At 59.9% G+C, this 70,755-nt stretch overlaps 1 pseudogene; it reads left to right on the top strand.

The window, feature by feature from the left end:
- Positions 1-43,049: 43,049 nt before the first annotated feature.
- On the top strand, positions 43,050-66,617 carry LOC148134192 (MAM domain-containing glycosylphosphatidylinositol anchor protein 1 pseudogene; annotated as a pseudogene).
- Positions 66,618-70,755: the final 4,138 nt, after the last annotated feature.

The raw sequence follows: 70,755 nt of genomic DNA, 5'->3' as shown, positions 1-70,755 counted from the left end.
GACCCTCCGACAGTACCCACTACTTCAGCACTGACCCTCCGACAGTGCCCACTCCCTCATCACTGACCCTCCGACAGTGCCCACTCCCTCAGCGCTGACCCTCTGACAGTGCCCACGCCCTCAGCGCTGACCCTCCGCCAGTGCCCACACCCTCAGCAAGACCCTCCGACAGTGCCCACTCCCTCAGCACTAACCCTCCGACAGTGCGGCACTCCCTCAGCACTGACCCTCCGACAGTGTCCACTCCCTCAGCACTAACCCTCCGACAGTGCGGCACTCCCTCACCACTGACCCTCCGACAGTGCCCACTCCCTCAGCACTGACCCTCCGACAGTGTGGCACTCCCTCAGCACTGACCCTCCGACAGTGTCCACTCCCTCAGCACTGACCCTCCGACAGTGCCCACTCCCTCAGCACTGACCCTCCGACAGTGCCCACTCCCTCAGCACTGACCCTCCGACAGTGTGGCACTCCCTCAGCACTGACCCTCCGACAGTGTCCCCTCCCTCAGCACTGACCCTCCGACAGTGTCCCCTCCCTCAGCACTGACCCTCCGACAGTGCCCACTCACTCAGCACTGACCCTCCGACAGTGCCCACTCCCTCAGCACTGACCCTCCGACAGTGTGGCACTCCCTCAGCACTGACCCTCCGACAGTGTCCCCTCCCTCAGCACTGACCCTCCGACAGTGTCCCCTCCCTCAGCACTGACCCTCCGACAGTGCCCACTCCCTCAGCACTGACCCTCCGACAGTGCCCACTCCCTCAGCACTGACCCTCCGACAGTGTGGCACTCCCTCAGCACTGACCCTCCAACAGTGTCCCCTCCCTCAGCACTGACCCTCTGACAGTGCCCACTCCCTCAGCACTGACCCTGCGACAGTGCCCACTCCCTCAGCACTGACCCTCCGACAGTGCCACTCCCTCAGCACTGACCCTCCGACAGTGCCCACTCCCTCAGCACTGACCCTCCGACAGTGTCCCCTCCCTCAGCACTGACCCTCCGACAGTGTCCCCTCCCTCAGCACTGACCCTCCGACAGTGTCCCCTCCCTCAGCACTGACCGTCTGACAGTGCCCACCCCCTCAGCACTGACCCTCCGACAGTGCCCACTCCCTCAACACTGACCCTCTGACAGTGCCCACTCCCTCAGCGCTGACCCTCCCACAGTGCCCACTCCCTCAGCACTGACCCTCCGACAGTGTCCCCTCCCTCAGCACTGACCCTCCGACAGTGCGGCACTCCCTCAGCACTGACCCTCCGACAGTGCGGCACTCCCTCAGCACTGACCCTCCGACAGTGTGGCACTCCCTCAGCACTGACCCTCCGACAGTGTCCCCTCCCGCAGCACTGACCCTCCGACAGGGTCCCCTCCCTCAGCACTGACCCTCCGACAGGGTCCCCTCCCTCAGCACTGACCCTCCGACAGTGCCCACTCCCTCAGCACTGACCCTCCGACAGTGTGGCACTCCCTCAGCACTGACCCTCCGACAGTGTCCCCTCCCTCAGCACTGACCCTCCGACAGTGCCCACTCCCTCAGCACTGACCCTCCGACAGTGCCCACTCCCTCAGCACTGACCCTCCGACAGTGTCCCCTCCCTCAGCACTGACCCTCCGACAGTGTCCCCTCCCTCAGCACTGACCCTCTGACAGTGTCCCCTCCCTCAGCACTGACCCTCTGACAGTGTCCCCTCCCTCAGCACTGACCCTCTGACAGTGCCCACTCCCTCAGCACTGACCCTCCGACAGTGCCCACTCCCTCAGCACTGACCCTCCCACAGTGCCCACTCCCTCAGCACTGACCCTCCGACAGTGTCCCCTCCCTCAGCACTGACCCTCCGACAGTGTCCCCTCCCTCAGCACTGACCCTCCGACAGTGTCCCCTCCCTCAGCACTGACCCTCTGACAGTGCCCACCCCCTCAGCACTGACCCTCCGACAGTGCCCACTCCCTCAACACTGACCCTCTGACAGTGCCCACTCCCTCAGCGCTGACCCTCCCACAGTGCCCACTCCCTCAGCACTGACCCTCCGACAGAGTCCCCTCCCTCAGCACTGACCCTCCGACAGTGCGGCACTCCCTCAGCACTGACCCTCCGACAGTGTGGCACTCCCTCAGCACTGACCCTCCGACAGTGTCCCCTCCCTCAGCACTGACCCTCCGACAGGGTCCCCTCCCTCAGCACTGACCCTCCGACAGTGCCCACTCCCTCAGCACTGACCCTCCGACAGTGTGGCACTCCCTCAGCACTGACCCTCCGACAGTGTCCACTCCCTCAGCACTGACCCTCCGACAGTGCCCACTCCCTCAGCACTGACCCTCCGACAGTGCCCACTCCCTCAGCACTGACCCTCCGACAGTGTCCCCTCCCTCAGCACTGACCCTCCAACAGTGTCCCCTCCCTCAGCACTGACCCTCTGACAGTGCCCGCTCCCTCAGCACTGACCCTCCAACAGTGCGGCACTCCCTCAGCACTGACCCTCCGACAGTGTCCCCTCCCTCAGCACTGACCCTCCGACAGAGTGGCACTCCCTCAGCACTGACCCTCCAACAGTGCCCACTCCCTCAACACTGACCCTCCGACAGTGCCCACTCCCTCAGCATTGACCCTCCGACAGTGCGGCACTCCCTCAGCACTGACCCTCCGACAGTGCCCACTCCCTCAACACTGACCCTCCGACAGTGTCCACTCCCTCAGCACTGACCCTCTGACAGTGCCCACTCCCTCAGCACTGACCCTCCGACTGTGCCCACTCCCTCAGCGCTGACCCTCTGACAGTGCCCACTCCCTCAGCACTGACCCTCCGACAGTGCCCACTCCCTCAGCACTGACCCTCCGACAGTGCCCACTCCCTCAGCGCTGACCCTCTGACAGTGCCCACTCCCTCAGCACTGACCCTCCGACAGTGACCACTCCCTCAGCACTGACCCTCCGACAATGCGGCCCGCCCTCAGCACTGACCCTCCGACAATGTGGCACTCCCTCAGCACTGACCCTCCGACAGTGCCCACTCCCTCAGCACTGACCCTCCGACAGTGCCCACTCCCTCAGTACTGACCCTCCGACAGTGCCCACTCCTTCAGCACTGACCCTCCGACAGTGCGGCACTCCCTCAGCACTGACCCTCCGACAGTGCGACAGTCCCTCAGCACTGACCCTCCGACAGTGCGGCACTCCCTCAGCACTGACCCTCCGACAGTGCGGCACTCCCTCAGCACTGACCCTCCGACAGTGCCCACTCCCTCAGCACTGACACTCCGACAGTGCGGCACTCCCTCAGCACTGACCCTCCGACAGTGCGGCACTCCCTCAGCACTGACCCTCCGACAGTGCGGCACTCCCTCAGCACTGACTCTCTGACAGTGCCCACTCCCTCAGCACTGACCCTCCGACAGTGTGGCACTCCCTCAGCACTGACCCTCCGACAGTGCGGCACTCCCACAGCACTGACCCTCCGACAGTGCCCACTACCTCAGCACTGACCCTCCGACAGTGCCCACTCCCTCATCACTGACCCTCCGACAGTGCCCACTCCCTCAGCGCTGACCCTCTGACAGTGCCCACGCCCTCAGCGCTGACCCTCCGCCAGTGCCCACACCCTCAGCAATGACCCTCCGACAGTGCCCACTCCCTCAGCGCTAACCCTCCGACAGTGCGGCACTCCCTCAGCACTGACCCTCCGACAGTGCCCACTCCCTCAGCACAAACCCTCCGACAGTGCGGCACTCCCTCACCACTGACCCTCCGACAGTGCGGCCCTCCCTCAGCACTGACCCTCCGACAATGTGGCACTCCCTCAGCACTGACCCTGCGACAGTGCCCACTCCCTCAGTACTGACCCTCCGACAGTGCAGCACTCCCTCAGCACTGACCCTCCGACAATGCGGCACTCCCTCAGTACTGACCCTCCGACAGTGCCCGCTCCCTCAGCACTGACCCTCCGACTGTGCAGCACTCCCTCAGCACTGACCCTCCGACAGTGCCCACTCCCTCAGCACTGACCCTCCGACAGTGCCCACTCCCTCAGCACTGACCCTCCGACAGTGCGGCACTCCCTCAGCACTGACCCTCCGACAGTGCGACAGTCCCTCAGCACTGACCCTCCGACAGTGCGGCACTCCCTCAGCACTGACCCTCCGACAGTGTGGCACTCCCTCAGCACTGACCCTCCAACAGTGTCCCCTCCCTCAGCACTGACCCTCCGACAGTGCCCACTCCCTCAGCACTGACCCTGCGACAGTGCCCACTCCCTCAGCACTGACCCTCCGACAGTGCCCACTCCCTCAGCACTGACCCTCCGACAGTGCCCACTCCCTCCGCACTTACCCTCCGACAGTGCCCACTCCCTCAGTACTGACCCCCCGACAGTGCCCACTCCCTCAGTACAGACCCTCCGACAGTGCCCACTCCCTCACAACTGACCCTCCGACAGTGCCCACTCCCTAAGCACTGACCCTCCGACAGTGCCCAATCCCTCAGCACTGACCCTCCGACAGTGCGGGGCTCCCTCAGCACTGACCCTACGACAGTGCGGGGCTCCCTCAGCACTGACCCTCCAACAGTGCGGGGCTCCCTCAGCACTGACCCTCCGACAGTGCGGGGCTCCCTCAGCACTGACCCTCCGACAGTGCGGCACTCCCTCAGCACTGACCCTCCGACAGTGCGGCACTCCCTCAGCACTGACCCTCCGACAGTGCCCACTCCCTCAGCACTGACCCTCCGACAGTGCCCACTCCCTCAGCACTGACCCTCCGACAGTGTGGCACTCCCTCAGCACTGACCCTCAAACAGTGTCCCCTCCCTCAGCACTGACCCTCTGACATTGCCCACTCCCTCAGCACTGACCCTCCGACAGTGCCCACTCCCTCAACACTGACCCTCTGACAGTGCCCACTCCCTCAGCGCTGACCCTCCAACAGTGCCCACTCCCTCAGCACTGACCCTCCGACAGTGTCCCATCCATCACCACTGACCCTCCAACAGTGTCACCGCCCTCAGCGCTGACCCTCCGACAGTGCGGCACTCCCTCAGCACTGACCCTCCGACAGTGCGGCACTCCCTCAGCACTGACCCTCTGACAGTGTCCACTCCCTCAGCACTGACCCTCCGACAGTGCGGCACTCCCTCAGCACTGACTCTCTGACAGTGCCCACTCCCTCAGCACTGACCCTCCGACAGTGTGGCACTCCCTCAGCATTGACCCTCCGACAGTGCGGCACTCCCACAGCACTGACCCTCCGACAGTGCCCACTCCCTCATCACTGACCCTCCGACAGTGCCCACTCCCTCAGCGCTGACCCTCTGACAGTGCCCACGCCCTCAGCGCTGACCCTCCGCCAGTGCCCACACCCTCAGCAAGACCCTCCGACAGTGCCCACTCCCTCAGCACTAACCCTCCGACAGTGCGGCACTCCCTCAGCACTGACCCTCCGACAGTGTCCACTCCCTCAGCACTAACCCTCCGACAGTGCGGCACTCCCTCACCACTGACCCTCCGACAGTGCCCACTCCCTCAGCACTGACCCTCCGACAGTGTGGCACTCCCTCAGCACTGACCCTCCGACAGTGTCCACTCCCTCAGCACTGACCCTCCGACAGTGTCCCCTCCCTCAGCACTGACCCTCCGACAGTGCCCACTCCCTCAGCACTGACCCTCCGACAGTGCCCACTCCCTCAGCACTGACCCTCCGACAGTGTGGCACTCCCTCAGCACTGACCCTCCGACAGTGTCCCCTCCCTCAGCACTGACCCTCCGACAGTGTCCCCTCCCTCAGCACTGACCCTCCGACAGTGCCCACTCACTCAGCACTGACCCTCCGACAGTGCCCACTCCCTCAGCACTGACCCTCCGACAGTGTGGCACTCCCTCAGCACTGACCCTCCGACAGTGTCCCCTCCCTCAGCACTGACCCTCCGACAGTGTCCCCTCCCTCAGCACTGACCCTCCGACAGTGCCCACTCCCTCAGCACTGACCCTCCGACAGTGCCCACTCCCTCAGCACTGACCCTCCGACAGTGTGGCACTCCCTCAGCACTGACCCTCCAACAGTGTCCCCTCCCTCAGCACTGACCCTCTGACAGTGCCCACTCCCTCAGCACTGACCCTGCGACAGTGCCCACTCCCTCAGCACTGACCCTCCGACAGTGCCCACTCCCTCAGCACTGACCCTCCGACAGTGCCCACTCCCTCAGCACTGACCCTCCGACAGTGTCCCCTCCCTCAGCACTGACCCTCCGACAGTGTCCCCTCCCTCAGCACTGACCCTCCGACAGTGTCCCCTCCCTCAGCACTGACCCTCTGACAGTGCCCACCCCCTCAGCACTGACCCTCCGACAGTGCCCACTCCCTCAACACTGACCCTCTGACAGTGCCCACTCCCTCAGCGCTGACCCTCCCACAGTGCCCACTCCCTCAGCACTGACCCTCCGACAGTGTCCCCTCCCTCAGCACTGACCCTCCGACAGTGCGGCACTCCCTCAGCACTGACCCTCCGACAGTGCCCACTCCCTCAGCACTGACCCTCCGACAGTGCCCACTCCCTCAGCACTGACCCTCCGACAGTGTGGCACTCCCTCAGCACTGACCCTCCAACAGTGTCCCCTCCCTCGGCACTGACCCTCCGACAGTGCCCACTCCCTCAGCACTGACCCTGCGACAGTGCCCACTCCCTCAGCACTGACCCTCCGACAGTGCCCACTCCCTCAGCACTGACCCTCCGACAGTGCCCACTCCCTCCGCACTTACCCTCCGACAGTGCCCACTCCCTCAGTACTGACCCCCCGACAGTGCCCACTCCCTCAGTACAGACCCTCCGACAGTGCCCACTCCCTCACAACTGACCCTCCGACAGTGCCCACTCCCTAAGCACTGACCCTCCGACAGTGCCCAATCCCTCAGCACTGACCCTCCGACAGTGCGGGGCTCCCTCAGCACTGACCCTACGACAGTGCGGGGCTCCCTCAGCACTGACCCTCCAACAGTGCGGGGCTCCCTCAGCACTGACCCTCCGACAGTGCGGGGCTCCCTCAGCACTGACCCTCCGACAGTGCGGCACTCCCTCAGCACTGACCCTCCGACAGTGCGGCACTCCCTCAGCACTGACCCTCCGACAGTGCCCACTCCCTCAGAACTGACCCTCCGACAGTGCCCACTCCCTCAGCACTGACCCTCCGACAGTGTCCACTCCCTCAGCACTGACCCTCCAACAGTGTCCCCTCCCTCAGCACTGACCCTCTGACAGTGCCCACTCCCTCAGCACTGACCGTCCGACAGTGCCCACTCCCTCAACACTGACCCTCTGACAGTGCCCACTCCCTCAGCGCTGACCCTCCAACAGTGCCCACTCCCTCAGCACTGACCCTCCGACAGTGTCCCATCCATCACCACTGACCCTCCAACAGTGTCACCGCCCTCAGCGCTGACCCTCCGACAGTGCGGCACTCCCTCAGCACTGACCCTCCGACAGTGCCCACTCCCTCAGCACTGACCCTCCGACAGTGCGGCACTCCCTCAGCACTGACTCTCTGACAGTGCCCACTCCCTCAGCACTGACCCTCCGACAGTGTGGCACTCCCTCAGCACTGACCCTCCGACAGTGCGGCACTCCCACAGCACTGACCCTCCGACAGTGCCCACTACCTCAGCACTGACCCTCCGACAGTGCCCACTCCCTCATCACTGACCCTCCGACAGTGCCCACTCCCTCAGCGCTGACCCTCTGACAGTGCCCACGCCCTCAGCGCTGACCCTCCGCCAGTGCCCACACCCTCAGCAAGACCCTCCGACAGTGCCCACTCCCTCAGCACTGACCCTCCGACAGTGCGGCACTCCCTCAGCACTGACCCTCCGACAGTGTCCACTCCCTCAGCACTAACCCTCCGACAGTGCGGCACTCCCTCACCACTGACCCTCCGACAGTGCCCACTCCCTCAGCACTGACCCTCCGACAGTGTGGCACTCCCTCAGCACTGACCCTCCGACAGTGTCCACTCCCTCAGCACTGACCCTCCGACAGTGTCCCCTCCCTCAGCACTGACCCTCCGACAGTGCCCACTCCCTCAGCACTGACCCTCCGACAGTGCCCACTCCCTCAGCACTGACCCTCCGACAGTGTGGCACTCCCTCAGCACTGACCCTCCGACAGTGTCCCCTCCCTCAGCACTGACCCTCCGACAGTGTCCCCTCCCTCAGCACTGACCCTCCGACAGTGCCCACTCACTCAGCACTGACCCTCCGACAGTGCCCACTCCCTCAGCACTGACCCTCCGACAGTGTGGCACTCCCTCAGCACTGACCCTCCGACAGTGTCCCCTCCCTCAGCACTGACCCTCCGACAATGTGGCACTCCCTCAGCACTGACCCTCCGACAGTGTCCCCTCCCTCAGCACTGACCCTCCGACAGGGTCCCCTCCCTCAGCACTGACCCTCCGACAGTGCCCACTCCCTCAGCACTGACCCTCCGACAGTGTGGCACTCCCTCAGCACTGACCCTCCGACAGTGTCCACTCCCTCAGCACTGACCCTCCGACAGTGCCCACTCCCTCAGCACTGACCCTCCGACAGTGCCCACTCCCTCAGCACTGACCCTCCGACAGTGCCCACTCCCTCAGCACTGACCCTCCGACAGTGCGGCACTCCCTCAGCACTGACCCTCCGACAGTGCGACAGTCCCTCAGCACTGACCCTCCGACAGTGCGGCACTCCCTCAGCACTGACCCTCCGACAGTGTGGCACTCCCTCAGCACTGACCCTCCAACAGTGTCCCCTCCCTCAGCACTGACCCTCCGACAGTGCCCACTCCCTCAGCACTGACCCTGCGACAGTGCCCACTCCCTCAGCACTGACCCTCCGACAGTGCCCACTCCCTCCGCACTTACCCTCCGACAGTGCCCACTCCCTCAGTACAGACCCTCCGACAGTGCCCACTCCCTCACAACTGACCCTCCGACAGTGCCCACTCCCTAAGCACTGACCCTCCGACAGTGCCCAATTCCTCAGCACTGACCCTCCGACAGTGCGGGGCTCCCTCAGCACTGACCCTACGACAGTGCGGGGCTCCCTCAGCACTGACCCTCCAACAGTGCGGGGCTCCCTCAGCACTGACCCTCCGACAGTGCGGGGCTCCCTCAGCACTGACCCTCCGACAGTGCGGCACTCCCTCAGCACTGACCCTCCGACAGTGCGGCACTCCCTCAGCACTGACCCTCCGACAGTGCCCACTCCCTCAGCACTGACCCTCCGACAGTGCCCACTCCCTCAGCACTGACCCTCCGACAGTGTGGCACTCCCTCAGCACTGACCCTCCAACAGTGTCCCCTCCCTCAGCACTGACCCTCTGACATTGCCCACTCCCTCAGCACTGACCCTCCGACAGTGCCCACTCCCTCAACACTGACCCTCTGACAGTGCCCACTCCCTCAGCGCTGACCCTCCAACAGTGCCCACTCCCTCAGCACTGACCCTCCGACAGTGTCCCATCCATCACCACTGACCCTCCAACAGTGTCACCGCCCTCAGCGCTGACCCTCCGACAGTGCGGCACTCCCTCAGCACTGACCCTCCGACAGTGCGGCACTCCCTCAACACTGACCCTCTGACAGTGTCCACTCCCTCAGCACTGACCCTCCGACAGTGCGGCACTCCCTCAGCACTGACTCTCTGACAGTGCCCACTCCCTCAGCACTGACCCTCCGACAGTGTGGCACTCCCTCAGCATTGACCCTCCGACAGTGCGGCACTCCCACAGCACTGACCCTCCGACAGTGCCCACTCCCTCATCACTGACCCTCCGACAGTGCCCACTCCCTCAGCGCTGACCCTCTGACCGTGCCCACTCCCTCAGCGCTGACCCTCCGCCAGTGCCCACACCCTCAGCAAGACCCTCCGACAGTGCCCACTCCCTCAGCACTAACCCTCCGACAGTGCGGCACTCCCTCAGCACTGACCCTCCGACAGTGTCCACTCCCTCAGCACTAACCCTCCGACAGTGCGGCACTCCCTCACCACTGACCCTCCGACAGTGCCCACTCCCTCAGCACTGACCCTCCGACAGTGTGGCACTCCCTCAGCACTGACCCTCCGACAGTGTCCACTCCCTCAGCACTGACCCTCCGACAGTGTCCCCTCCCTCAGCACTGACCCTCCGACAGTGCCCACTCCCTCAGCACTGACCCTCCGACAGTGCCCACTCCCTCAGCACTGACCCTCCGACAGTGTGGCACTCCCTCAGCACTGACCCTCCGACAGTGTCCCCTCCCTCAGCACTGACCCTCCGACAGTGTCCCCTCCCTCAGCACTGACCCTCCGACAGTGCCCACTCACTCAGCACTGACCCTCCGACAGTGCCCACTCCCTCAGCACTGACCCTCCGACAGTGCCCACTCCCTCAGCACTGACCCTCCGACAGTGTGGCACTCCCTCAGCACTGACCCTCCAACAGTGTCCCCTCCCTCAGCACTGACCCTCTGACAGTGCCCACTCCCTCAGCACTGACCCTGCGACAGTGCCCACTCCCTCAGCACTGACCCTCCGACAGTGCCCACTCCCTCAGCACTGACCCTCCGACAGTGCCCACTCCCTCAGCACTGACCCTCCGACAGTGTCCCCTCCCTCAGCACTGACCCTCCGACAGTGTCCCCTCCCTCAGCACTGACCCTCCGACAGTGTCCCCTCCCTCAGCACTGACCCTCTGACAGTGCCCACCCCCTCAGCACTGACCCTCCGACAGTGCCCACTCCCTCAACACTGACCCTCTGACAGTGCCCACTCCCTCAGCGCTGACCCTCCCACAGTGCCCACTCCCTCAGCACTGACCCTCCGACAGTGTCCCCTCCCTCAGCACTGACCCTCCGACAGTGCGGCACTCCCTCAGCACTGACCCTCCGACAGTGCCCACTCCCTCAGCACTGACCCTCCGACAGTGCCCACTCCCTCAGCACTGACCCTCCGACAGTGTGGCACTCCCTCAGCACTGACCCTCCAACAGTGTCCCCTCCCTCAGCACTGACCCACCGACAGTGCCCACTCCCTCCGCACTGACCCTGCGACAGTGCCCACTCCCTCAGCACTGACCCTCCGACAGTGCCCACTCCCTCAGCACTGACCCTCCGACAGTGCCCACTCCCTCAGCACTGACCCTCCGACAGTGCCCACTCCCTCAGCACTGACCCTCCGACAGTGCCCACTCCCTCCGCACTTACCCTCCGACAGTGCCCACTCCCTCAGTACTGACCCCCCGACAGTGCCCACTCCCTCAGTACAGACCCTCCGACAGTGCCCACTCCCTCACAACTGACCCTCCGACAGTGCCCACTCCCTAAGCACTGACCCTCCGACAGTGCCCAATCCCTCAGCACTGACCCTCCGACAGTGCGGCGCTCCCTCAGCACTGACCCTACGACAGTGCGGGGCTCCCTCAGCACTGACCCTCCAACAGTGCGGGGCTCCCTCAGCACTGACCCTCCGACAGTGCGGGGCTCCCTCAGCACTGACCCTCCGACAGTGCGGCACTCCCTCAGCACTGACCCTCCGACAGTGCGGCACTCCCTCAGCACTGACCCTCCGACAGTGCCCACTCCCTCAGCACTGACCCTCCGACAGTGCCCACTCCCTCAGCACTGACCCTCCGACAGTGTCCACTCCCTCAGCACTGACCCTCCAACAGTGTCCCCTCCCTCAGCACTGACCCTCTGACAGTGCCCACTCCCTCAGCACTGACCCTCCGACAGTGCCCACTCCCTCAACACTGACCCTCTGACAGTGCCCACTCCCTCAGCGCTGACCCTCCAACAGTGCCCACTCCCTCAGCACTGACCCTCCGACAGTGTCCCATCCATCACCACTGACCCTCCAACAGTGTCACCGCCCTCAGCGCTGACCCTCCGACAGTGCGGCACTCCCTCAGCACTGACCCTCCGACAGTGCGGCACTCCCTCAGCACTGACCCTCCGACAGTGCGGCACTCCCTCAGCACTGACTCTCTGACAGTGCCCACTCCCTCAGCACTGACCCTCCGACAGTGTGGCACTCCCTCAGCACTGACCCTCCGACAGTGCGGCACTCCCACAGCACTGACCCTCCGACAGTGCCCACTACCTCAGCACTGACCCTCCGACAGTGCCCACTCCCTCATCACTGACCCTCCGACAGTGCCCACTCCCTCAGCGCTGACCCTCTGACAGTGCCCACGCCCTCAGCGCTGACCCTCCGCCAGTGCCCACACCCTCAGCAAGACCCTCCGACAGTGCCCACTCCCTCAGCACTAACCCTCCGACAGTGCGGCACTCCCTCAGCACTGACCCTCCGACAGTGTCCACTCCCTCAGCACTAACCCTCCGACAGTGCGGCACTCCCTCACCACTGACCCTCCGACAGTGCCCACTCCCTCAGCACTGACCCTCCGACAGTGTGGCACTCCCTCAGCACTGACCCTCCGACAGTGTCCACTCCCTCAGCACTGACCCTCCGACCGTGTCCCCTCCCTCAGCACTGACCCTCCGACAGTGCCCACTCCCTCAGCACTGACCCTCCGACAGTGCCCACTCCCTCAGCACTGACCCTCCGACAGTGTGGCACTCCCTCAGCACTGACCCTCCGACAGTGTCCCCTCCCTCAGCACTGACCCTCCGACAGTGTCCCCTCCCTCAGCACTGACCCTCCGACAGTGCCCACTCACTCAGCACTGACCCTCCGACAGTGCCCACTCCCTCAGCACTGACCCTCCGACAGTGTGGCACTCCCTCAGCACTGACCCTCCGACAGTGTCCCCTCCCTCAGCACTGACCCTCCGACAGTGTCCCCTCCCTCAGCACTGACCCTCCGACAGTGCCCACTCCCTCAGCACTGACCCTCCGACAGTGCCCACTCCCTCAGCACTGACCCTCCGACAGTGTGGCACTCCCTCAGCACTGACCCTCCAACAGTGTCCCCTCCCTCAGCACTGACCCTCTGACAGTGCCCACTCCCTCAGCACTGACCCTGCGACAGTGCCCACTCCCTCAGCACTGACCCTCCGACAGTGCCCACTCCCTCAGCACTGACCCTCCGACAGTGCCCACTCCCTCAGCACTGACCCTCCGACAGTGTCCCCTCCCTCAGCACTGACCCTCCGACAGTGTCCCCTCCCTCAGCACTGACCCTCCGACAGTGTCCCCTCCCTCAGCACTGACCCTCTGACAGTGCCCACCCCCTCAGCACTGACCCTCCGACAGTGCCCACTCCCTCAACACTGACCCTCTGACAGTGCCCACTCCCTCAGCGCTGACCCTCCCACAGTGCCCACTCCCTCAGCACTGACCCTCCGACAGTGTCCCCTCCCTCAGCACTGACCCTCCGACAGTGCGGCACTCCCTCAGCACTGACCCTCCGACAGTGCGGCACTCCCTCAGCACTGACCCTCCGACAGTGTGGCACTCCCTCAGCACTGACCCTCTGACAGTGTCCCCTCCCTCAGCACTGACCCTCCGACAGGGTCCCCTCCCTCAGCACTGACCCTCCGACAGTGCCCACTCCCTCAGCACTGACCCTCCGACAGTGTGGCACTCCCTCAGCACTGACCCTCCGACAGTGTCCCCTCCCTCAGCACTGACCCTCCGACAGTGCCCACTCCCTCAGCACTGACCCTCCGACAGTGCCCACTCCCTCAGCACTGACCCTCCGACAGTGTCCCCTCCCTCAGCACTGACCCTCCAACAGTGTCCCCTCCCTCAGCACTGACCCTCTGACAGTGCCCGCTCCCTCAGCACTGACCCTCTGACAGTGCCCACTCCCTCAGCACTGACCCTGCGACAGTGCCCACTCCCTCAGCACTGACCCTCCGACAGTGCCCACTCCCTCAGCACTGACCCTCCGACAGTGCCCACTCCCTCAGCACTGACCCTCCGACAGTGTCCCCTCCCTCAGCACTGACCCTCCGACAGTGTCCCCTCCCTCAGCACTGACCCTCCGACAGTGTCCCCTCCCTCAGCACTGACCCTCTGACAGTGCCCACCCCCTCAGCACTGACCCTCCGACAGTGCCCACTCCCTCAACACTGACCCTCTGACAGTGCCCACTCCCTCAGCGCTGACCCTCCCACAGTGCCCACTCCCTCAGCACTGACCCTCCGACAGTGTCCCCTCCCTCAGCACTGACCCTCCGACAGTGCGGCACTCCCTCAGCACTGACCCTCCGACAGTGCGGCACTCCCTCAGCACTGACCCTCCGACAGTGCGGCACTCCCTCAGCACTGCCCCTCCGACAGTGTCCCCTCCCTCAACACTGACCCTCCGACAGGGTCCCCTCCCTCAGCACTGACCCTCCGACAGTGCCCACTCCCTCAGCACTGACCCTCCGACAGTGTGGCACTCCCTCAGCACTGACCCTCCGACAGTGTCCCCTCCCTCAGCACTGACCCTCCGACAGTGCCCACTCCCTCAGCACTGACCCTCCGACAGTGCCCACTCCCTCAGCACTGACCCTCCAACAGTGTCCCCTCCCTCAGCACTGACCCTACGACAGTGCCCGCTCCCTCAGCACTGACCCTCCGACAGTGCGGCACTCCCTCAGCACTGACCCTCCGACAGTGTCCCCTCCCTCAGCACTGACCCTCCGACAGAGTGGCACTCCCTCAGCACTGACCCTCCAACAGTGCCCACTCCCTCAACACTGACCCTCCGACAGTGCCCACTCCCTCAGCATTGACCCTCCGACAGTGCGGCACTCCCTCAGCACTGACCCTCCGACAGTGCCCACTCCCTCAACACTGACCCTCCGACAGTGTCCACTCCCTCAGCACTGACCCTCTGACAGTGCCCACTCCCTCAGCACTGACCCTCCGACTGTGCCCACTCCCTCAGCGCTGACCCTCTGACAGTGCCCACTCCCTCAGCACTGACCCTCCGACAGTGCCCACTCCCTCAGCACTGACCCTCCGACAGTGCCCACTCCCTCAGCGCTGAGCCTCTGACAGTGCCCACTCCCTCAGCACTGACCCTCCGACAGTGCGGCACTCCCTCAGCACTGACCCTCCGACAGTGCGGCACTCCCTCAGCACTGACCCTCCGACAGTGTGGCACTCCCTCAGCACTGCCCCTCCGACAGTGTCCCCTCCCTCAACACTGACCCTCCGACAGGGTCCCCTCCCTCAGCACTGACCCTCCGACAGTGCCCACTCCCTCAGCACTGACCCTCCGACAGTGTGGCACTCCCTCAGCACTGACCCTCCGACAGTGTCCCCTCCCTCAGCACTGACCCTCCGACAGTGCCCACTCCCTCAGCACTGACCCTCCGACAGTGCCCACTCCCTCAGCACTGACCCTCCAACAGTGTCCCCTCCCTCAGCACTGACCCTCTGACAGTGCCCGCTCCCTCAGCACTGACCCTCCGACAGTGCGGCACTCCCTCAGCACTGACCCTCCGACAGTGTCCCCTCCCTCAGCACTGACCCTCCGACAGAGTGGCACTCCCTCAGCACTGACCCTCCAACAGTGCCCACTCCCTCAACACTGACCCTCCGACAGTGCCCACTCCCTCAGCATTGACCCTCCGACAGTGCGGCACTCCCTCAGCACTGACCCTCCGACAGTGCCCACTCCCTCAACACTGACCCTCCGACAGTGTCCACTCCCTCAGCACTGACCCTCTGACAGTGCCCACTCCCTCAGCACTGACCCTCCGACTGTGCCCACTCCCTCAGCGCTGACCCTCTGACAGTGCCCACTCCCTCAGCACTGACCCTCCGACAGTGCCCACTCCCTCAGCACTGACCCTCCGACAGTGCCCACTCCCTCAGCGCTGAGCCTCTGACAGTGCCCACTCCCTCAGCACTGACCCTCCGACAGTGACCACTCCCTCAGCACTGACCCTCCGACAATGCGGCCCGCCCTCAGCACTGACCCTCCGACAATGTGGCACTCCCTCAGCACTGACCCTCCGACAGTGCCCACTCCCTCAGCACTGACCCTCCGACAGTGCCCACTCCCTCAGTACTGACCCTCCGACAGTGCCCACTCCATCAGCACTGACCCTCCGACAGTGCGGCACTCCCTCAGCACTGACCCTCCGACAGTGCGACAGTCCCTCAGCACTGACCCTCCGACAGTGCGGCACTCCCTCAGCACTGACCCTCCGACAGTGCGGCACTCCCTCAGCACTGACCCTCCGACAGTGCCCACTCCCTCAGCACTGACACTCCGACAGTGCGGCACTCCCTCAGCACTGACCCTCCGACAGTGCGGCACTCCCTCAGCACTGACCCTCCGACAGTGTCCCCTCCCTCAGCACTGACCCTCCGACAGAGTGGCACTCCCTCAGCACTGACCCTCCAACAGTGCCCACTCCCTCAACACTGACCCTCCGACAGTGCCCACTCCCTCAGCATTGACCCTCCGACAGTGCGGCACTCCCTCAGCACTGACCCTCCGACAGTGCCCACTCCCTCAACACTGACCCTCCGACAGTGTCCACTCCCTCAGCACTGACCCTCTGACAGTGCCCACTCCCTCAGCACTGACCCTCCGACTGTGCCCACTCCCTCAGCGCTGACCCTCTGACAGTGCCCACTCCCTCAGCACTGACCCTCCGACAGTGCCCACTCCCTCAGCACTGACCCTCCGACAGTGCCCACTCCCTCAGCGCTGACCCTCTGACAGTGCCCACTCCCTCAGCACTGACCCTCCGACAGTGACCACTCCCTCAGCACTGACCCTCCGACAATGCGGCCCGCCCTCAGCACTGACCCTCCGACAATGTGGCACTCCCTCAGCACTGACCCTCCGACAGTGCCCACTCCCTCAGCACTGACCCTCCGACAGTGCCCACTCCCTCAGTACTGACCCTCCGACAGTGCCCACTCCTTCAGCACTGACCCTCCGACAGTGCGGCACTCCCTCAGCACTGACCCTCCGACAGTGCGACAGTCCCTCAGCACTGACCCTCCGACAGTGCGGCACTCCCTCAGCACTGACCCTCCGACAGTGCGGCACTCCCTCAGCACTGACCCTCCGACAGTGCGGCACTCCCTCAGCACTGACCCTCCGACAGTGCCCACTCCCTCAGCACTGACACTCCGACAGTGCGGCACTCCCTCAGCACTGACCCTCCGACAGTGCGGCACTCCCTCAGCACTGACCCTCCGACAGTGCGGCACTCCCTCAGCACTGACTCTCTGACAGTGCCCACTCCCTCAGCACTGACCCTCCGACAGTGTGGCACTCCCTCAGCACTGACCCTCCGACAGTGCGGCACTCCCACAGCACTGACCCTCCGACAGTGCGGCACTCCCTCAGCACTGACCCTCTGACAGTGTCCCCTCCCTCAGCACTGACCCTCTGACAGTGTCCCATCCATCACCACTGACCCTCCAACAGTGTCACCGCCCTCAGCGCTGACCCTCCGACAGTGCGGCACTCCCTCAGCACTGACCCTCCGACAGTGCGGCACTCCCTCAGCACTGACCCTCTGACAGTGTCCACTCCCTCAGCACTGACCCTCCGACAGTGCGGCACTCCCTCAACACTGACCCTCTGACAGTGTGGCACTCCCTCAGCACTGACTCTCTGACAGTGCCCACTCCCTCAGCACTGACCCTCCGACAGTGTGGCACTCCCTCAGCACTGACCCTCCGACAGTGCCCACTACCTCAGCACTGACCCTCCGACAGTGCCCACTCCCTCATCACTGACCCTCCGACAGTGCCCACTCCCTCAGCGCTGACCCTCTGACAGTGCCCACGCCCTCAGCGCTGACCCTCCGCCAGTGCCCACACCCTCAGCAAGACCCTCCGACAGTGCCCACTCCCTCAGCACTAACCCTCCGACAGTGCGGCACTCCCTCAGCACTGACCCTCCGATAGTGTCCACTCCCTCAGCACTAACCCTCCGACAGTGCGGCACTCCCTCACCACTGACCCTCCGACAGTGCGGCCCTCCCTCAGCACTGACCCTCCGACAATGTGGCACTCCCTCAGCACTGACCCTCCGACAGTGCCCACTCCCTCAGCACTGACCCTCCGACAGTGCCCACTCCCTCAGCGCTGACCCTCCGACAGTGCCCACTCCCTCAGCGCTGACCCTCCGACACTGCCCACTCCCTCAGCACTCACCCTCCGACAGTGCCCACTCCCTCAGCACTAACCCTCCGACAGTGCGGCACTCCCTCAGCACTGACCCTCCGACAGTGCGGCCCACCCTCAGCACTGACCCTCCAACAATGTGGCACTCCCTCAGCACTGACCCTCCGACAGTGCCGACTCCCTCCGCACTGACCCTCCGACAGTGCCCACTCCCTCAGTACTGACCCTCCGACAGTGCCCACTCCCTCAGCACTGACCCTGCGACAGTGCCCACTCCCTCAGCACTGACCCTCCGACAGTGCCCACTCCCTCAGCACTGACCCTCCGACAGTGCGGCACTCCCTCAGCACTGACCCTCCGACAGTGCGGCACTCCCTCAGCACTGACCCTCCGACAGTGCCCACTCCCTCAGCACTGACCCTCCGACAGTGCCCACTCCCTCAGCACTGACCTTCCGACAGTGTGGCACTCCCTCAGCACTGACCCTCCAACAGTGTCCCCTCCCTCAGCACTGACCCTCCGACAGTGCCCACTCCCTCAGCACTGACCCTGCGACAGTGCCCACTCCCTCAGCACTGACCCTCCGACAGTGCCCACTCCCTCAGCACTGACCCTCCGACAGTGCCCACTCCCTCAGCACTGACCCTCCGACAGTGTCCCCTCCCTCAGCACTGACCCTCCGACAGTGTCCCCTCCCTCAGCACTGACCCTCCGACAGTGTCCCCTCCCTCAGCACTGACCCTCTGACAGTGCCCACCCCCTCAGCACTGACCCTCCGACAGTGCCCACTCCCTCAACACTGACCCTCTGACAGTGCCCACTCCCTCAGCGCTGACCCTCCCACAGTGCCCACTCCCTCAGCACTGACCCTCCGACAGTGTCCCCTCCCTCAGCACTGACCCTCCGACAGTGCGGCACTCCCTCAGCACTGACCCTCCGACAGTGCGGCACTCCCTCAGCACTGACCCTCCGACAGTGTGGCACTCCCTCAGCACTGACCCTCCGACAGTGTCCCCTCCCTCAGCACTGACCCTCCGACAGGGTCCCCTCCCTCAGCACTGACCCTCCGACAGTGCCCACTCCCTCAGCACTGACCCTCCGACAGTGTGGCACTCCCTCAGCACTGACCCTCCGACAGTGTCCCCTCCCTCAGCACTGACCCTCCGACAGTGCCCACTCCCTCAGCACTGACCCTCCGACAGTGCCCACTCCCTCAGCACTGACCCTCCGACAGTGTCCCCTCCCTCAGCACTGACCCTCCAACAGTGTCCCCTCCCTCAGCACTGACCCTCTGACAGTGCCCGCTCCCTCAGCACTGACCCTCTGACAGTGCCCACTCCCTCAGCACTGACCCTGCGACAGTGCCCACTCCCTCAGCACTGACCCTCCGACAGTGCCCACTCCCTCAGCACTGACCCTCCGACAGTGCCCACTCCCTCAGCACTGACCCTCCGACAGTGTCCCCTCCCTCAGCACTGACCCTCCGACAGTGTCCCCTCCCTCAGCACTGACCCTCCGACAGTGTCCCCTCCCTCAGCACTGACCCTCTGACAGTGCCCACCCCCTCAGCACTGACCCTCCGACAGTGCCCACTCCCTCAACACTGACCCTCTGACAGTGCCCACTCCCTCAGCGCTGACCCTCCCACAGTGCCCACTCCCTCAGCACTGACCCTCCGACAGTGTCCCCTCCCTCAGCACTGACCCTCCGACAGTGCGGCACTCCCTCAGCACTGACCCTCCGACAGTGCGGCACTCCCTCAGCACTGACCCTCCGACAGTGTGGCACTCCCTCAGCACTGACCCTCCGACAGTGTCCCCTCCCTCAACACTGACCCTCCGACAGGGTCCCCTCCCTCAGCACTGACCCTCCGACAGTGCCCACTCCCTCAGCACTGACCCTCCGACAGTGTGGCACTCCCTCAGCACTGACCCTCCGACAGTGTCCCCTCCCTCAGCACTGACCCTCCGACAGTGCCCACTCCCTCAGCACTGACCCTCCGACAGTGCCCACTCCCTCAGCACTGACCCTCCGACAGTGTCCCCTCCCTCAGCACTGACCCTCCAACAGTGTCCCCTCCCTCAGCACTGACCCTCTGACAGTGCCCACTCCCTCAGCACTGACCCTCCGACAGTGCGGCACTCCCTCAGCACTGACCCTCCGACAGTGTCCCCTCCCTCAGCACTGACCCTCCGACAGAGTGGCACTCCCTCAGCACTGACCCTCCAACAGTGCCCACTCCCTCAACACTGACCCTCCGACAGTGCCCACTCCCTCAGCATTGACCCTCCGACAGTGCGGCACTCCCTCAGCACTGACCCTCCGACAGTGCCCACTCCCTCAACACTGACCCTCCGACAGTGTCCACTCCCTCAGCACTGACCCTCTGACAGTGCCCACTCCCTCAGCACTGACCCTCCGACTGTGCCCACTCCCTCAGCGCTGACCCTCTGACAGTGCCCACTCCCTCAGCACTGACCCTCCGACAGTGCCCACTCCCTCAGCACTGACCCTCCGACAGTGCCCACTCCCTCAGCGCTGACCCTCTGACAGTGCCCACTCCCTCAGCACTGACCCTCCGACAGTGACCACTCCCTCAGCACTGACCCTCCGACAATGCGGCCCGCCCTCAGCACTGACCCTCCGACAATGTGGCACTCCCTCAGCACTGACCCTCCGACAGTGCCCACTCCCTCAGCATTGACCCTCCGACAGTGCCCACTCCCTCAGTACTGACCCTCCGACAGTGCCCACTCCTTCAGCACTGACCCTCCGACAGTGCGGCACTCCCTCAGCACTGACCCTCCGACAGTGCGACAGTCCCTCAGCACTGACCCTCCGACAGTGCGGCACTCCCTCAGCACTGACCCTCCGACAGTGCGGCGCTCCCTCAACACTGACCCTCCGACAGTGCCCACTCCCTCAGCACTGACACTCCGACAGTGCGGCACTCCCTCAGCACTGACCCTCCGACAGTGCGGCACTCCCTCAGCACTGACCCTCCGACAGTGCGGCACTCCCTCAGCACTGACTCTCTGACAGTGCCCACTCCCTCAGCACTGACCCTCCGACAGTGTGGCACTCCCTCAGCACTGACCCTCCGACAGTGCGGCACTCCCACAGCACTGACCCTCCGACAGTGCCCACTACCTCAGCACTGACCCTCCGACAGTGCCCACTCCCTCATCACTGACCCTCTGACAGTGCCCACTCCCTCAGCGCTGACCCTCTGACAGTGCCCACGCCCTCAGCGCTGACCCTCCGCCAGTGCCCACACCCTCAGCAATGACCCTCCGACAGTGCCCACTCCCTCAGCGCTAACCCTCCGACAGTGCGGCACTCCCTCAGCACTGACCCTCCGACAGTGCGGCACTCCCTCAGCACAAAACCTCCGACAGTGCGGCACTCCCTCACCACTGACCCTCCGACAGTGCGGCCCTCCCTCAGCACAGACCCTCCGACAATGTGGCACTCCCTCAGCAATGACCCTGCGACAGTGCCCACTCCCTCAGCACTGACCCTCCGACAGTGCCCACTCCCTCAGCACTGACCCTCCGACAGTGCCCACTCCCTCAGCACTGACCCTCCGACAGTGCGGCACTCCCTCAGCACTGACCCTCCGACAGTGCCCACTCCCTCAGCACTGACCCTCCGACAGTGCCCACTCCCTCAGCACTGACCCTCCGACAGTGTGGCACTCCCTCAGCACTGACCCTCCAACAGTGTTCCCTCCCTCAGCACTGACCCTCCGACAGTGCCCACTCCCTCAGCACTGACCCTGCGACAGTGCCCACTCCCTCAGCACTGACCCTCCGACAGTGCCCACTCCCTCAGCACTGACCCTCCGACAGTGCCCACTCCCTCAGCACTGACCCTCCGACAGTGCCCACTCCCTCAGTACTGACCCCCCGACAGTGCCCACTCCCTCAGTACAGACCCTCCGACAGTGCCCACTCCCTCACCACTGTCCCTCCGACAGTGCCCACTCCCTAAGCACTGACCCTCCGACAGTGCCCAATCCCTCAGCACTGACCCTCCGACAGTGCGGGGCTCCCTCAGCACTGACCCTACGACAGTGCGGGGCTCCCTCAGCACTGACCCTCCAACAGTGCGGGGCTCCCTCAGCACTGACCCTCCGACAGTGCGGGGCTCCCGCAGCACTGACCCTCCGACAGTGCGGCACTCCCTCAGCACTGACCCTCCGACAGTGCGGCACTCCCTCAGCACTGACCCTCCGACAGTGCCCACTCCCTCAGCACTGTCCCTCCGACAGTGCCCACTCCCTCAGCACTGACCCTCCGACAGTGTTGCACTCCCTCAGCACTGACCCTCCAACAGTGTCCCCTCCCTCAGCACTGACCCTCTGACAGTGCCCACTCCCTCAGCACTGACCCTCCGACAGTGCCCACTCCCTCAACACTGACCCTCTGACAGTGCCCACTCCCTCAGCGCTGACCCTCCAACAGTCCCCACTCCCTCAGCACTGACCCTCCGACAGTGTCCCATCCATCACCACTGACCCTCCAACAGTGTCACCGCCCTCAGCGCTGACCCTCCGACAGTGCGGCACTCCCTCAGCACTGACCCTCCGACAGTGCGGCACTCCCTCAGCACTGACCCTCTGACAGTGTCCACTCCCTCAGCACTGACCCTCCGACAGTGCCCACTCCCTCAGCACTGACTCTCTGACAGTGCCCACTCCTCAGCACTGACCCTCCGACAGTGTGGCACTCCCTCAGCACTGACCCTCCGACAGTGCGGCACTCCCACAGCACTGACCCTCCGACAGTGCCCACTACCTCAGCACTGACCCTCCGACAGTGCCCACTCCCTCATCACTGACCCTCCGACAGTGCCCACTCCCTCAGCGCTGACCCTCTGACAGTGCCCACGCCCTCAGCGCTGACCCTCCGCCAGTGCCCACACCCTCAGCAAGACCCTCCGACAGTGCCCACTCCCTCAGCACTAACCCTCCGACAGTGCGGCACTCCCTCAGCACTGACCCTCCGACAGTGTCCACTCCCTCAGCACTAACCCTCCGACAGTGCGGCACTCCCTCACCACTGACCCTCCGACAGTGCGGCACTCCCTCAGCACTGACCCTCCGACAATGTGGCACTCCCTCAGCACTGACCCTCCGACAGTGCCCACTCCCTCAGCACTGACCCTCCGACAGTGCCCACTCCCTCAGCGCTGACCCTCCGACAGTGCCCACTCCCTCAGCGCTGACCCTCCGACACTGCCCACTCCCTCAGCACTCACCCTCCGACAGTGCCCACTCCCTCAGCACTAACCCTCCGACAGTGCGGCACTCCCTCAGCACTGACCCTCCGACAGTGCGGCCCACCCTCAGCACTGACCCTCCAACAATGTGGCACTCCCTCAGCACTGACCCTCCAACAGTGCCCACTCCCTCCGCACTGACCCTCCGACAGTGCCCACTCCCTCAGTACTGACCCTCCGACAGTGCCCACTCCCTCAGCACTGACCCTGCGACAGTGCCCACTCCCTCAGCACTGACCCTCCGACAGTGCCCACTCCCTCAGCACTGACCCTCCGACAGTGCGGCACTCCCTCAGCACTGACCCTCCGACAGTGCGGCACTCCCTCAGCACTGACCCTCCGACAGTGTGGCACTCCCTCAGCACTGACCCTCCAACAGTGTCCCCTCCCTCAGCACTGACCCTCCGACAGTGCCCACTCCCTCAGCACTGACCCTGCGACAGTGCCCACTCCCTCAGCACTGACCCTCCGACAGTGCCCACTCCCTCAGCACTGACCCTCCGACAGTGCCCACTCCCTCCGCACTTACCCTCCGACAGTGCCCACTCCCTCAGTACTGACCCCCCGACAGTGCCCACTCCCTCAGTACAGACCCTCCGACAGTGCCCACTCCCTCACCACTGACCCTCCGACAGTGCCCACTCCCTAAGCACTGACCCTCCGACAGTGCCCAATCCCTCAGCACTGACCCTCCGACAGTGCGGGGCTCCCTCAGCACTGACCCTACGACAGTGCGGGGCTCCCTCAGCACTGACCCTCCGACAGTGCGGGGCTCCCTCAGCACTGACCCTCCGACAGTGCGGCACTCCCTCAGCACTGACCCTCCGACAGTGCGGCACTCCCTCAGCACTGACCCTCCGACAGTGCCCACTCCCTCAGCACTGACCCTCCGACAGTGCCCACTCCCTCAGCACTAACCCTCCGACAGTGCGGCACTCCCTCAGCACTGACCCTCCGACAGTGCGGCCCTCCCTCAGCACTGACCCTCCAACAATGTGGCACTCCCTCAGCACTGACCCTCCGACAGTGCCCACTCCCTCCGCACAGACCCTCCGACAGTGCCCACTCCCTCAGTACTGACCCTCCGACAGTGCCCACTCCCTCAGCACTGACCCTCCGACAGTGCGGCACTCCCTCAGTACTGACCCCCCGACAGTGCCCACTCCCTCAGTACTGACCCTCCGAGAGTGCCCACTCCCTCAGCACTGACCCTCCGACAGTGCCCACTCCCTCCCCACTTACCCTCCGACAGTGCCCACTCCCTCAGTACTGACCCACCAACAGTGCCCACTCCCTCACCACTGACCCTCCGACAGTGCCCACTCCCTAAGCACTGACCCTCCGACAGTGCCAAATCACTCAGCACTGACCCTCCGACAGTGCGGGGCTCCCTCAGCACTGACCCTACGACAGTGCGGGGCTCCCTCAGCACTGACCCTCCGACAGTGCGGGGCTCCCTCAGCACTGACCCTCCGACAGTGCGGTACTCCCTCAGCACTGACCCTCCGACAGTGCGGCACTCCCTCAGCACTGACCCTCCGACAGTGCCCACTCCCTCAGCACTGACCCTCCGACAGTGCCCACTCCCTCAGCACTGACCCTCCGACAGTGTGGCACTCCCTCAGCACTGACCCTCCAACAGTGTCCCCTCCCTCAGCACTGACCCTCCGACAGTGCCCACTCCCTCAGCACTGACCCTGCGACAGTGCCCACTCCCTCAGCACTGACCCTCCAACAGTGCCCACTCCCTCAGCACTGACCCTCCGACAGTGTCCCTTCCCTCAGCACTGACCCTCCGACAGTGTCCCCTCCCTCAGCACTGACCCTCTGACAGTGCCCACTCCCTCAGCACTGACCCTCCGACAGTGCCCACTCCCTCAGCGCTGACCCTCCGACAGTGCCCACTCCCTCAGCGCTGACCCTCCGACACTGCCCACTCCCTCAGCACTCACCCTCCGACAGTGCCCACTCCCTCAGCACTAACCCTCCGACAGTGCGGCACTCCCTCAGCACTGACCCTCCGACAGTGCGGCCCTCCCTCAGCACTGACCCTCCAACAATGTGGCACTCCCTCAGCACTGACCCTCCGACAGTGCGGCACTCCCTCAGCACTGACCCTCCGACAGTGCGGCACTCCCTCAGCACTGACCCTCCGACAGTGCGGCACTCCCTCAGTACTGACCCTCCGACAGTGCCCACCCCCTCAGTACTGACCCTCCGACAGTGCCCACTCCCTCAGCACTGACCCTCCGACAGTGCCCACTCCCTCAGCACTGACCCTCTGACAGTGCCCACTCCCTCAGCACTGACCCTCCGACAGTGTGGCACTCCCTCAGCACTGACCCTCCGACAGTGCCCACTCCCTCAGCACTGACCCTCCGACAGTACCCACTCCCTCCGCACTGACCCTCCGACAGTGCCCACTCCCTCAGCACTGACCCTCTGACAGTGCCCACTCCCTCAGCACTGACCCTCCGACAGTTCCCATTCCTTCAGCACTGACCCTCCGACAGTGCGGCACTCCCTCAGCACTGACCCTCCGACAGTGCTCACTCCCTCAGCACTGACCTTCCGACAGTGCCCACTCCCTCAGCACTGACCCTCCGACAGTGCCCACTCCCTCAGCACTGACCCCCCGACACTGCCCACTCCCTCAGCACTGACCCTCCGACAGTGCCCTCTCCCTCAGCACTGACCCTCCGACAGTTCCCACTCCCTCAGTACTGACCCTCCGACAGTGCGGCACTCCCTCAGCACTGACCGTCCGACAGTGCCCAATCCCTCAGCACTGACCCTCCGACAGTGCCCACTCCCTCAGCACTGACCCTCCGACAGTGCCCACTCTCTCAGCGCTGACCCTCTGACAGTGCCCACTCCCTCAACGCTGACCCTCCGACAGTGCCCACTCCCTCAGCAATGAGCCTCCGACAGTGCCCACTCCCTCAGCACTAACCCTCCGACATTGCGGCACTCCCTCAGCACTGACCCTCCGACAGTGCGGCACTGCCTCAGCACTGACCCTCTGACAGTGCCCACTCCCTCAGCACTAACCCTCCGACATTGCGGCACTCCCTCAGCACTGACCCTCCGACAGTGCGGCACTCCCTCAGCACTAACCCTCCGACAGTACCCACTCTCTCAGCATTGACCCTCCGACAGTGCCCACTACCTCAGCTCTGACCCTCCGATAGTGCGGCCCTCCCTCAGCACTGACCCTCCGACAGTGCGGCCCTCCCTCAGCACTGACCCTCGACAATGTGGCACTCCCTCAGCACTGACCCTCCGACAGTGCCCACTCCCTCAGCGCTGACCCTCCGACAGTGCCCACTCCCTCAGCGCTGACCCTCCGACACTGCCCACTCCCTCAGCACTCACCCTCCGACAGTGCCCACTCCCTCAGCACTGACCCTCCGACAGTGCGGCACTCCCTCAGCATTGACCCTCCGACAGTGCGGCCCTCCCTCAGCACTGACCCTCCAACAATGTGGCACTCCCTCAGCACTGACCCTCCGACAGTGCCCACTCCCTCCGCACAGACCCTCCGACAGTGCCCACTCCCTCAGTACTGACCCTCCGACAGTGCCCACTCCCTCAGCACTGACCCTCCGACGGTGCGGCACTCCCACAGTACTGACCCCCCGACAGTGCCCACTCCCTCAGTACTGACCCTCCGAGAGTGCCCACTCCCTCAGCACTGACCCTCCGACAGTGCCCACTCCCTCCCCACTTACCCTCCGACAGTGCCCACTCCCTCAGTACTGACCCACCAACAGTGCCCACTCCCTCAGCACTGACCCTCCGACAGTGCCCACTCCCTAAGCACTGACCCTCCGACTGTGCCCAATCCCTCAGCACTGACCCTCCGACAGTGCGGGGCTCCCTCAGCACTGACCCTACGACAGTGCGGGGCTCCCTCAGCACTGACCCTCCGACAGTGCGGCACTCCCTCAGCACTGACCCTCCGACAGTGCGGCACTCCCTCAGCACTGACCCTCCGACAGTGCCCACTCCCTCAGCACTGACCCTCCAACAGTGTCCCCTCCCTCAGCACTGACCCTCCGACAGTGCCCATTCCTCAGCACTGACCCTGCGACAGTGCCCACTCCCTCAGAACTGACCCTCCGACAGTGCCCACTCCCTCAGCACTGACCCTCCGACAGTGCCCACTCCCTCAGCACTGACCCTCCGACAGTGTCCCCTCCCTCAGCACTGACCCTCTGACAGTGCCCACTCCCTCAGCACTGACCCTCCGTCAGTGCCCACTCCCTCAACACTGACCCTCTGACAGTGCCCACTCCCTCAGCGCTCACCCTCCAACAGTGCCCACTCCCTCAGCACTGACCCTCCGACACTGTCCCCTCCCTCACCACTGACCCTCCGACAGTGCGGCACTCCCTCAGCACTGACCCTCCGACAGTGCGGCACTCCGTCAGCACTGACCCTCCGACAGTGCCCACTCCCTCCGCACTGACCCTCCGACAGTGCACACTCCCTCAGTACTGACCCTCCGACAGTGCCCACTCCCTCAGCACTGACCCTCCGACAGTGCGGCACACCCTCAGCACTGACCCTCCGACAGTGCGGCACTCCCTCAGCACTGACCCTCCGACAGTAGCCACTCCCTCAGCACTGACCCTCCGACAGTGTGGCACTCCCTCAGCACTGACCCTCCAACAGTGTCCCCTCCCTCAGCACTGACCCTCCGACAGTGCCCACTCCCTCAGCACTGACCCTGCGACAGTGCCCACTCCCTCAGCACTGACCCTCCGACAGTGCCCACTCTCTCAGCACTGACCCTCCGACAGTGCCCACTCTCTCAGCACTGACCCTCCGACAGTGTCCCCTCCCTCAGCACTGACCCTCTGACAGTGCCCACTCCCTCAGCACTGACCCTCCGACAGTGCCCACTCCCTCAACACTGACCCTCTGACAGTGACCACTCCCTCAGCACTGACCCTCCGACAGTGCCCACTCTCTCAGCACTGACCCTCCGACAGTGTCCCCTCCCTCAGCACTGACCCTCTGACAGTGCCCACTCCCTCAGCACTGACCCTCCGACAGTTCGGCACTCCCTCAGCACTGACCCTCCAACAGTGCCCACTCCCTCAGCACTGACCCTCCGACAGTGCCCACTCCCTCAGCACTGACCCTCCGACAGTGCCCACTCCCTCAGCGCTGACCCTCCGACAGTGTCCACTCCCTCAGCACTGACCCTCCGACAGTGCCCACTCCCTCAGCACTGACCCTCCGACAGTGTCCCCTCCCTCAGCACTGACCCTCCGACAGTGTCCCCTCCCTCAGCACTGACCCTCCGACAGTGCCCACTCCCTCAGCACTGACCCTCCGACAGTGTGGCACTCCCTCAGCACTGACCCTCCGACAGTGTCCCCTCCCTCAGCACTGACCCTCCGACATTGCCCACTCCCTCAGCACTGACCCTCCGACAGTGTGGCACTCCCTCAGCACTGACCCTCCGACAGTGCGGCACTCCCTCAGCACTGACCCTCCGACAGTGTCCCCTCCCTCAGCACTGACCTTCCGACAGTGCCCACTACCTCAGCACTGACCCTCCGACAGTGCCCACTCCCTCAGCACTGACCCTCCGACAGTGCGGCACACCCTCAGCACTGACCCTCCGACAGTGTCCCCGCCCTCAGCACTGACCCTCCGACAGTGCCCACTCCCTCAGCACTGACCCTCCGACAGTGCGGCACTCCCTCAGTACTGACCCCCCGACAGTGCGGCACTCCCTCAGCACTGGCCCTCCGACAGTGCGGCACTCCCTCAGCACTGACCCTCCGACAGTGCCCACTCCCTCAGCACTGACACTCCGACAGTGCCCACTCCCTCAGCACTGACCCTCCGACAGTGCCCACTCCCTCAGCACTGACCCTCCGACAGTGCCCACTCCCTCAGCACTGACCCTCCGACAGTGCGGGACTCCCTCAGCACTGACCCTCCGACAGTGCGGCACTCCCTCAGCACTGACCCTCCGACAGTGCACACTCCCTCAGCACTGACCCTCCGACAGTGCCCACTCCCTCAGCACTGACCCTCCGACAGTGCGGCACTCCCACAGCACTGACCCTCCGACAGTGCCCACTACCTCAGCACTGACCCTCCGACAGTGCGGCACTCCCTCAGCACTGACCCTCCGACAGTGCCCACTCCCTCAGCACTGACCCTCTGACAGTGCCCACTCCCTCAGCACTGACCCTCCGACAGTTCCCACTCCCTCAGCACTGACCCTCCGACAGTGCGGCACTCCTTCAGCACTGACCCTCCGACAGTGCCCACTCCCTCAGCACTGACCCTCCGACAGTGCTCACTCCCTCAGCACTGACCTTCCGACAGTGCCCACTCCCTCAGCACTGACCCTCTGACAGTGCCCACTCCCTCAGCACTGACCCTCCGACAGTGCCCACTCCCTCAGCACTGACCCTCTGACAGTACCCACTCCCTCCGCACTGACCCTCCGACAGTGCCCACTCCCTCAGCACTGACCCTCTGACAGTGCCCACTCCCTCAGCACTGACGCTCCGACAGTTCCCATTCCTTCAGCACTGTCCCTCCGACAGTGCCCACTCCCTCAGCACTGACCCTCCGACAGTGCTCACTCCCTCAGCACTGACCTTCCGACAGTGCCCACTCCCTCAGCACTGACCCTCCGACAGTGCCCACTCCCTCAGCACTGACCCCCCGACAGTGCCCACTCCCTCAGCACTGACCCTCCGACAGTGTCCTCTCCCTCAGCACTGACCCTCCGACAGTTCCCACTCCCTCAGTACTGACCCTCCGACAGTGCGGCACTCCCTCAGCACTGACCGTCCGACAGTGCCCAATCCCTCAGCACTGACCCTCCGACAGTGCCCACTCCCTCAGCACTGACCCTCCGACAGTGCCCACTCCCTCAGCGCTGACCCTCTGACAGTGCCCACTCCCTCAACGCTGACCCTCCGCCAGTGCCCACACCCTCAGCAATGAGCCTCCGACAGTGCCCTCTCCCTCAGCACTGACCCTCCGACAGTGCCCACTGCCTCAGCGCTGACCCTCCGACAGTGCCCACACCCTCAGCAATGAGCCTCCGACAGTGCCCTCTCCCTCAGCACTGACCCTCCGACAGTGCCCACTCCCTCAGCGCTGACCCTCCGACAGTGCCCACTCCCTCAGCACTGACCCTCCGACAGTGCCCACTCCCTCAGCGCTGACCCTCCGACAGTGCCCACTCCCTCAGCACTGACCCTCCGACAGTGCCCACTCCCTCAGCACTAACCCTCCGACAGTGCGGCACTCCCTCACCACTGACCCTCCGACAATGTGGCACTCCCTCAGCACTGACCCTCCGACAGTGCCCACTCCCTCAGCGCTGACCCTCCGACAGTGCCCACTCCCTCAGCGCTGACCCTCCGACACTGCCCACTCCCTCAGCACTGACCCTCCGACAGTGCCCACTCCCTCAGCGCTGACCCTCCGACACTGCCCACTCCCTCAGCACTGACCCTCCGACAGTGCCCACTCCCTCAGCACTGACCCTCCGACAGTGCGGCCCTCCCTCAGCACTGACCCTCCAACAGTGCCCACTCCCTCCGCACCGACCCTCCGACAGTGCCCACTCCCTCAGTACTGACCCTCCGACAGTGCCCACTCCCTCAGCACTGACCCTCCGACAGTGCCCACTCCCTCAGCACTGACCCTCCGACAGTGCGGCACTCCCTCAGTACTGACCCCCCGACAGTGTCCACTCCCTCAGTACTGACCCTCCGACAGTGCCCACTCCCTCAGCACTGACCCTCCGACAGTGCCCACTCCCTCCGCACTTACCCTCCGACAGTGCCCACTCCCTCAGTACTGACCCACCAACAGTGCCCACTCCCTCACCACTGACCCTCCGACAGTGCGGGACTCCCTCAGCACTGACCCTACGACAGTGCGGGGCTCCCTCAGCACTGACCCTCCGACAGTGCGGGGCTCCCTCAGCACTGACCCTCCGACAGTGCGGCACTCCCTCAGCACTGACCCTCCGACAGTGCGGCACTCCCTCAGCACTGACCCTCCGACAGTGCCCACTCCCTCAGCACTGACCCTCCGACAGTGTCCCCTCCCTCAGCACTGACCCTCCGACAGTGCCCACTCCCTCAGCACTGACCCTCCGACAGTGTGGCACTCCCTCAGCACTGACCCTCCGACAGTGCGGCACTCCCTCAGCACTGACCCTCCGACAGTGTCCCCTCCCTCAGCACTGACCTTCCGACAGTGCCCACTACCTCAGCACTGACCCTCCGACAGTGCGGCACACCCTCAGCACTGACCCTCCGACAGTGTCCCCGCCCTCAGCACTGACCCTCCGACAGTGCCCACTCCCTCAGCACTGACCCTCCGACAGTGCGGCACTCCCTCAGTACTGACCCCCCGACAGTGCGGCACTCCCTCAGCACTGGCCCTCCGACAGTGCGGCACTCCCTCAGCACTGACCCTCCGACAGTGCCCACTCCCTCAGCACTGACACTCCGACAGTGCCCACTCCCTCAGCACTGACCCTCCGACAGTGCCCACTCCCTCAGCACTGACCCTCCGACAGTGCCCACTCCCTCAGCACTGACCCTCCGACAGTGCGGGACTCCCTCAGCACTGACCCTCCGACAGTGCGGCACTCCCTCAGCACTGACCCTCCGACAGTGCACACTCCCTCAGCACTGACCCTCCGACAGTGCCCACTCCCTCAGCACTGACCCTCCGACAGTGCGGCACTCCCACAGCACTGACCCTCCGACAGTGCCCACTACCTCAGCACTGACCCTCCGACAGTGCGGCACTCCCTCAGCACTGACCCTCCGACAGTGCCCACTCCCTCAGCACTGACCCTCTGACAGTGCCCACTCCCTCAGCACTGACCCTCCGACAGTTCCCACTCCCTCAGCACTGACCCTCCGACAGTGCGGCACTCCTTCAGCACTGACCCTCCGACAGTGCCCACTCCCTCAGCACTGACCCTCCGACAGTGCTCACTCCCTCAGCACTGACCTTCCGACAGTGCCCACTCCCTCAGCACTGACCCTCTGACAGTGCCCACTCCCTCAGCACTGACCCTCCGACAGTGCCCACTCCCTCAGCACTGTCCCTCTGACAGTACCCACTCCCTCCGCACTGACCCTCCGACAGTGCCCACTCCCTCAGCACTGACCCTCTGACAGTGCCCACTCCCTCAGCACTGACGCTCCGACAGTTCCCATTCCTTCAGCACTGTCCCTCCGACAGTGCCCACTCCCTCAGCACTGACCCTCCGACAGTGCTCACTCCCTCAGCACTGACCTTCCGACAGTGCCCACTCCCTCAGCACTGACCCTCCGACAGTGCCCACTCCCTCAGCACTGACCCCCCGACAGTGCCCACTCCCTCAGCACTGACCCTCCGACAGTGTCCTCTCCCTCAGCACTGACCCTCCGACAGTTCCCACTCCCTCAGTACTGACCCTCCGACAGTGCGGCACTCCCTCAGCACTGACCGTCCGACAGTGCCCAATCCCTCAGCACTGACCCTCCGACAGTGCCCACTCCCTCAGCACTGACCCTCCGACAGTGCCCACTCCCTCAGCGCTGACCCTCTGACAGTGCCCACTGCCTCAGCGCTGACCCTCCGACAGTGCCCACACCCTCAGCAATGAGCCTCCGACAGTGCCCTCTCCCTCAGCACTGACCCTCCGACAGTGCCCACTGCCTCAGCGCTGACCCTCCGACAGTGCCCACACCCTCAGCAATGAGCCTCCGACAGTGCCCTCTCCCTCAGCACTGACCCTCCGACAGTGCCCACTCCCTCAGCGCTGACCCTCCGACAGTGCCCACTCCCTCAGCACTGACCCTCCGACAGTGCCCACTCCCTCAGCGCTGACCCTCCGACAGTGCCCACTCCCTCAGCACTGACCCTCCGACAGTGCCCACTCCCTCAGCACTAACCCTCCGACAGTGCGGCACTCCCTCACCACTGACCCTCCGACAGTGCGGCGCTCCCTCAGCACTGACCCTCCGACAATGTGGCACTCCCTCAGCACTGACCCTCCGACAGTGCCCACTCCCTCAGCGCTGACCCTCCGACAGTGCCCACTCCCTCAGCGCTGACCCTCCGACACTGCCCACTCCCTCAGCACTGACCCTCCGACAGTGCCCACTCCCTCAGCGCTGACCCTCCGACACTGCCCACTCCCTCAGCACTGACCCTCCGACAGTGCCCACTCCCTCAGCACTGACCCTCCGACAGTGCGGCCCTCCCTCAGCACTGACCCTCCAACAGTGCCCACTCCCTCCGCACCGACCCTCCGACAGTGCCCACTCCCTCAGTACTGACCCTCCGACAGTGCCCACTCCCTCAGCACTGACCCTCCGACAGTGCCCACTCCCTCAGCACTGACCCTCCGACAGTGCGGCACTCCCTCAGTACTGACCCCCCGACAGTGTCCACTCCCTCAGTACTGACCCTCCGACAGTGCCCACTCCCTCAGCACTGACCCTCCGACAGTGCCCACTCCCTCCGCACTTACCCTCCGACAGTGCCCACTCCCTCAGTACTGACCCACCAACAGTGCCCACTCCCTCACCACTGACCCTCCGACAGTGCGGGACTCCCTCAGCACTGACCCTACGACAGTGCGGGGCTCCCTCAGCACTGACCCTCCGACAGTGCGGGGCTCCCTCAGCACTGACCCTCCGACAGTGCGGCACTCCCTCAGCACTGACCCTCCGACAGTGCGGCACTCCCTCAGCACTGACCCTCCGACAGTGCTCACTCCCTCAGCACTGACCTTCCGACAGTGCCCACTCCCTCAGCACTGACCCTCCGACAGTGCCCACTCCCTCAGCACTGACCCCCCGACAGTGCCCACTCCCTCAGCACTGACCCTCCGACAGTGTCCTCTCCCTCAGCACTGACCCTCCGACAGTTCCCACTCCCTCAGTACTGACCCTCCGACAGTGCGGCACTCCCTCAGCACTGACCGTCCGACAGTGCCCAATCCCTCAGCACTGACCCTCCGACAGTGCCCACTCCCTCAGCACTGACCCTCCGACAGTGCCCACTCCCTCAGCGCTGACCCTCTGACAGTGCCCACTGCCTCAGCGCTGACCCTCCGACAGTGCCCACACCCTCAGCAATGAGCCTCCGACAGTGCCCTCTCCCTCAGCACTGACCCTCCGACAGTGCCCACTGCCTCAGCGCTGACCCTCCGACAGTGCCCACACCCTCAGCAATGAGCCTCCGACAGTGCCCTCTCCCTCAGCACTGACCCTCCGACAGTGCCCACTCCCTCAGCGCTGACCCTCCGACAGTGCCCACTCCCTCAGCACTGACCCTCCGACAGTGCCCACTCCCTCAGCGCTGACCCTCCGACAGTGCCCACTCCCTCAGCACTGACCCTCCGACAGTGCCCACTCCCTCAGCACTAACCCTCCGACAGTGCGGCACTCCCTCACCACTGACCCTCCGACAGTGCGGCGCTCCCTCAGCACTGACCCTCCGACAATGTGGCACTCCCTCAGCACTGACCCTCCGACAGTGCCCACTCCCTCAGCGCTGACCCTCCGACAGTGCCCACTCCCTCAGCGCTGACCCTCCGACACTGCCCACTCCCTCAGCACTGACCCTCCGACAGTGCCCACTCCCTCAGCGCTGACCCTCCGACACTGCCCACTCCCTCAGCACTGACCCTCCGACAGTGCCCACTCCCTCAGCACTGACCCTCCGACAGTGCGGCCCTCCCTCAGCACTGACCCTCCAACAGTGCCCACTCCCTCCGCACCGACCCTCCGACAGTGCCCACTCCCTCAGTACTGACCCTCCGACAGTGCCCACTCCCTCAGCACTGACCCTCCGACAGTGCCCACTCCCTCAGCACTGACCCTCCGACAGTGCGGCACTCCCTCAGTACTGACCCCCCGACAGTGTCCACTCCCTCAGTACTGACCCTCCGACAGTGCCCACTCCCTCAGCACTGACCCTCCGACAGTGCCCACTCCCTCCGCACTTACCCTCCGACAGTGCCCACTCCCTCAGTACTGACCCACCAACAGTGCCCACTCCCTCACCACTGACCCTCCGACAGTGCGGGACTCCCTCAGCACTGACCCTACGACAGTGCGGGGCTCCCTCAGCACTGACCCTCCGACAGTGCGGGGCTCCCTCAGCACTGACCCTCCGACAGTGCGGCACTCCCTCAGCACTGACCCTCCGACAGTGCGGCACTCCCTCAGCACTGACCCTCCGACAGTGCCCACTCCCTCAGCACTGACCCTCCGACAGTGCCCACTCCCTCAGCACTGACCCTCCGACAGTGTGGCACTCCCTCAGCACTGACCCTCCAACAGTGTCCCCTCACTCAGCACTGACCCTCCGACAGTGCCCACTCCCTCAGCACTGACCCTGCGACAGTGCCCACTCCCTCAGCACTGACCCTCCGACAGTGCCCACTCCCTCAGCACTGACCCTCCGACAGTGCCCACTCCCTCAGCACTGACCCTCCGACAGTGTCCCTTCCCTCAGCACTGACCCTCCGACAGTGTCCCCTCCCTCAGCACTGACCCTCTGACAGTGCCCACTCCCTCAGCACTGACCCTCCGACAGTGCCCACTCCCTCAACACTGACCCTCTGACAGTGCCCACTCCCTCAGCGCTGAACCTCCAACAGTGCCCACTCCCTCAGCACTGACCCTCCGACACTGTCCCCTCCCTCACCACTGACCCTCCGACAGTGCGGCACTCCCTCAGCACTGACCCTCCGACAGTGCGGCACTCCGTCAGCACTGACCCTCCGACAGTGCCCACTCCCTCCGCACTGACCCTCCGACAGTGCACACTCCCTCAGTACTGACCCTCCGACAGTGCCCACTCCCTCAGCACTGACCCTCCGACAGTGCGGCACTCCCTCAGCACTGACCCTCCGACAGTGCCCACTCCCTCAACACTGACCCTCTGACAGTGCCCACTCCCTCAGCACTGACCCTCCGACAGTGCCCACTCCCTCAACACTGACCCTCTGACAGTGCCCACTCCCTCAGCACTGACCCTCCGACAGTGTCCCCTCCCTCACCACTGACCCTCCGACAGTGTGGCACTCCCTCAGCACTGACCCTCCGACAGTGCGGCACTCCCTCAGCACTGACCCTCCGACAGTGCGGCACGCCCTCAGCACTGACCCTCCAACAGTGCCCACTCCCTCAGCACTGACCCTCCGACAGTGCGGCACTCCCTCAGCACTGACCCTCCGACAGTGTGGCACTCCCTCAGCACTGACCCTCCGACAGTGCGGCACTCCCTCAGCGCTGACCCTCCGACAGTGCCCACTCCCTCAGCACTGACCCTCCGACAGTGTGGCACTCCCTCAGCACTGACCCTCCGACAGTGTCCCCTCCCTCAGCACTGACCCTCCGACAGTGCCCACTCCCTCAGCACTGACCCTCCGACAGTGCCCACTCCCTCAGCACTGACCCTCCGACAGTGCCCACTCTCTCCGCACTGACCCTCCGACAGTGTCCACTCCCTCAGCACTGACCCTCCAACAGTGTCCCCTCCCTCAGCACTGACCCTCCGACAGTGCGGCACTCCCTCAGCACTGACCCTCCGACAGTGTCCCCTCCCTCAGCACTGACCTTCCGACAGTGCCCACTACCTCAGCACTGACCCTCCGACAGTGCGGCACTCCCTCAGCACTGACCCTCCGACAGTGTGCCCGCCCTCAGCACTGACCCTCCGACAGTGCGGCACTCCCTCAGCACTGACCCTCCGACAGTGTGGCACTCCCTCAGCACTGACCCTCCAACAGTGTCCCGTCCCTCAGCATTGACCCTCCGACAGTGCGGCACTCCCTCAGCACTGACCCACCGACAGTGCCCACTCCCTCAGCACTGACCCTCCGACAGTGCCCACTCCCTCAGTACTGACCCACCAACAGTGCCCACTCCCTCACCACTGACCCTCCGACAGTGCGGGACTCCCTCAGCACCTACCCTACGACCGTGCGGGGCTCCCTCAGCACTGACCCTCCGACAGTGCGGGGCTCCCTCAGCACTGACCCTCCGACAGTGCGGCACTCCCTCAGCACTGACCCTCCGACAGTGCGGCACTCCCTCAGCACTGACCCTCCGACAGTGCCCACTCCCTCAGCACTGACCCTCCGACAGTGCCCACTCCCTCAGCACTGACCCTCCGACAGTGTGGCACTCCCTCAGCACTGACCCTCCAACAGTGTCCCCTCCCTCAGCACTGACCCTCCGACAGTGCCCACTCCCTCAGCACTGACCCTGCGACAGTGCCCACTCCCTCAGCACTGACCCTCCGACAGTGCCCACTCCCTCAGCACTGACCCTCCGACAGTGCCCACTCCCTCAGCACTGACCCTCCGACAGTGTCCCTTCCCTCAGCACTGACCCTCCGACAGTGTCCCCTCCCTCAGCACTGACCCTCTGACAGTGCCCACTCCCTCAGCACTGACCCTCCGACAGTGCCCACTCCCTCAACACTGACCCTCTGACAGTGCCCACTCCCTCAGCGCTGACCCTCCAACAGTGCCCACTCCCTCAGCACTGACCCTCCGACAGTGCCCACTCCCTCAGCACTGACCCTCCGACAGTGTGCCCGCCCTCAGCACTGACCCTCCGACAGTGCGGCACTCCCTCAGCACTGACCCTCCGACAGTGTGGCACTCCCTCAGCACTGACCCTCCAACAGTGTCCCGTCCCTCAGCATTGACCCTCCGACAGTGCGGCACTCCCTCAGCACTGACCCACCGACAGTGCCCACTCCCTCAGCACTGACCCTCCGACAGTGCCCACTCCCTCAGTACTGACCCACCAACAGTGCCCACTCCCTCACCACTGACCCTCCGACAGTGCGGGACTCCCTCAGCACCTACCCTACGACCGTGCGGGGCTCCCTCAGCACTGACCCTCCGACAGTGCGGGGCTCCCTCAGCACTGACCCTCCGACAGTGCGGCACTCCCTCAGCACTGACCCTCCGACAGTGCGGCACTCCCTCAGCACTGACCCTCCGACAGTGCCCACTCCCTCAGCACTGACCCTCCGACAGTGCCCACTCCCTCAGCACTGACCCTCCGACAGTGTGGCACTCCCTCAGCACTGACCCTCCAACAGTGTCCCCTCCCTCAGCACTGACCCTCCGACAGTGCCCACTCCCTCAGCACTGACCCTGCGACAGTGCCCACTCCCTCAGCACTGACCCTCCGACAGTGCCCACTCCCTCAGCACTGACCCTCCGACAGTGCCCACTCCCTCAGCACTGACCCTCCGACAGTGTCCCTTCCCTCAGCACTGACCCTCCGACAGTGTCCCCTCCCTCAGCACTGACCCTCTGACAGTGCCCACTCCCTCAGCACTGACCCTCCGACAGTGCCCACTCCCTCAACACTGACCCTCTGACAGTGCCCACTCCCTCAGCGCTGACCCTCCAACAGTGCCCACTCCCTCAGCACTGACCCTCCGACAGTGCCCACTCCCTCAGCACTGACCCTCCGACAGTGCGGCACTCCCTCAGCACTGACCCTCCGACACTGTCCCCTCCCTCACCACTGACCCTCCGACAGTGCGGCACTCCCTCAGCACTGACCCTCCGACAGTGCGGCACTCCGTCAGCACTGACCCTCCGACAGTGCACACTCCCTCAGTACTGACCCTCCGACAGTGCCCACTCCCTCAGCACTGACCCTCCGACAGTGCGGCACTCCCTCAGCACTGACCCTCCGACAGTGCGGCACTCCCTCAGCACTGACCCTCCGACAGTACCCACTCCCTCAGCACTGACCCTCCGACAGTGTGGCACTCCCTCAGCACTGACCCTGCGACAGTGCCCACTCCCTCAGCCCTGACCCTCCGACAGTGCCCACTCCCTCAGCACTGACCCTCCGACAGTGCCCACTCCCTCAGCACTGACCCTCCGACAGTGTCCCCTCCCTCAGCACTGACCCTCTGACAGTGCCCACTCCCTCAGCACTGACCCTCCGACAGTGCCCACTCCCTCAACACTGACCCTCTGACAGTGCCCACTCCCTCAGCACTGACCCTCCGACAGTGTCCCCTCCCTCACCACTGACCCTCCGACAGTGCGGCACTCCCTCAGCACTGACCCTCCGACAGTGCGGCACTCCCTCAGCACTGACCCTCCGACAGTGCGGCACGCCCTCAGCACTGACCCTCCAACAGTGCCCACTCCCTCAGCACTGACCCTCCGACAGTGTCCACTCCCTCAGCACTGACCCTCCGACAGTGTGGCACTCCCTCAGCACTGACCCTCCGACAGTGCGGCACTCCCTCAGCGCTGACCCTCCGACAGTGCCCACTCCCTCAGCACTGACCCTCCGACAGTGTGGCACTCCCTCAGCACTGACCCTCCGACAGTGTCCCCTCCCTCAGCACTGACCCTCCGACAGTGCCCACTCCCTCAGCACTGACCCTCCGACAGTGCCCACTCCCTCCGCACTGACCCTCCGACAGTGTCCACTCCCTCAGCACTGACCCTCCAACAGTGTCCCCTCCCTCAGCACTGACCCTCCGACAGTGCGGCACTCCCTCAGCACTGACCCTCCGACAGTGTCCCCTCCCTCAGTACTGACCTTCCGACAGTGCCCACTACCTCAGCACTGACCCTCCGACAGTGCGGCACTCCCTCAGCACTGACCCTCCGACAGTGTGCCCGCCCTCAGCACTGACCCTCCGACAGTGTGGCACTCCCTCAGCACTGACCCTCCAACAGTGTCCCGTCCCTCAGCATTGACCCTCCGACAGTGCGGCACTCCCTCAGCACTGACCTTCCGACAGTGCCCACTCCCTCAGCACTGACCCTCCAACAGTGCGGCACTCCCTCAGCACTGACCCTCCGACAGTGCCCACTCCCTCAGCACTGACCCTCCGACTGTGCCTACTCCCTCAACGCTGACCCTCTGACAGTGCCCACTCCCTCAGCGCTGACCCTCCGACAGTGCCCACTCCCTCAGCACTGACCCTCCGACAGTGCCCACTCCCTCAGCACTGACCCTCCGACTGTGCCTACTCCCTCAACGCTGACCCTCTGACAGTGCCCACTCCCTCAACGCTGACCCTCTGACAGTGCCCACTCCCTCAGCACTGACCCTCCGACAGTGACCACTCCCTCAGCACTAACCCTCCGACAGTGCGGCACTCCCTCAGCACTAACCCTCCGACAGTTCCCACTCCCTCAGCACTGACCCTCCGACAATGCGGCCCGCCCTCAGCACTGACCCTCCGACAATGTGGCACTCCCTCAGCACTGACCCTCCGACAGTGCCCACTCCCTCAGCACTGACCCTCCGACCGTGCCCACTCCCTCAGTACTGACCCTCCGACAGTGCCCACTCCCTCAGCACTGACCCTCCGACAGTGCGGCACTCCCTCAGCACTGACCCTCCGACAGTGCGGCACTCCCTCAGCACTGACCCTCCGACAGTGCGGCACTCCCTCAGCACTGACCCTCCGACAGTGCGGCACTCCCTCAGTACTGACCCCCCGACAGTGCGGCACTCCCTCAGCACTGGCCCTCCGACAGTGCGGCACTCCCTCAGCACTGACCCTCCGACTGTGTCCACTCCCTCAGCACTGACCCTCCGACAGTGCCCACTCCCTCAGCACTGACCCTCCGACAGTGCGGCACTCCCTCAGCACTGACCCTCCGACAGTGCGGCACTCCCTCAGCACTGACTCTCTGACAGTGCCCACTCCCTCAGCACTGACCCTCCGACAGTGTGGCACTCCCTCAGCACTGACCCTCCGACAGTGCGGCACTCCCACAGCACTGACCCTCCGACAGTGCCCACTACCTCAGCACTGACCCTCCGACAGTGCGGCACTCCCTCAGCACTGACCCTCCGACAGTGCGGCACTCCCTCAGCACTGACCCTCCGACAGTGCGGCACTCCCTCAGTACTGACCCTCCGACAGTGCCCACCCCCTCAGTACTGACCCTCCGACAGTGCCCACTCCCTCAGCACTGACCCTCCGACAGTGCCCACTCCCTCAGCACTGACCCTCTGACAGTGCCCACTCCCTCAGCACTGACCCTCCGACAGTGTGGCACTCCCTCACCACTGACCCTCCGACAGTGCCCACTCCCTCAGCACTGACCCTCCGACAGTACCCACTCCCTCCGCACTGACCCTCCGACAGTGCCCACTCCCTCAGCACTGACCCTCTAACAGTGCCCACTCCCTCAGCACTGACCCTCCGACAGTTCCCATTCCTTCAGCACTGACCCTCCGACAGTGCCCACTCCCTCAGCACTGACCCTCCGACAGTGCTCACTCCCTCAGCACTGACCATCCGACAGTGCCCACTCCCTCAGCACTGACCCTCCGACAGTGCCCACTCCCTCAGCACTGACCCTCCGACAGTGCCCACTCCCTCAGCACTGACCCTCCGACAGTGCTCACTCCCTCAGCACTGACCTTCCGACAGTGCCCACTCCCTCAGCACTGACCCTCCGACAGTGCTCACTCCCTCAGCACTGACCTTCCGACAGTGCCCACTCCCTCAGCACTGACCCTCTGACAGTGCCCACTCCCTCAGCACTGACCCTCCGACAGTACCCTCTCCCTCAGCACTGACCCTCCGACAGTTCCCACTCCCTCAGTACTGACCCTCCGACAGTGCGGCACTCCCTCAGCACTGACCGTCCGACAGTGCCCAATCCCTCAGCACTGACCCTCCGACAGTGCCCACTCCCTCAGCACTGACCCTCCGACACTGCGGCACTCCCTCAGCACTGACCCTCCGACACTGCGGCACTCCCTCAGCACTGACCCTCCGACAGTGCCCACTCCCTCAGCACTGACCCTCCGACAGTGCGCACTCCCTCAGTGCTGACCCTCCGACAGTGCCCACTCCCTCAGCACTGACCCTCCGATAGTGCCCACTCCCTCAGCACTGACCCTCCGACAGTGCAGCACTCCCTCAGCACTGACCCTCCGACAGTGCCCACTCCCTCAGTGCTGACCCTCCGACAGTGCCCACTCCCTCAGCACTGACCCTCCGACAGTGCCCACTCCCTCAGCACTGATCCTCCGACAGTGCGGCACTCCCTCAGCACTGACCCTCCGACAGTGCCCACTCCCTCAGCACTGACCCTCCGACAGTGCCCACTCCCTCAGCACTGACCCTCCGACAGTGCCCACTCCCTCAGCACTGACCCTCCGACACTGCGGCGCTCCCTCAGTGCTGACCCAGTGAGAATGCTGTGTTTCCGTCTGGAAGGAGGTGGCAGGATTGAACAGGGGTCTGAGTTGGATGATCAGCCAGGATCGTATTGAATAGCGGGCCCAGGTGGAAGGGCGGAATGGCCTCCAGCTCCCCTATTCTCCATGTGTGCGAGTGTGTGCATCGTGTGTTCCCCTTGTCACTCCCATTCCTCACTGTGTGAGTGGGGAAGGCCCCAGTCCCTTGTCTGATGCCTGGGTCACATCTTGTTGACCTGTGAAGCAGAGTGTTTTCCCTCACTGCTGTCCCCCCCATCCCCAGAAACCCCCCCCTTGATCCCATTCCCTTTGGCGTGTGCCCACTGACCTGCGTGTGGGAGTTGGTCCTGATCCTCCTGTTGGAGTCCACATCAAACCCGTCTCTCAGTGTCTCCCCCTGACCTTTACCAGGCCGTGTCTGTCCCAGTAGCTGTGATTGTGAATCCTGAAACTGAAATGCCTTTATCTCCCTCCCAGGGGGAGACCAAAATCCTCAAGCTGAAGGATCTGAGGCCCCAGGATTACGCTAACTTCAGCTGCTTGGTGTCAGTGAGAAATGTCTGCGGGATCCCCGATAAAGCCACGTCCTTCATGTTGAAGAACACCACAGGTCAGTGCTATATTCACACACGTCCACCCCCCCCCAACACCCGGGTCACTGTCACCCCCCCCAGCACCAGGTTCACATGGCCTTATAATCCGAGAGAGACAATGTGAGAGTGGGATACTGTGACGATAGAGAGAGAGTGAAATAGACGGGTGACTTGGAAGAGATCGAGGAAGGTACCGAGAGAGAGAGAGAGAGAGAGGGACAGGACAGAACAGAAAGAGGAGAGACAGGAGAGAGAGAGAGACAGGAGAGAGAGAGAGAGGGACAGAATGATTGACAGGAGAGAGAGGGAGAGAGGGACAGGACAGAGAGAGACGGAGAGAGCGAGAGACAGAGAGAGCGAGAGACAGAGAGAGCGAGAGACAGAGAGAGAGAGAGACAGAGAGAGACAGAGAGACAGAGAGAGAGAGGGACAGAATGATTGACAGGAGCGAGAGGGACAGGACAGAGAGAGAGGGAGAGAGCGAGAGACAGAGAGAGAGACAGAATGATTGACAGGAGAGAGAGGGAGAGAGAGACAGAGAGAGAGAGAGACAGAATGATTGACAGGAGAGAGGGAGAGAGGGACAGGACAGAGAGAGAGGGAGAGAGCGAGAGACAGAGAGAGACAGAGAGAGAGAGACAGAGAGAGAGAGAGGTACAGAGAGAGAGAGAGAGAAAGAGACTCGGAAAAGTGGAACAACTGCAGGCCAGTGGATTTGATGTCGAACTTTGAGAATCAAAGAGACAATGTGGACATGGTAAGGAAGGTCAGTGTGGAATTATTCACATGAAACAAAGAAAGGGAGGCTGGCCCAGTGGCTCAGTGGTTAGCACTGCTGCCTCACAGAACCATGGACCCAGGTTCGATTCCAGATACAGCGTCCAGAGGAGGAAGTGCTGGCTGTCTTGAAATGGTTAAAGGTGGATAAATCACCAGGATCTGATCAAGTGTACCCAAGAACTCTGTGAGAAGCTAGAGAAGTGATTGCTGGGCCTCTTGCTGAGATATTTGTATCATCGATAGTCACAGGTGAGGTGCCGGAAGACTGGAGGTTGGCAAATGTGGTGCCACTGTTTAAGAAGGGTGGTAAGGACAAGCCAGGGAACTATAGACCAGTGAGCCTGACCCCGGTGGTGGGCAAGTTGTTGGAGGGAATCCTGAGGGACAGGATGTACATGTATTTGGAAAGGCAAGGAATGATTAGGGATAGTCAACATGGCTTTGTGCGTGGGAAATCATATCTCATAAACTTGTTTGAGTTTTTGAGGAAGTAACAAAGAGGATTGATGAGGGCAGAGCGGTGGACATGATCTATCTGGACTCAGTAAGGCATTCAACAAGGTTCCCCATGGGAGACTGGTTAGCAAGGTTAGATCTCAGGGAATACAGAGAGAACTAGCCATTTGGATACAGAACTGGCTCAAAGGTAGAAGACAGAGGGTGGTGGTGGAGGGTTGTTTTTCAGACTGGAGGCCTGTGACCAGTGGAGTGCCACAAGGATCGGTGCTGGGCCCTCTACTTTTTCTCATTTACGTAAATGATTTTGATGCGAGCATAAGGGGTACAGTTAGTAAGTTTGCAGATGACCCCAAAATTGGAGGTGTAGTGGACAGCGAAGAGGGTTACCTCAGATTACAACAGGATCTGGACCAGATGGGCCAATGGGCTGAGAAGTGGCAGATGGAGTTTAATTCAGATAAATGTGAGGTGCTGCATTTTGGGAAAGCAAATCTTAGCAGGACTTATACACTTAATGGTAAAGTCCTCAAGAGTGTTGCTCAACAAAGAGACCTTGGAGTGCTAGGGAGTGTTGCTGAGCAAAGAGACCTTGGAGTGTAGGTTCATAGCTCCTTGAAAGTGGAGTTGCAGGTCGATAGGATAGTGAAGAAGGTGTTTGGTATGCTTTCCTTTATTGGTCAGAGTATTGAGTACAGGAGTTGGGAGGTCATGTTACAGCTGTACAGGACATTGGTTAGGCCACTGTTGGAATATTGCGTGCAATTCTGGTCTCCTTCCTATCGGAAAGATGTTGTGAAACTTGAAAGGGTTCAGAAAAGATTTACAAGGATGTTGCCAGGGTTGGAGGATCTGAGCTACAGGGAGAGGCTGAACAGGCTGGGGCTGTTTTCCCTGGAGCATCGGAGGCTGAGGGGTGACCTTATAGAGGTTTACAAAATTATGAGGGGCATGGAGAGAATAAATAGACAAAGTCTTTTCCCTGGGGGTCGGGGAGTCCAGAACGAGAGGGCATCGGTTTAGGGTGAGAGGGGAAAGATATAAAAGAGACCTAAGGGGAATCTTTTTCACGCAGAGGGTGGTGTGTGTATGGAATGAGCTGCCAGAGGAAGTGGTGGAGGCTGGTACAATTGCAACATTTAAAAGGCATTTGGATGGGTATATGAATAGGAAGGGTTTGGAGGGATATGAGCCGGGTGCTGGCAGGTGGGACTAGATTGGGTTGGGATATCTGGTCGGCATGGACGGGCTGGACCGAAGGGTCTGTTTCCGTGCTGTACATCTCTATGACTCTGTGACTGTCTGTGTAGAGTTTGCACATTCTCCCCCTATCTGCGTGAGCTTCCTCCAGTGCTCCAGTTTCCCCCCACAGTCCAAAGATGTGTAGGTCAGGGTGTGATTGGCCGTGCCCCTAGTGTTCAGGGGTGTGTAGGTCAGGGTGGGATTGGCCGTGCCCCTAGTGTTCAGTGGTGTGTAGGTCAGGGTGGATTGGCCGTGCCCCTAGTGTTCAGGGGTGTGTAGGTCAGGGTGTGATTGGCCGTGCCCCTAGTGGTCAGGGTGGATTGGCCGTGCCCCTAGTGTTCAGGGGTGTGTAGGTCAGGGTGTGATTGGCCGTGCCCCTAGTGTTCAGGGGTGTGTAGGTCAGGGTGGGATTGGCCGTGCCCCTAGTGTTCAAGGGTTTGTAGGTCAGGGTGGGATTGGCCGTGCCCCTAGTGTTCAGTGGTGTGTAGGTCAGGGTGGATTGGCCGTGCCCCTAGTGTTCAGGGGTGTGTAGGTCAGGGTGGATTGGCCGTGCCCCTAGTGTTCAGGGGATTGTAGGTCAGGGTGGATTGGCTGTGCCCCTAGTGTTCAGGGGTGTGTAGGTCAGGGTGTGATTGGCCGTGCCCCTAGTGTTCAGGGGTGTGTAGGTCAGGGTGGGATTGGCCGTGCCCCTAGTGTTCAGGGGTGTGTAGGTCAGGGTGGGATTGGCCGTGCCCCTAGTGTTCAGTGGTGTGTAGGTCAGGGTGGATTGGCCGTGCCCCTAGTGTTCAGGGGTGTGTAGGTCAGGGTGTGATTGGCCGTGCCCCTAGTGGTCAGGGTGGATTGGCCGTGCCCCTAGTGTTCAGGGGTGTGTAGGTCAGGGTGTGATTGGCCGTGCCCCTAGTGGTCAGGGTGGATTGGCCGTGCCCCTAGTGTTCAGGGGTGTGTAGGTCAGGGTGTGATTGGCCGTGCCCCTAGTGGTCAGGGTGGATTGGCCGTGCCCCTAGTGTTCAGGGGTGTGTAGGTCAGGGTGGATTGGCCGTGCCCCTAGTGTTCAGGGGTGTGTAGGTCAGGGTGGGATTGGCTGTGCCCCTAGTGTTCAGGGGTGTGTAGGTCAGGGTGGATTGGCCGTGCCCCTAGTGTTCAGGGGTGTGTAGGTCAGGGTGGATTGGCCGTGCCCCTAGTGTTCAGGGGTGTGTAGGTCAGGGTGGATTGGCCGTGCCCCTAGTGTTCAGGGGTGTGTAGGTCAGGGTGGGATTGGCCGTGCCCCTAGTGTTCAGGGGTGTGTGGGTCAGGGTGGGTTGGCCGTGTCCCTAGTGTTCAGGGGTGTGTAGGTCAGGGTGGATTGGCCGTGCTCCTAGTGTTCAGGGGTGTGTAGGTCAGGGTGTGATTGGCCGTGTCCCTAGTGTTCAGGGGTGTGTAGGTCAGGGTGGAATTGGCCGTGTCCCCTTGTGTTCAGGGGTGTGTAGGTCAGGGTGGATTGGCCGTGCCCCTAGTGTTCAGGGGTGTGTAGGTCAGGGTGGATTGGCCGTGCCCCTAGTGTTCAGGGGTGTGTAGGTCAGGGTGGATTGGCCATGCCCCTAGTGTTCAGGGGTGTGTAGGTCAGGGTGGATTGGCCGTGCCCCTAGTGTTCAGGGGATTGTAGGTCAGGGTGGATTGGCTGTGCCCCTAGTGTTCAGGGGTGTGTAGGTCAGGGTGTGATTGGCCGTGCCCCTAGTGTTCAGGGGTGTGTAGGTCAGGGTGGGATTGGCCGTGCCCCTAGTGTTCAAGGGTTTGTAGGTCAGGGTGGATTGGCCGTGCCCCTAGTGTTCAGGGGTGTGTAGGTCAGGGTGGGATTGGCTGTGCCCCTAGTGTTCAGGGGTGTGTAGGTCAGGGTGGATTGGCCGTGCCCCTAGTGTTCAGGGGTGTGTAGGTCAGGGTGGGATTGGCCGTGCCCCTAGTGTTCAGGGGTGTGTAGGTCAGGGTGGAATTGGCCGTGCCCCTAGTGTTCAGGGGTGTGTAGGTCAGGGTGTAATTGGCCGTGCCCCTAGTGTTCAGGGGTGTGTAGGTCAGGGTGGAATTGGCCGTGTCCCCTTGTGTTCAGGGGTGTGTAGGTCAGGGTGGATTGGCCATGCCCCTAGTGTTCAGGGGTGTGTAGGTCAGGGTGTGATTGGCCGTGCCCCTAGTGTTCAGGGGTGTGTAGGTCAGGGTGGGATTGGCCGTGCCCCTAGTGTTCAAGGGTTTGTAGGTCAGGGTGGATTGGCCGTGCCCCTAGTGTTCAGGGGTGTGTAGGTCAGGGTGGATTGGCCGTGCCCCTAGTGTTCAGGGGTGTGTAGGTCAGGGTGGAATTGGCCGTGTCCCCTTGTGTTCAGGGGTGTGTAGGTCAGGGTGGGATTGGCTGTGCCCCTAGTGTTCAGGGGTGTGTAGGTCAGGGTGGATTGGCCGTGCCCCTAGTGTTCAGGGGTGTGTAGGTCAGGGTGGGATTGGCCGTGCCCCTAGTGTTCAGGGGTGTGTAGGTCAGGGTGGAATTGGCCGTGTCCCCTTGTGTTCAGGGGTGTGTAGGTCAGGGTGTGATTGGCCGTGCCCCTAGTGTTCAGGGGTGTGTAGGTCAGGGTGTGATTGGCCGTGCCCCTAGTGTTCAGGGGTGTGTAGGTCAGGGTGGGTTTGGCCGTGCCCCTAGTGTTCAAGGGTTTGTAGGTCAGGGTGGATTGGCCGTGCCCCTAGTGTTCAGGGGTGTGTAGGTCAGGGTGGAATTGGCCGTGTCCCCTTGTGTTCAGGGGTGTGTAGGTCAGGGTGGGATTGGCCGTGCCCCTAGTGTTCAGGGGTGTGTAGGTCAGGGTGTGATTGGCCGTGCCCCTAGTGTTCAGGGGTGTGTAGGTCAGGGTGGGATTGGCCGTGCCCCTAGTGTTCAGGGGTGTGTAGGTCAGGGTGGGATTGGCCGTGCCCCTAGTGTTCAGGGGTGTGTAGGTCAGGGTGGAATTGGCCGTGCCCCTAGTGTTCAGGGGTGTGTAGGTCAGGGTGGGATTGGCCGTGCCCCTAGTGTTCAGGGGTGTGTAGGTCAGGGTGGAATTGGCCGTGTCCCCTTGTGTTCAGGGGTGTGTAGGTCAGGGTGGATTGGCCGTGCCCCTAGTGTTCAGGGGTGTGTAGGTCAGGGTGTGATTGGCCGTGCCCCTAGTGTTCAGGGGTGTGTAGGTCAGGGTGGGATTGGCCGTGCCCCTAGTGTTCAAGGGTTTGTAGGTCAGGGTGGATTGGCCGTGCCCCTAGTGTTCAGGGGTGTGTAGGTCAGGGTGGAATTGGCCGTGTCCCCTTGTGTTCAGGGGTGTGTAGGTCAGGGTGGGATTGGCCGTGCCCCTAGTGTTCAGGGGTGTGTAGGTCAGGGTGGGAATGGCCGTCTCCCTAGTGTTCAGGGGTGTGTAGGTCAGGGTGGATTGGCCGTGCCCCTAGTGTTCAGGGGTGTGTAGGTCAGGGTGTGATTGGCCGTGCCCCTAGTGTTCAGGGGTGTGTAGGTCAGGGTGGAATTGGCCGTGCCCCTAGTGTTCAGGGGTGTGTAGGTCAGGGTGTGATTGGCCGTGCCCCTAGTGTTCAGGGGTGTGTAGGTCAGGGTGTGATTGGCCGTGCCCCTAGTGTTCAGGGGTGTGTAGGTCAGGGTGTGATTGGCCGTGCCCCTAGTGTTCAGGGGTGTGTAGGTCAGGGTGGATTGGCCGTGCCCCTAGTGTTCAGTGGTGTGTAGGTCAGGGTGGGTTGGCCGTGCCCCTAGTGTTCAGGGGTGTGTAGGTCAGGGTGGATTGGCCGTGCCCCTAGTGTTCAGGGGATTGTAGGTCAGGGTGGAATTGGCCGTGTCCCCTTGTGTTCAGGGGTGTGTAGGTCAGGGTGGGATTGGCCGTGCCCCTAGTGTTCAGGGGTGTGTAGGTCAGGGTGTGATTGGCCGTGCCCCTAGTGTTCAGGGGATTGTAGGTCAGGGTGGATTGGCCGTGCCCCTAGTGTTCAGGGGTGTGTAGGTCAGGGTGGGATTGGCCGTGCCCCTAGTGTTCAGGGGTGTGTAGGTCAGGGTGTGATTGGCCGTGCTCCTAGTGTTCAGGGATGTGTAGGTCAGGGTGGATTGGCCGTGCCCCTAGTGTTCAGGGGTGTGTAGGTCAGGGTGGGATTGGCTGTGCCCCTAGTGTTCAGGGGTTTGTAGGTCAGTGTGGATTGGCCGTGCCCCTAGTGTTCAGGGATGTGTAGGTCAGGGTGGATTGGCCGTGCCCCTAGTGTTCAGGGGTGTGTAGGTCAGGGTGGGATTGGCCGTGCCCCTAGTGTTCAGGGTGTGTAGGTCAGGGTGGATTGGCCGTGCCCCTAGTGTTCAGGGGTGTGTAGGTCAGGGTGGATTGGCCGTGCCCCTAGTCTTCAGGGGTGTGTAGGTCAGGGTGGATTGGCCGTGCCCCTAGTGTTCAGGGGTGTGTAGGTCAGGGTGTGATTGGCCGTGCCCCTAGTGTTCAGGGGTGTGTAGGTCAGGGTGGATTGGCCGTGCCCCTAGTGTTCAGTGGTGTGTAGGTCAGGGTGGATTGGCTGTGCCCCTAGTGTTCAGGGGTGTGTAGGTCAGGGTGGGATTGGCCGTGTCCCTAGTGTTCAGGGGTTTGTAGGTCAGGGTGGGATTGGCCGTGCCCCTAGTGTTCAGGGGTGTGTAGGTCAGGGTGGATTGGCCGTGCCCCTAGTGTTCAGGGGTGTATAGGTCAGGGTGGATTGGCCGTGCCCCTAGTGTTCAGGGGTTTGTAGGTCAGGGTGGGATTGGCCGTGCCCCTAGTGTTCAGGGGTGTGTAGGTCAGGGTGGGATTGGCCGTGCCCCTAGTGTTCAGGGGTTTGTAGGTCAGGGTGGGATTGGCCGTGTCCCTAGTGTTCAGGGGTGTGTAGGTCAGGGTGGATTGGCCGTGTCCCTAGTGTTCAGGGGTTTGTAGGTCAGGGTGGGATTGGCCGTGCCCCTAGTGTTCAGGGGTGTGTAGGTCAGGGTGGATTGGCCGTGCCCCTAGTGTTCAGGGGTGTGTAGGTCAGGGTGGGATTGGCCGTGCCCCTAGTGTTCAGGGGTGTGTAGGTCAGGGTGGGATTGGCCGTGCCCCTAGTGTTCAGGGGTGTGTAGGTCAGGGTGGATTGGCCGTGCCCCTAGTGTTCAGGGGTGTGTAGGTCAGGGTGGGATTGGCCGTGCCCCTAGTGTTCAGGGGTGTGTAGGTCAGGGTGGGATTGGCCCTGCCCCTAGTGTTCAGGGGTGTGTAGGTCAGGGGTGTGTAGGTCAGGGTGGGATTGGCCCTGCCCCTAGTGTTCAGGGGTGTGTAGGTCAGGGTGGATTGGCCGTGCCCCTAGTGTTCAGGGGTGTGTAGGTCATGGTGTGATTGGCCGTGCCCCTAGTGTTCAGGGGTGTGTAGGTCAGGGTGTGATTGGCCGTGCCCCTAGTGTTCAGGGGTGTGTAGGTCAGGGTGGGATTGGCCGTGCCCCTAGTGTTCAGGGGTGTGTAGGTCAGGGTGGGATTGGCCGTGCCCCTAGTCTTCAGGGGTGTGTAGGTCAGGATGGGATTGGCCGTGCCCCTCGTGTTCAGGGGTGTGTAGGTCAGGGATGATTGGCCGTGCCCCTAGTGTTGAGGGGTGTGTAGGTCAGGGTGGGATTGTGTGAGTGTGTGTGAGTGTGTGTGTGTATGAGTGTGTGTGGAGTGTGTGTGTGTGTGTGGTGTGTGTGAGTGTGAGTGTGTGTGTTTGGGTGTGTGTGAGTGTGTGTGGGTGTGTGAGAGTGAGTGGTGTGCGTGTGTGTGGTGTGTGTGTGTGTATGAATATGTGTGAGTGTGTGTTTGTGTGAGAGAGTGAGGGTGTGTGTGTGTGTGTGAGTGTGGAGGAGGTGTGTGTGGTGGGGGTGTGGGGGTGTGTGAGTGTGTGTGTGTGTGTGTGTGAGTGTGAGTGTGAATGTGTGTGCGTGAGTGTGTGTGTGTGAGAGAGTGTGATGTGTGTGTGTGTGAGAGTGTGTGTGTGTGTGAGAGTGTGTGTTGTGTGTGTGAGAGTGTGTGTGTGTGGTGTGTGAGAGTGTGTGTGTGTGGTGTGTGAGAGTGTGTGTGTGTGGTGTGTGAGAGTGTGTGTGTGTGGTGTGTGTGAGTGTGTGTGTGTTTGGTGTGTGAGAGTGTGAGTGTGTGTGTGTGGTGTGTGTGAGTGTGTGTGGGGTGTGTGAGTGCGTGTGATGTGTGAGAGTGTGAGTGTGTGTGTGTTTGGTGTGTGAGAGTGTGAGTGTGTGTGTTTGGTGTGGGAGTGTGTGTGTGGTGTGTGTGAGTGTGTGTGTGTTTGGTGTGTGAGAGTGTGAGTGTGAGTGTGTGTGTGGTGTGTGTGAGTGTGTGTTGTGTGTGGTGTGTGAGTGTGAGTGTGTGTGAGTGTAAGTGTGTGTGTGGTGTGTGTGAGAGTGTGAGTGAGTGTGTGGAGTGTGAGTGTGCGTGGTGTGTGTGAGTGTGAGTGTGCGTGGTGTGTGTGGTGTGTGAGTGTGAGAGTGTGTGCGTGGTGTGTGTGTGAGAGAGTGTGTGTGAGTGTGTGTGTGGTGTGTGTGTGTGTGTGATGTGTGAGAGTGTGAGTGTGAGTGTGTGTGTGGTGTGTGAGAGTGTGAGTGTGCGTGGTGTGTGTGGTGTGTGTGAGTGTGAGAGTGTGTGCGTGGTGTGTGTGTGAGAGAGTGTGTGTGTGAGAGTGTGTGTGTGAGTGTGTGTTGTGTGTGGTGTGTGTGAGTGTGAGCGTGTGTGAGTGTAAGTGTGTGTGTGGTGTGTGTGAGAGTGTGAGTGAGTGTGTGGTGTGTGAGAGTGTGAGTGTGCGTGGTGTGTGTGGTGTGTGTGAGTGTGAGAGTGTGTGCGTGGTGTGTGTGTGAGAGAGTGTGTGTGTGAGAGTGTGTGTGTGAGTGTGTGTTGTGTGTGAGAGTGTGTGTGTGGGTGTGTGTGGAGGTGTGTGGTGTGAGAGTGTGAGAGTGTGTGTGTGTATGTGTGTGTGTGTGTGCTGTGTGTGAGAGAGTGTGTGTGTGTGTGTGGTGAGTGTGTGTGTGTGGTGTGTGTGTGTATGTGTGTGTGTGTGCTGTGTGTGAGAGAGTGTGTGTGTGTGTGGTGAGTGGGTGTGTGTGTGGAGTGTGTGTGGTGTGTGTGTGTGTGTGTGTGTGTGTGTGTGGAGGTGAGTGTGTGTGTGGTGTGTGAGTGTGTGTGTGAGTGTGAGTGAGTTGTGTGTGTGTGTGAGTGTGATTGTGTGGTGTGTGTGAGTGTGTGGTGTGTGAGTGTGTGTGTGTGGTGTGTGTGTGAGTGTGTGTGAGTGTGAGTGTGTGTGGTGTGTGTGGGTGTTTGTGTGAGTGTGTGTGAGTGTGAGTGTGTGTGTGTGAGAGAGTGTGTGGTGTGAGAGTATGAGTGTGTGTGAGTGTGTGTGTGAGGGTGTGTGTGTGGTGTGTGAGTGAGTGAGAGTGTATGTGTGGTGTGTGTGAGGGTGTGTGAGTGAGAGTGTGTGTGTGGTGTGTGTGAGTGTGTGTGGTGTGTGAGTGAGTGAGTGTGTGTGTGTGTGTGTGTTTGTGTGGTGTGTGTCTGTGTGGTGTGTGAGAGTGTGTGAGTGTGTGTGAGTGTGGTATGTGTGTGTGTGTGGTGTATGTGTGTGAGTGTGGTGTGTGTGTGTGGTGTGTGTGTGTGTGAGAGAGTGAGAGTGTGTGTGATGTGTGATGTGTGTGAGAGAGTGTGTGTGTGGTGTGTGTGTGTGAGTGTGAGTGTGTGTGTGAGTGTGAATGTGTGTGTGAGAGTGTGTGTGTATGTGAGAGAGTGAGAGTGTACGTGGTGTGTGTATGTATGCGGTGTGTGAGAGTGTGTGTGTGTGGTGTGTGTGAGTGTGTGTGGTGTGTGTGAGTGTGTGTGTGTTTGGTGTGTGAGAGTGAGTGTGTGTGTGGTGTGTGTGAGTGTGTGTGGGGTGTGTGAGTGCGAGTGTGTGTGATGTGTGAGAGTGTGAGTGTGTGTGTGTGAGTGTGTGTGGTGTGTGTGAGTGTGAATGTGTGTTGTGTGTGTGAATGTGTGTTGTGTGTGTGAGTGTGTGTGTGGTGTCTGAGTGTGAGTGTATGTGGTGTGTGTGTGGTGTGTGTGAGTGTGCGTGGTGTGTGTGAGTGTGTGTGTGTGGTGTGTGTGAGAGTGTGTGTGAGTGTGTGTGTGTGAGTGTGTGTTGTGTGTGAGAGTGAGAGTGCTGTGTGTGTGGGTGTATGTGGAGGTGTGTGTGTGTGGTGTGAGAGTGTGAGAGTGTGTGTGTGGTGTGTGTGTGAGTGTGAGTGAGTTGTGTGTGTGTGTGGTGTGTGTGTGTGAGTGTGTGTGTGTGTGTGAGTGTGAGTGTTTGTGTGTGTGAGTGTGTGTGTGTGAGAGAGAGTGTGTGTGTGTGTGAGAGAGAGTGTGTGTGAGTGTGTGTGTGGTGTGAGAGTGTGAGTGTATGTGTGAGTGTGTGTGTATGAGTGTGTGTGAGTGTGTGTGTGAGTGTGTGTGGTGTGTGAGTGAGTGTGTGTGTGGTGTGTGAGAGAGTGTGTGTGTATGGTGTGTGAGTGTGTGTGTGTTGTGTGTGTGAGAGTGTGTGTGAGTGTGTGTGTGTGTGTTGTGTGTGTGAGTGTGAGTATGAGTGTGGGTGTGTGTGTGTGTGGTGTATGTGTGTGAGTGTGTGTGAGTGTGAGTGTATGTGTGTGGTGTGTGTGTGTGCAAGTGTGTGTGTGTGGTGTGTGTGTGTGGTGTGTGAGTGTGTGTGGTGTGTGTGAGTGGGTGTGTGTGAGTGTGTGTGTGTGTGGTCTGTGTGAGTGTGTGTGTGGTCTGTGTGAGTGTGTGTGTGGTCTGTGAGTGTGTGAGGTGTGTGGTGTGGGTGTTGTGTGTGTGTGTGTGTGTGGTGTGTGAGTGTGAGTGTATATGTGAGTGTGTGTGATGTGTGAGTGTGTGTGTGAGTGGTGTGTGTATGTGAGTGTGGTGTGTGTGTGTGTGTGTGAGTGTGTGTGTGTGTGGTGTGTGTGTGTGTGTGTGAGTGTGAGTGTGGTCTGTGTGTGTGAGTGGGAGTGAGTGTGTGTGAGTGGGAGTGAGTGTGTGTGAGTGTGAGTGTGTCAGTGTGTGAGTGTGAGTGTGGTGTGTGTGTGGGAGTGAGTGTGGTGTGTGTGTGTGAGTGTGTGTGTGTGTGGTGTGTGGTGTGTGTGTGTGTGTGGTGTGTGAGTGTGTGTGTGAGTGTGAGTGTGTGAGTGTGTGTGTGAGTGTGGTGTGTGTGGTGTGTGTGTGTGAGTGGGAGTGAGTGTGTTGTGTGTGTGAGTGTGAGTATATGTGTGAGTGTGTGTGTGTGTGGTGTGTGAGTGTGTGAGTGAGTGTGTGTGTGTGAGTGTGTGTGAGTGTGGTGTGTGTGGTGTGTGAGTTTGGTGTGTGTGGTGTGTGAGTGTGAGTGTGTGTGTTGTGTGTGGTGCGTGTGTGAGTGTGAGTGTGGTGTGTGTGTGTGAGAGAGTGTGAGTGTGAGTGTGGTGAGTGTGTTGTGTGTGGTGTGTGAGTGTGGGTGTGTGAGTGTGGTGTGAGTGTGTGTGAGAGTGTGAGTGTGGTGTGTGTGTTGTGTGTGGTGTGTGAGTGTGGGTGTGTGTGAGAGTGTGAGTGTGGTGTGAGTGTGTGTGAGTGTGGTGTGTGTGTGAGTGTGTGTGGTGTGTGAGTGAGTGCGGTGTGTGGTGTGTGAGTGTGTGAGTGTGAGTGAGTGTGTGTGTGGTGTGAGTGTGATGTGTGTGAGTGTGATGTGTGTGGTGTGTCTGTGATGTGTGTGTGTGGTGTGTCTGTGAGTGTGATGTGTGTGTGTGTGAGTGTGGTGTGTGTGTGGTGTGTGATTGTGTGTGGGGTGTGTGTGAGTGTGATGTGTGTGTGGGGTGTGTGTGTGTGTGGTGTGTGTGTGTGTGTGTGTGGTGTGTGTGAGTGTGGTGTATGTGTGTGTGAGTGTGGTGTGTGTGGGGTGTGTGTGAGTGTGATGTGTGTGTGGGGTGTGTGTGTGTGTGGTGTGTGTGTGAGTGTGTGTGGTGTGTGAGTGAGTGTGGTGTGTGTGAGTGTGTGTGAGTGTGGTGTGTGTGTGTGTGAGTGTGGTGTGAGTGTGTGTGTGTTGTGTGTGGTGTGTGTGTGAGTGTGTGTGGTGTGTGAGTGAGTGTGGTGAGTGTGGTGTGTGTGAGTGTGGTGTGTGTGTGTGGTGTGTGTGTGTGTGGTGTGTGTGAGTGTGATGTGTGTGTGTGTGTGAGTGTGTGTGTGGTGTGTGTGAGTGTGTGTGGTGTGTGAGTGAGTGTGAGTGTGTGTGTGGTGTGTGAGAGAGAGTGTGTGTGTATGGTGTGTGAGTGTGTGTGTGTGTGGTGTGTGTGTGAGAGTGTGTGAGAGTGTGTGTGTGAGTGTGAGTGTGTGTGAGTGTGTGTTGTGTGTGTGAGTGTGAGTATGTATGAGTGTGTGTGTGTGTGTGGTGTGTGTGAGTGTGAGTGTGGTGTGTGTGTGAGTGTGAGTGTGAGTGTATGTGTGTGGCGTGTGTGTGTGCAAGTGAGTGTGTGTGTGTGTGAGAGTGTGTGTGTATGGTGTGTGAGTGTGTGTGTGTGTGTGGTGTGTGTGAGAGTGTGTGTGGGTGTGTGTGTGGTGTGTGAGTGTATGTGTGAGTGTGTGTGTGGTGTGTGTGAGTGTGTGTGGTGTGTGTGAGTGTGTGTGTGGTCTGTGAGTGTGTGTTGTGTGTGAGTGAGTGTGTGGTGCGAGTGTGTGTGGTGTGTGTGTGTGGTGTGTGTGTGTGAGTGTGAATGTGTGTGTGAGTGTGAGTGTGGTGTGTGTGTGTGAGTGTGGTGTGTGTGTGTGTGGTGTGTGAGTGTGTGTGTGAGTGTGAGTGTGGTCTGTGTGTGTGAGTAGGAGTGAGTGTGAGTGTGTGTGGTGTGTGAGTGTGTGTGTGTGAGTGTGAGTGTGTCAGTGTGTGAGTGTGAGTGTGGTGTGTGTGTGTGAGAGTGGGAGTGAGTGTGGTGTGTGTGTGAGTGTGGTGTGTGAGTGTGGTGTGTGTGTGTGGGAGTGAGTGTGGTGTGTGTGTGTGGTGTGTGAGTGTGTGTGTGTGTGGTGTGTGAGTGTGTGTGTGGTGTGAGTGTGAGTGTATGTGTGAGTGTGTGTGCTGTGTGAGTGTGTGAGTGTGGGTCCGGTGTGTGTGTGAGTGTGTGTGTGTGTGTGGTGTGTGAGTTTGGTGTGTGTGGTGTGTGTGTGTGAGTGGGAGTGAGTGTGTTGTGTGTGTGAGTGTGAGTATATGTGTGAGTGTGTGAGTGTGTGTGTGTGTGTGGTGTGTGTGTGTGTGTGTGAGTGTGAGTGTATGTGTGAGTGTGTGTGCTGTGTGAGTGTGTGAGTGTGAGTCCGGTGTGTGTGTGAGTGTGTGTGTGTGTGGTGTGTGAGTTTGGTGTGTGTGGTGTGTGAGTGTGAGTGTGTGTGTGTGTTGTGTGTGGTGCGTGTGTGAGTGTGGTGTGTGTGTGGTGAGTGTGTGTGAGTGTGAGTGTGGTGTGTATGAGTGTGTGTGAGTGTGAGTGTGGTGTGTATGAGTGTGTGTGAGTGTGTGTGGTGTGTGTATGGTGTGTGAGTGTGTGTGTGTGTTGTGTGTGGTGTGTGAGTGTGAGTGTGGTGTGAGTGTGGTGTGTGTGTGTGAGTGTGAGTGTGGTGTGTGTGAGTGTGTGTGGTGTGTGAGTGTGTGTGGTGTGTGAGTGAGTGTGGTGTGTGTGTGTGTGAGTGTGTGTGAGTGTGTGTGAGTGTGAGTGAGTGTGTATGTGGTGTGAGTGTGATGTGTGTGTGTGTGGTGTGTGTGTGTGTGGTGTGTGTGTGAGTGTGTGTGGTGTGTGAGTGAGTGTGGTGTGTGTGTGTGTGGTGTGTGTGCTGTGTGTGGTGTGTGTGAGTGTGATGTGTGCGTGTGGTGTGTGTGAGTGTGATGTGTGTGTGTGGTGTCTGTGTGTGTGGTGTGTGTGTGTGGTGTGTGTGTGTGGTGTGTGTGGTGAGTGTGTGAGTGTGTGTGAGTGTGGTGTGTGTGAGTGTGTGAGTGAGTGTGAGTGTGTGTGTGGTGTGTGTGTGAGTGTGGTGTGTGAGTGTGAGTGAGTGTGTGTGTGTGTGTGAGTGTGTGAGTGTGAGTGTGGTGTGTGTGTGAGTGTGAGTGTGGTGTGTGAGTGTGTGTGGTGTGTGTGAGTGTGATATGTGTGTGTGTGGTGTCTGTGTGTGTGTGGTGTGTGTGTGTGGTGTGTGTGTGAGTGAGTGTGGTGTGTGTGAGTGTGTGTGTGAGTGTGAGTGTGTGAGTGAGTGTGTGTGGTGTGTGGTGTGTGAGTGTGTGTGAGTGTGGTGTGTGTGTGTGTGTGAGTGGGAGTGAGTGTGTTGTGTGTGTGTGAGTGTGAGTATATGTGTGAGTGTATGTGTGGTGTGTGAGTGGGTGAGAGTGTGTGGTGTGTGTGAGTGTGAGTGTATGTGTGGTGTGTGAGTGGGTGTGTGTGTGTGGTGTGTGTGTGTGAGTGTGTGTGTGGTGTGTGTGTGAGTGTGAGTGTGTGTGTGTGTGGTGTGTGAGTTTGGTGTGTGTGGTGTGTGGTGCGTGTGTGAGTGTGGTGGGTGTGTGGTGTGTGTGAGTGTGGTGTGTGTGTGGTGTGTGAGTGTGAGTGTGTGTGTGTTGTGTGTGGTGTGTGAGTGTGAGTGTGAGTGTGGTGTGTGTGTGTGGTGTGTGTGAGTGTGAGTGTGGTGTGTGTGTGTGAGTGTGTGTGTGAGTGTGAGTGAGTGTGTGAGTGTGAGTGAGTGTGAGTGTGATGTGTGTGAGTGTGGTGTGTGTGTGTGTGGTGAGTGTGGTGTGTGTGTGAGTGTGAGTGTGTGATGTGTGTGGTGTGAGTGTGGTGTGTGTGTGAGTGTGTGTGGTGTGTGAGTGAGTGTGGTGTGTGTGAGTGTGGTGAGTGTGTGTGTGTGGTGTGTGAGTGTGGTGTGTGTGTGAGTGAGTGTGGTGTGTGTGAGTGTGTGTGTGGTGTGTGTGGTGTGTGAGTGTGATGTGTGTGTGTGGTGTGTGTGTGAGTGTGTGTGTGTGTGTGAGTGAGTGTGGTGTGTGTGAGTGTGAGTGTGAGTGTGTGAGTGAGTGTGAGTGTGGTGTGTGTGTGTGGTATGTGTGAGTGTGAGTCTGTTGTGTATGAGTGTGTGTGTGTGAGTGTGGTGTGTGTGTGAGTGTGTGTGGTGTGTGAGTGAGTGTGGTGTGTGTGGTGTGTGTGTGTGGTGTGTGAGTGTGTGTGTGTGTGTGGTGTGTGTGGTGTGTGTGTGGTGTGTGTGTGGTGTGTGAGTGAGTGTGGTGTGTGTGAGTGAGTGTGTGTGTGAGTGTGATGTGTGTGTGTGTGGTGTCTGTGTGTGTGTGGTGTGTGAGTGAGTGTGGTGTGTGTGAGTGAGTGTGTGAGTGAGTGTGTGAGTGAGTCTGAGTGTGTGTGTGGTGTGTGTGTGTGAGTGTGGTGTGTGTGTGAGTGTGGTGTGTGTGTGAGTGTGTGTGGTGTGTGAGTGAGTGCGGTGTGTGTGTGGTGTGTGAGTGTGTGTGTGAGTGTGTGAGTGTGAATGAGTGTGTGTGTGGTGTGAGTGTGATGTGTGTGAGTATGATGTGTGTGTGTGGTGTGTGTGTGGTGTGTGAGTGTGGTGTGTGTGTGAGTGTGTGTGGTGTATGAGTGCGTGAGTGTGGTGTGTGTGAGTGGTGTGTGTGAGTGTGAGTGTGTGTGTGTGTGGTGTGTGTGTGAGTGTGTGTGGTGTGTGAGTGAGTGTGGTGAGTGTGGTGTGTGTGTGTGTGTGGTGTGTGTGTGTGTGTGTGGTGTGTGTGCTGTGTGTGGTGTGTGTGAGTGTGATGTGTGTGTGTGGTGTGTGTGAGTGTGATGTGTGTGTGTGGTGTCTGTGTGTGTGGTGTGTGTGTGTGGTGTGTGTGGTGAGTGTGTGAGTGTGTGTGGTGTGTGAGTGAGTGTGGTGCGTGTGAGTGTGAGTGTGTGAGTGAGTGTGTGTGGTGTGTGTGAGTGTGTGAGTGTGAGTGTGTGTGAGTGTGGTGTGTGTGAGTGAGTGTGAGTGTGTGTGTGGTGTGTGTGTGAGTGTGGTGTGTGAGTGTGGTGTGTGTGAGTGTGAGTCTGTTGTGTATGAGTGTGTGAGTGTGGTGTGTGTGTGAGTGTGTGTGGTGTGTGGGTGTGTGTGGTGTGTGAGTGAGTGTGGTGTGTGTGTGAGTGTGTGTGTGTGTGTGGTGTGTGTGGTGTGTGTGTGGTGTGTGAGTGTGTGTGAGTGAGTGTGTGTGTGAGTGTGATGTGTGTGTGTGTGGTGTCTGTGTGTGTGTGGTGTGTGAGTGAGTGTGGTGTGTGTGAGTGAGTGTGAGTATATGTGTGAGTGTGTGTGGTGTGTGAGTGTGTGTGTGAGTGTGTGTGTGTGTGGTGTGTGAGTTTGGTGTGTGTGGTGTGTGAGTGTGTGTGTGTGTTGTGTGTGGTGCGTGTGTGAGTGTGGTGTGTGTGAGTGTGTGAGTGAGTGTGTGGTGTGTGAGTGAGTGTGGAGTGTGTGTGAATGTGGTGTGTGTGAGTGTGTGAGTGAGTCTGTGTGTGTTGTGTGTGTGTGAGTGTGGTGTGTGTGTGAGTGTGGTGTGTGTGTGAGTGTGTGTGGTGTGTGAGTGAGTGCGGTGTGTGAGTGTGTGTGTGAGTGTGTGAGTGTGAGTGAGTGTGTGTGTGGTGTGAGTGTGATGTGTGTGAGTATGGTGTGTGAGTGTGGTGTGTGTGAGTGTGTGAGTGAGTGTGAGTGTGTGAGTGAGTGTGAGTGTGTGTGTGGTGTGTGTGAGTGTGGTGTGTGTGAGTGTGAGTGTGTGTGTGTGAGTGTGGTGTGTGTGAGTGGTGAGTGTGTGAGTGTGTGTGAGTGAGTGTGGTGTGTGTGTGGGTGTGGTGTGTGTGGTGTGTGTGAGTGTGATGTGTGTGTGTGTGGTGTCTGTGTGTGTGTGAGTGTGTCAGTGAGTGTGAGTGTGGTGTGTGTGTGTGGTGTGTGTGTGAGTGCGAGTGTGGTGTGTGTGAGTGTGTGTGTGGTGTGTGAGTGAGTGTGGTGTGTGTGTGGTGTGTGAGTGTGTGAGTGTGAGTGTGAGTGTGTGTGTGGTGTGTGTGAGTGTGTGTGTGGTGTGTGAGTGGTGTGTGTGTGTGGTGTGTGTGAGTGTGGTGTGTGTGTGAGTGTGTGTGGAGTGTGTGTGGTGTGTGTGTGAGTGTGAGTGTGTGAGTGAGTGTGTGTGGTGTGTGAGTGAGTGTGGTGTGTGTGTGTGTGTGAGTGAGTGTGTGAGAGTGAGTGTGTGTGTGGTGTGAGTGTGATGTGTGTGAGTGTGAGAGTGTGATGTGTGTGAGTGTGAGAGTGTGATGTGTGTGTGTGGTGTGTGTGGTGTGTGTGGTGTGTGAGTGTGGTGTGTGTGTGAGTGTGTGTGAGTGTGGTGTGTGTGTGTGGTGTGTGTGTGAGTGTGTGTGGTGGGTGTGTGAGTGTGGTGTGTGGTGTGTGTGTGGTGTGTGTGAGTGTGATGTGTGTGTGTGGTGTCTGTGTGTGTGTGGTGTGTGTGTGTGTGTGTGTGTGTGAGTGTGTGTGGTGTGTGAGTGAGTGTGGTGTGTGCGAGTGTGTGTGAGTGTGAGTGTGTGAGTGAGTGTGTGTGGTGTGTGAGTGAGTGTGGTGTGTGTGTGTGTGTGAGTGAGGTGTGTGTGAGTGTGTGAGTGAGTCTGTGTGTGTGGTGTGTGTGTGTGTGAGTGTGGTGTGTGTGTGAGTGTGATGTGTGTGAGTGTGGTGTGTGTGTGTGTGAGTGTGGTGTGTGTGTGAGTGAGTGTGGTGTGTGTGTGTGGTGTGTGTGTGTGTGAGTGTGAGTGTGGTGTGTGTGTGTGTGAGTGTGTGTGGTGTGTGTGAGTGTGTGTGTGAGAGAGTGTGAGTGTGTGGGAGTGAGTGTGTGTGTGGTGTGTGAGTGTGTGTGTGGTGTGTGTGCGTGAGTGTGGTGTGTGAGAGTGTGTGTGTGTGTGTGAGTGTGTGGTGTGTGAGTGTGGTGTGTGTGTGAGTGCGAGTGTGGTGTGTGTGAGTGTGTGTGAGTGTGATGTGTGAGTGAGTGTGGTGTGTGTGTGGTGTGTGAGTGTGAGTGTGTGTGTGTGTTGTGTGTGGTGTGTGAGTGTGAGTGGTGTGTGTGTGTGGTGTGTGTGAGTGTGGTGTGTGTGAGTGTGTGTGAGTGTGAATGTGGTGTGTGTGTGAGTGTGTGTGGTGTGTGAGTGAGTGCGGTGTGTGTGTGGTGTGTGAGTGTGTGTGGTGTGAGTGTGATGTGTGTGAGTGTGAGAGTGTGATGTGTGTGTGTGTGGTGTGTGAGTGTGGTGTGTGTGTGGTGTGTGAGTGAGTGTGGTGTGTGTGAGTGTGGTGTGTGTGAGTGTGAGTGTGGTGTGTGTGGTGTGTGTGTGAGTGTGTGTGGTGTGTGAGTGAGTGTGGTGTGTGTGAGTGTGAGTGTGGTGTGTGTGTGTGTGGTGTGTGTGGTGTGTGTGAGTGTGATGTGTGTGTGTGTGGTGTCTGTGTGTGTGTGTAAGTGTGTGTGGTGTGTGAGTGAGTGTGGTGTGTGCGAGTGTGTGTGTGGTGTGTGTGAGTGTGTGAGTGAGTGTGTGTGTGGTGTGTGTGTGTGTGAGTGTGGTGTGAGCGTGAGTGAGTGTGAGTGTTGTGTGTGTGTGAGTGTGGTGTGTGTGTGAGTGTGTGGGTGTGTGTGGTGTGTGAGTGAGTGTGGTGTGTGTGTGAGTGTGTGTGTGTGTGTGGTGTGTGTGTGGTGTGTGAGTGTGTGTGAGTGAGTGTGTGTGTGAGTGTGATGTGTGTGTGGTGTCTGTGTGTGTGTGGTGTGTGAGTGAGTGTGGTGTGTGTGAGTGAGTGTGTGTGTGAGTGTGTGAGTGAGTGTGTGGTGTGTGAGTGAGTGTGGAGTGTGTGTGAGTGTGGTGTGTGTGAGTGTGTGAGTGAGTCTGAGTGTGTGTGTGGTGTGTGTGTGAGTGTGAGTGTGAGTGAGTGTGAGTGTTGTGTGAGTGTGGTGTGTGTGTGAGTGTGGTGTGTGTGTGAGTGTGTGAGTGTGTGTGGTGTGTGAGTGTGTGTGTGAGTGTGTGAGTGTGAGTGAGTGTGTGTGTGGTGTGAGTGTGATGTGTGTGAGTATGGTGTGTGAGTGTGGTGTGTGTGAGTGTGTGAGTGAGTGTGAGTGTGTGAGTGAGTGTGAGTGTGTGTGTGGTGTGTGTGAGTGTGGTGTGTGTGAGTGTGGTGTGTGTGAGTGGTGAGTGTGTGAGTGTGTGTGAGTGAGTGTGGTGTGTGTGTGGGTGTGGTGTGTGTGGTGTGTGTGAGTGTGATGTGTGTGTGTGTGGTGTCTGTGTGTGTGTGAGTGTGTCAGTGAGTGTGAGTGTGGTGTGTGTGTGTGGTGTGTGTGTGAGTGCGAGTGTGGTGTGTGTGAGTGTGTGTGTGAGTGTGAGTGTGGTGTGTGAGTGGTGTGTGAGTGTGAGTGTGTGTGTGAGTGTGAGTGGTGTGTGTGGTGTGGTGTGTGTGAGTGTGAGTGTGTGTGTGGTGTGTGAGTGGTGTGTGTGTGTGGTGTGTGTGAGTGTGAGTGTGGTGTGTGTGTGAGTGTGTGTGGAGTGTGTGTGGTGTGTGTGTGAGTGTGAGTGTGTGAGTGAGTGTGTGTGGTGTGTGAGTGTGGTGTGTGTGTGTGTGTGTGAGTGAGTGTGTGAGAGTGAGTGTGTGTGTGGTGTGAGTGTGATGTGTGTGAGTGTGAGAGTGTGATGTGTGTGAGTGTGAGAGTGTGATGTGTGTGTGTGGTGTGTGTGGTGTGTGAGTGTGGTGTGTGTGTGAGTGTGTGTGAGTGTGGTGTGTGTGGTGTGTGTGTGTGGTGTGTGAGTGAGTGTGGTGTGTGTGTGAGTGTGTGTGGTGGGTGTGTGAGTGTGGTGTGTGGTGTGTGTGTGGTGTGTGTGAGTGTGATGTGTGTGTGTGGTGTCTGTGTGTGTGTGGTGTGTGTGTGTGTGTGTGTGTGTGTGAGTGTGTGTGGTGTGTGAGTGAGTGTGGTGTGTGCGAGTGTGTGTGTGAGTGTGAGTGTGTGAGTGAGTGTGTGTGGTGTGTGAGTGAGTGTGGTGTGTGTGTGTGTGTGAGTGAGGTGTGTGTGAGTGTGTGAGTGAGTCTGTGTGTGTGGTGTGTGTGTGTGTGAGTGAGTGTGAGTGTGGTGTGTGTGTGAGTGTGATGTGTGTGAGTGTGGTGTGTGTGTGAGTGAGTGTGGTGTGTGTGTGTGTGGTGTGTGTGTGTGTGAGTGTGAGTGTGGTGTGTGTGTGTGTGAGTGTGTGTGGTGTGTGTGAGTGTGTGTGTGAGAGAGTGTGAGTGTGTGGGAGTGAGTGTGTGTGTGGTGTGTGAGTGTGTGTGCGGTGTGTGAGTGTGTGTGTGGTGTGTGTGCGTGAGTGTGGTGTGTGTGAGTGTGAGTGTGTGAGAGTGTGTGTGTGTGTGTGAATGTGTGGTGTGTGAGTGTGAGTGTGGTGTGTGTGTGAGTGCGAGTGTGGTGTGTGTGAGTGTGTGTGAGTGTGATGTGTGAGTGAGTGTGGTGTGTGTGAGGTGTGTGAGTGTGAGTGTGTGTGTGTGTTGTGTGTGGTGTGTGAGTGTGAGTGGTGTGTGAGTGTGGTGTGTGTGAGTGTGTGTGAGTGTGAATGTGGTGTGTGTGTGAGTGTGTGTGGTGTGTGAGTGAGTGCGGTGTGTGTGAGTGTGTGTGGTGTGAGTGTGATGTGTGTGAGTGTGAGAGTGTGATGTGTGTGTGTGTGGTGTGTGTGGTGTGTGTGTGAGTGTGTGTGGTGTGTGAGTGAGTGTGGTGTGTGTGAGTGTGAGTGTGGTGTGTGTGGTGTGTGAGTGTGTGTGGTGTGTGTGAGTGTGATGTGTGTGTGTGTGGTGTCTGTGTGTGTGTGGTGTGTGTGTGTGAGTGTGTGTGGTGTGTGAGTGAGTGTGGTGTGTGCGAGTGTGTGTGTGGTGTGTGTGAGTGTGTGAGTGAGTCTGAGTGTGTGTGTGGTGTGTGTGTGTGTGAGTGTGGTGTGAGCGTGAGTGAGTGTGAGTGTTGTGAGTGTGGTGTGTGTGTGAGTGTGTGTGGTGTGTGAGTGAGTGTGGTGTGTGTGAGAGTGTGAGTGTGGTGTGTGTGAGTGTGTGAGTGAGTGTGTGTGTGGTGTGTGTGTGTGTGAGTGTGGTGTGAGTGTTGTGTGTGTGTGAGTGTGGTGTGTGTGTGAGTGTGTGTGGTGTGTGAGTGTGTGTGGTGTGTGAGTGAGTGTGGTGTGTGGGTGTGTGTGTGTGAGTGTGGTGTGTGTGTGTGTGAGTGTGTGTGAGTGTGTGTGTGAGAGAGTGTGTGTGTGGTGTGTGAGTGTGTGTGTGGTGTGTGAGTGTGTGTGTGTGGTGTGTGTGTGTGCGTGAGTGTGGTGTGTGTGAGTGTGGTGTGTGTGGTGTGTGAGTGTGTGAGTGTGTGTGTGTGTGAGTGTGTGAGAGTGTGAGTGCGTGTGTGTGTGTGAGTGTGAGAGAGTGTGTGTGTGGTGTGTGAGTGTGTGTGTGGTGTGTGAGTGTGTGTGTGTGGTGTGTGTGTGTGCGTGAGTGTGGTGTGTGTGAGTGTGGTGTGTGTGGTGTGTGAGTGTGTGAGTGTGTGTGTGTGTGAGTGTGTGAGAGTGTGAGTGCGTGTGTGTGTGTGAGTGTGAGTGTGGTGTGTGTGTGGTGTGTGAGTGTGTGTGTGAGAGTGTGAGTGTGTGTGTGAGTGTGTGAGTGAGTGTGTGAGTGTGAGTGTGGTGTGTGTGGTGTGTGAGTGTGTGTGTGTATGAGTGTGTGGTGTGTGTGTGTGGTGTGTATGTGTGAGTGTGGTGTGTGAGTGTGTGTGTGTGAGTGAGTGTGGTGTGTGTGTGTGTGTGGTGTGTGTGTGTGTGAGTGGGTGTGGTGTGTGTGTGTGAGAGTGTGTGTGTGTGAGTGTGTGTGTGGTGTGTGAGTGTGTGTGTGGTGTGTGAGTGTGTGTGTGGTGTGTGTGTGTGTGTGTGTGAGTGAGTGTGGTGTGTGTGTGTGTGTGTGGTGTGTGTGTGTGTGAGTGGGTGTGGTGTGTGTGTGTGAGAGTGTGTGGTGTGTGAGTGTGTGTGTGGTGTGTGAGTGTGTGTGTGGTGTGTGTGTGTGGTGTGTGTGTGTGAGTGTGGTGTGGTGTGTGTGAGAGTGTGGTGTGTGTGGTGTGTGTGTGTGTGTGAGAGAGTGTGAGAGTGTGAGTGTGTGTGTGTGTGTGTGAGTGTGTGTGTGTGTGTGTGAGTGTGTGTGGTGTGTGAGTGTGTGTGTGGTGTGTGAGTGTGAGTGGGTGTGTGAGTATGAGTGTGTGTGTGGTGTGTGAGTGGGTGTGTGAGTGTGAGTGTGTGTGGTGTGTGAGTGTGTGTGTGTGAGAGTGTGTGAGTGTGTGTGTGTGAATGTGGTGTGTGTGGTGTGTGTGTGTGTGTGTGAGTGTGTGAGTGTGAGTGTGGTGTGTGAGTGTGTGTGAGTGTGTGAGTGTGAGTGTGGTGTGTGAGTGTGTGTGTGTATGAGTGTGTGGTGTGTGAGTGTGGTGTGTGTGTGTGAGTGTGAGTGAGAACCAGTGTGTGTGGTGTGTGAGTGTGTGAGTGAGTGAGAACCAGTGTGTGAGTGTGTGTGAGTGTGAGTGCGTGTGTGTGTGTGTGTGAGTGTGGTGTGTGAGTGTGAGTGTGTGAGTGAGTGTGGGCGGGTCCCTGCACTGACATGGCTCTGTGTCTGCCCCCAGCTCCCCCCGTGCTCTCTCTCTCAGTTGCTGACGTCTTGGTGGTGGACCCGGGAGCTGATGTGGAGATTGAGTGCCGCGTTGATGTGGGGGACCCTGTGCCCATTCTCTGGTGGACACACTCCCCGGGGCCGATGCCAACCAATGCCAGGACAGAAGGAGGCAGGTTGTGGATCCGAGAGATCGGCCCCCCCCAGGCTGGATACTACAACTGCTCGGCTCGAAACGGGGTCGGCAACGAGGCCAAGAAATCGGTGGAAATCCGAGTGAGGGGTAAGTGAGACAGTTATCCCACTCTCAGACCCACCAGAAACCGACTGACAGGAGTACACACAAACAGCCAACACCCAGCCAGTGAAGACAGAGCCAGTTCCCAATTCCTGACACGGCCACTACAGTCATCTCCAACACGACATTCACGAGCAAGGCCTGAGTCAGTCACACTGTTAATCCCCGTCACACTGTTAATCCCCATCACACTGTTAATCCCCATCACACTGTTAATCCCCTTCACACTGTTAATGCCCTTCACACTGTTAATCCCCATCACACTGTTAATCCCCATCACACTGTTAATCCCCATCACACTGTTAGTCCCCATCACACTGTTAATCCCCGTCAAACTGTTAATCCCCGTCACACTGTTAATCCCCATCACACTTTTAATCCCCAACACACTGTTAATGCCCGTCACACTGTTAATCCCCGTCACACTGTTAATCCCCGTCACACTGTTAATCCCCATCACACTTTTAATCCCCAACACACTGTTAATCCCCGTCACACTGTTAATCCCCGTCACACTGTTAATCCCCGTCACACTGTTAATCCCCATCACACTTTTAATCCCCAACACACTGTTAATGCCCGTCACACTGTTAATCCCCGTCACACTGTTAATCCCCGTCACACTGTTAATCCCCATCACACTGTTAATCACCGTCACACTGTTAATCCCCATCACACTGTTAATCCCCATCACACTGTTAATCCCCGTCACACTGTTAATCCCCGTCACACTGTTAATCCCCATCACACTGTTAATCCCCATCACACTGTTAATCCCCGTGTGGTGTAAAATTATGTCCCAATACATGTGTGAATCATAATGTAACAAATGTATTGGGCCAAGCAGTGGAATGTGGTGAAACGGTTAAAAATTATGTCCCAATACATGTGTGAATCTAACCGGAATGGAGGTGTTGCTTAGTCCCGTGTGAATCTTATTACACACCTCCCCGTGTGAATCTTCTTATCTGTATGTAACCAGAATGGAATGTGTTTTTTAGCCTTGCTCTGCTGTTCACATGAATGTTTATATCTGGAAAAGAGTATATCAGCTGGAAAAGTCTCCAGTTCGGTGAGTCTGCTCCGGGGTTACGTTTAACCGCCGAGCGTGGGTTGTTGGCAACCGCTCTACGAGAACTGACGGCTCCCAGTTCCGGTAACATGTAGAGTGAGTATAAGCCAGACCCGGGAGTCTGCTCCGGGGTTACGTTTAACCGCCGAGCGTGGGTTGTTGGCAACCGCTCTACGAGAACTGACGGCTCCCAGTTCCGGTAACATGTAGAGTGAGTATAAGCCAGACCCGTTGTAAGATGAGACCTGGTTGTGGCGACGCTGCGGGGAATAAAATGCTCATATTCTAGCAGACTCGCCTCTTGGTCGTTTGTTCTGTGTCAGACTACTCTCCTACGAACCTGACCTTGAGAATTTTTTAAAACACCCCGTCACACTGTTAATCCCCATCACACTGTTAATCCCTGTCACACTGTTAATCCCCATCACACTGTTAATCCCCGTCACACTGTTAATCCCCATCACACTTTTAATCCCAGTCACACTTTTAATCCCAGTCACACTGTTAATCCCCAACACACTGTTAATCCCCGTCACACTGTTAATCCCCATCACACTGTTAATCCCCGTCACACTGTTAATCCCCATCACACTTTTAATCCCAGTCACACTTTTAATCCCAGTCACACTGTTAATCCCCAACACACTGTTAATCTCCAACACACTGTTAATCCCCATCACACTGTTAATCCCAGTCACACTGTTAATCCCCGTCACACTTTTAATCCCAGTCACACTGTTAATCCCGAACACATTGTTAATCCCCGTCACACTGTTAATCCCCATCACACTGTTAATCCCAGTCACACAGTTAATCCCCATCACACTGTTAATCCCCGTCACACTGTTAATCCCTATCAAACTGTTAATCCCCGTCGCACTGTTAATCCCCATCACACTGTTAATCCCCGTCACACTGTTAATCCCCATCACATTGTTAATCCCCGTCACACTCTTAATCCCCTTCACACTTTTAATCCGCATCACACTTTTAATCCCAGTCATACTGTTAATCCCCATCACACTGTTAATCCCCGTCACACTCTTAATCCCCTTCACACTTTTAATCCCCGTCACACTTTTAATCCCCGTCACACTGTTAATCCCCATCACACTGTTAATCCCAGTCACACTGTTAATCCCCATCACGCTGTTAATCCCCATCACACTGTTAATCCCCAACACACTGTTAATCCCAGTCACACTGTTAATCCCCATCACACTGTTAATCCCCGTCACACTGTTAATCCCCGTCACACTGTTAATCCCCATCACACTTTAAATCCCCATCAGACTTTTAATCCCCATCACACTGTTAATCCCCGTCACACTGTTAATCCCCGTCACACTGTTAATCCCCATCACACTGTTAATCCCCATCACACTTTTAATCCCCGTCACACTGTTAATCCCCATCACACTGTTAATCCCCATCACACTGTTAATCCCAGTCACACTGTTAATCCCCGTCACACTGTTAATCCCAGTCACACTGTTAATCCCCATCACACTGTTATTCCCCATCACATTATTAATCCCCATCACACTGTTAATCCCCATCGCGCTGTTAATCTCCGTCACACTGTTAATCACCGTCACACTGTTAATCCCCATCACACTGTTAATCCCCATCACACTTTTAATCCCCGTCACACTGTTAATCCCCGTCACACTGTTAATCCCCATCACACTGTTAATCGCCAACACACTGTTAATCCCTATCACGCTGTTAATTCCAGTCACCCGGTTAATCCCCATCACACTGTTAATCCCCATCACACTGTTAATCGCCATCACACTGTTAATCCCAGTCACACTGTTAATCCCCGTGACACTGTTAATCCCCATCACGCTTTTAATCCCCATCACACTGTTAATCCCCGTCACACTGTTAATCCCCGTCACACTTTTAATCCCCGTCACACTGTTAATCCCCATCACACTGTTAATCCCGAACACACTGTTAATCCCCATCACACTGTTAATCCCCATCACACTTTTAATCCCCGTCACACTTTTAATCCCCGTCACACTTTTAATCCCGTCACACTGTTAATCCCCGTCACACTGTTAATCCCCATCACACTGTTAATCCCCAACACACTGTTAATCCCCATCACACTGTTAATCCCAGTCACACTTTTAATCCCCGTCACACTTTTAATCCCCGTCACATTGTTAATCCCCGTCACACTGTTAATCCCCGTCACACTGTTAATCCCCATCACGCTGTTAATCCCCGTCACACTTTTAATCCCCATCACACTGTTAATCCCCGTCACACTTTTAATCCCCGTTACACTGTTAATCCCCGTCACACTTTTAATCCCCATCACACTGTTAATCCCAGTCACACTTTTAATCCCCGTCACACTTTTAATCCCCGTCACACTCTTAATCCCCATCACACTGTTAATCCCAGTCACACTTTTAATCCCCGTCACACTTTTAATCCCCGTCACACTCTTAATCCCCATCACGCTGTTAATCCCCGTCACACTCTTAATCCCCATCACACTTTTAATCCCCGTCACACTTTTAATCCCCATCACGCTGTTAATCCCCATCACACTGTTAATCCCCATCACACTTTTAATCCCCGTCACACTGTTATTCCCCGTCACACTATTAATCCCCGTCACACTGTTAATCCCCAACACACTGTTAATCCCAGTCACACTGTTAATCCCCGTCACACTGTTAATCCCCATCACACATTTAATCCCCATCACGCTGTTAATCCCCGTCACGCTGTTAATCCCCATCACACTTTTAATCCCCATCACACTGTTAATCCCCATCATACTGTTAATCCCCAACGCACTGTTAATTCCCATCACACTGTTAATCCCCAACACACTGTTAATCCCGGTCACGCTGTTAATCCCCATCACACTGTTAATCCCCATCACACTGTTAATCCCCAACGCACTGTTAATTCCCATCACACTGTTAATCCCCAACACACTGTTAATCCCCGTCACACTGTTAATCCCCATCACACTGTTAATCCCCAACACACTGTTAATCCCCATCACACTTTTAATCCACGTCACACTG

Source organism: Chiloscyllium plagiosum, unplaced genomic scaffold, assembly GCF_037043375.1.
Source record: "Chiloscyllium plagiosum isolate Xiang-an unplaced genomic scaffold, Cpla_swu_hap1 HiC_scaffold_58, whole genome shotgun sequence".
NCBI lineage: Eukaryota > Metazoa > Chordata > Chondrichthyes > Orectolobiformes > Hemiscylliidae > Chiloscyllium > Chiloscyllium plagiosum.
Note: the sequence above shows the minus strand (reverse complement) of the source record. Positions and strands in the feature narration are given on the sequence as shown.